This window comes from Aegilops tauschii, chromosome 4 (assembly GCF_002575655.3).
Source record: "Aegilops tauschii subsp. strangulata cultivar AL8/78 chromosome 4, Aet v6.0, whole genome shotgun sequence".
Taxonomy (NCBI): domain Eukaryota; kingdom Viridiplantae; phylum Streptophyta; class Magnoliopsida; order Poales; family Poaceae; genus Aegilops; species Aegilops tauschii.
The window spans coordinates 527,567,636-527,638,926 of record NC_053038.3 but is presented as its reverse complement, the minus strand read 5'-3'; the positions used below and the strand labels follow the sequence as shown (position 1 = coordinate 527,638,926).

General features: G+C 45.1%; 4 protein-coding genes across 7 annotated transcripts; 2 read left to right on the top strand and 2 right to left on the bottom strand.

The window, feature by feature from the left end:
- Window positions 1–11,737: 11,737 nt before the first annotated feature.
- On the bottom strand, window positions 11,738–13,877 carry LOC109786822 (uncharacterized). Its single transcript, XM_020345379.4, has 4 exons — window positions 13,661–13,877; window positions 13,513–13,588; window positions 13,318–13,444; window positions 11,738–12,175 (listed from the first exon to the last, which is right to left on the bottom strand). Exons 1-4 carry the CDS (start codon window positions 13,775–13,777, stop codon window positions 11,989–11,991), a joined length of 507 nt encoding a protein of 168 aa, XP_020200968.1. The 5' UTR covers window positions 13,778–13,877; the 3' UTR covers window positions 11,738–11,988.
- A 1,659-nt stretch (window positions 13,878–15,536) lies between these two features.
- On the bottom strand, window positions 15,537–21,638 carry LOC109786821 (kinesin-like protein KIN-14E). 3 transcript variants are annotated; one of them, XM_020345376.4, is made up of 20 exons: window positions 21,324–21,638; window positions 20,531–20,832; window positions 20,259–20,430; window positions 20,087–20,163; window positions 19,828–20,005; window positions 19,622–19,731; window positions 19,425–19,524; window positions 19,257–19,343; window positions 18,991–19,167; window positions 18,551–18,824; window positions 18,248–18,409; window positions 17,942–18,157; window positions 17,824–17,861; window positions 17,515–17,678; window positions 17,294–17,419; window positions 17,042–17,167; window positions 16,880–16,951; window positions 16,707–16,769; window positions 16,509–16,571; window positions 15,537–16,406 (listed from the first exon to the last, which is right to left on the bottom strand). In XM_020345376.4, the coding sequence occupies exons 1-20, from the start codon at window positions 21,508–21,510 to the stop codon at window positions 15,753–15,755; spliced, it is 3,348 nt and encodes a 1,115-aa protein (XP_020200965.1). In that variant the 5' UTR covers window positions 21,511–21,638; the 3' UTR covers window positions 15,537–15,752. The 3 variants fall into 3 exon arrangements, with proteins under 3 accessions (XP_020200965.1, XP_020200967.1, XP_020200964.1); XM_020345378.4 differs by having other exon boundaries at window positions 20,087–20,160; XM_020345375.4 differs by having other exon boundaries at window positions 17,942–18,409.
- Window positions 21,639–23,492: 1,854 nt separating this feature from the next.
- Window positions 23,493–41,360, top strand: LOC109786823 (uncharacterized). 2 transcript variants are annotated; one of them, XR_012182751.1, is made up of 5 exons: window positions 23,493–23,726; window positions 23,845–24,315; window positions 24,511–24,772; window positions 36,126–36,240; window positions 40,768–41,360. XR_012182751.1 is itself a non-coding variant. In XM_073497283.1 (3 exons), exon 1 carries the CDS (start codon window positions 27,154–27,156, stop codon window positions 27,748–27,750), a length of 597 nt encoding a protein of 198 aa, XP_073353384.1. In that variant the 5' UTR covers window positions 23,542–27,153; the 3' UTR covers window positions 27,751–28,397; window positions 36,126–36,240; window positions 40,768–41,360. The 2 variants fall into 2 exon arrangements, 1 of the variants encoding a protein (XP_073353384.1); XM_073497283.1 differs by having other exon boundaries at window positions 23,542–28,397.
- Window positions 40,896–49,504, top strand: LOC141021426 (uncharacterized). Its single transcript, XM_073497282.1, has 3 exons — window positions 40,896–43,381; window positions 45,647–47,293; window positions 48,717–49,504. The coding sequence occupies exon 1, from the start codon at window positions 42,098–42,100 to the stop codon at window positions 43,370–43,372; it is 1,275 nt and encodes a 424-aa protein (XP_073353383.1). The 5' UTR covers window positions 40,896–42,097; the 3' UTR covers window positions 43,373–43,381; window positions 45,647–47,293; window positions 48,717–49,504.
- Window positions 49,505–71,291: the final 21,787 nt, after the last annotated feature.

Here is a 71,291-nt window from a genome sequence, read left to right as displayed (position 1 = left end):
GCCTCCTGACAAAGGTTGGTACTCGCCCACTGATTTCATCCATATGATTGAGCTTTGTCATCTCTATTGGTGTTGTGCTATTGTTTAGATACTGTCATGAAAAAATGGTATTGTCCTTGAGAAGTGCTTCATCTGTGCTGTTTTAAATATTTCCTTTCCTTTTTTTCGAGCAAACAGGGATGCTAGCATTTAGTAGTCCTCTTGTCTTTGCACAACAGGATCATCTTCCTCTGAAGAAGAATATGGAGTATGTGAAGTGACTAGTTCCGATTATGCCAGGATGAAGAAGCCCTGTCTATCTTCTCATCAGAAGGAGCAGTTGAAGGATGGTTACATTACTCCCCACAAGACCAAACTAACTTCAGCTCAGAAGGACTGACAAATCTCCATTTTTTTGTTGTGATGCGCGAGTACAATGTTGTTCTAGGATTCTTTCTGGTGAGTTCCATTTTTCTAAAAGTGTGCTCTACATGGACCATGTATGTGCCTGTTGAAACTGTCAATTCATAGTACAGTTTGCTTTATACTAATCACTTTTTTGTATTTGTGCAAACAGGGGTGCTCAGCTTGATTTCAATGGGAACTGCACAAAATGTTCATGAATACATCAAATCATTCATTTCCACCACAAGAAAGGAGGTGCCGATAAGTTCAAGGCGTTGCAACATATAAGGGCGAAATCATACAAGCTACGCGCGAATTTGGTTGATTTTGGTGGAACTGCACAAAAAGAACAGCTGGTTTATTTAGCACGAGGTGCCATGTCAATGTCCGAACTGATGGCAAACCCTGCCCATTCCACAATCGTAGGCATTTGATATTTTGGAATGGGACAACCTTGTCATATTTTGCTCATTGATTTTAGCAAGACATGCATTTGATATTTTCGAATGGGACGCCCTTTGCTGTCAGCAGCTTCGATCATTTTTTTCTTTATTCTTTAGTTGTGAAGTAAATATTGCCTCTGACATGTGAGTCGCTGAGATGCATAATCATCGATTGTTTTGAATGTTCTCTATGAATTGCCAGGCCTGTGTGTTTGATTGCAATGTACAGAAACGCTAAAAAGCTGCTCAAACTCTTTGTACTCCTTCTGTTCCTTCTGCAAACGAGGTGATCACCCTGGGAATAATGCTAGTACGTATTGTTTTGCATGTTCATCCAATGCCAGTGATACAGGAATTCGAACTAATCAAAATAAATTCATTCATACACGGTCGGATTTCATATAAACATGCCGGATTTCATTACATTTCATACATTCTTCAACTAAAAAGGGGTGCGCTGGAGGTATAATTAATTAACCGAAGCTACCCACCTGTGTCCCGCTGAGCCGAACAGAAGTTTCAGTGACTTAACTGCAGGTGCAGTTGCGTAACTGACATGTGGCATGTTGGGCCCATGTGTCAGTCAGCCAACTGCACCAGCAGTATAGTAGAAGCAGCGTTCTTCTCCAGCGCAGCTCTCCGACTCCACGTCGCCGCCAAGAAGCTAACCGGCCGTCGATGGTCAACCCGCCTAGCTTGGCTTCAACCGGAGGGTAGCAGCGGTGGCCTTACTTGGACCCGAGCGGCGGTGACCTACCGTGTTCTACTCTTCCTCGTTTTCTATGTGGCGCGGCCTCGTTGGCAGCGGGGCGGGGCCTCGGCGGAGCCGGTGATGTCCTCTGTCTCGTTGCCGGCGGGCGGTGCCTCACCGGAGCGGTGGAAATCCTCCCCCACGTTGCCGGCAGGGTGGGGCCTCAGCTGAGCCGGCGATGTCCTCTGCCTCGTTGTTGGCGGGGCGGGGCCTCGGCGGAGCCGGCGGTGTCCTCTGCCTCGTTGTTGGCGCCGCGGGGCCTCGGCGGAGCAGGGCCTCGTCGACGCCAGCGGAGCGGGGACTCGTCGGAGCCGGCATTGTCCTCTGCCTCGTCCTCGATCTCGCCAAACAGCGTCTCGCCCGCTTCATCGCCCTCTTTGCTAGCCTCTTTGTAGGCGGCCGCAGCCTCCGCCACCCGCATGCGGTACCGCCAGCGCTCGAGGCGGCCCTTGCGGGCGGAGCGGTACGAGTCGAGCAGCGCCTCCTGCTCCACCCGCTCCGCGGCGATCTGCTCCTCCGCTTGCAGGTGCTCCTGGAGGAGATGGTGGTTGTAGGCGGCGTCGGCCTGCGCCTCCCAGAACTGCTCCTCACGCATATGCCTCACCCTGTCCATATATTGGGCACGGGCCTCGCCGATGGTCATGGTGCAATGCACCGGCGAGGATGGCGCGGAGGAGGGGGTTGGCGCCGGGTCGCTGACTACCATGTTCTCCATTGGGACGTCGTCGTCCTCCGGCTGCCTGCCGGCCAGCCGATCGGCAGCAATGGCTGCCATCTCCTTGTGGTCCGTCGTCCGCCCGTCCCGAAGAGTGCTGGAGCGCGAGGAAGCCATGGTGGGCAGTAGTGGTGTGGACAGGAGAAAGGGAACGGATGCGGATGACTGCGGCTATGGCCGGCGCAGCAGTTTATATAGCAATGGTGGGCGGGCGGAGGGACGGACGTGTGGCGCCGGAGTAGCCGCCTCGGCAACCGTGTATCATTAATGTGGGCGGCAGATAGATGGACGGACGGCACTTGTGTCGTTTGAAGGCGGAGCAATCGCCTGCACCGGGAAGCGGGGCGGGCGGCACTGACTGTTTCGCGCGAAAAGCGCGCGCGGGCGAGGAGATGACTTTACTTGGAGAGGATGACAATGGGGACCCACCAGGTCCATAGCCTCACGTACGCAAGTGCCTCCTTATTATATATATATATATATATATATATAACTATAATTTATTTTGCTTCCTCCTGGTTTCCTGACATCACGGTCCCACACCATTGTCAACCTATGTAGTAGTCAATAAACGAGAGAATTGCACAAGAAGCGGCCGACAGCTGGGACCAAGCAGCTCGAGCAGTATTTGTGTTTTTGAGGTGTGAGCACTGCAGAGTTTTTCGATGTTTAGCCCAGATATTAATTTTTCTCCTCTGAACAACAACGAAAACATCGCTGCAGGTATTAACTGGGCGGGTTGTGGCCCGTCTAGCCCAGGCCAGATATCCAGCCTAGATATTAATTTTTTTCAAGCAGAAAATGGCTAGCCCAGCTATACTTTTTTTTAGAAATACCCAGGCAAGGTCAAGTTGTTATTCTCCGCCCCGCTGGGCTGCAAATCTTTCCTAGGAGGGATGCATTAGGCTTAACAAGAAAATGGGCTTTAAGAAATAATAAATGGGATCTAATTATAAAAACTGGGCAGTAACTATAACAAATGCACCAAACACGTGATTACTTTATAAAATATTATTTTTGGATATTGAAAATTTTAATTTCATTAATTGTTGCGAGCGCAATGTTTCGTTGGATTTTTACGTAATATAAATTTATATTGAAATTGTATTTAATCTGACTAGAAATTTCGGGATAAAAATATTTCGGATCCCATCAAAATGTGGGAAGTTTTATTGAATTCTGTTTTGAACGGTTGGTTGAAATGGGTTGTACTTTTAACAAACTGTAAATGGGCTGTAGTAAATTTCATTAGAATTCAAAAATGGGCTACACATTCTTACAAATCTCAAATGGGCTATAAGTTCTCTGCCACACACTTCTGGCCTTACTAAGTTGACGCGTCCCCTAAAAAAACAGAGTTGACGCGTATGCAAGGCTTTGTCAACTTATAGTCAACACACAATTCTAGCAGCAGTGGCCGTTGGATGTCCATCCAACGGATGCCGTGCTTCTTCTTCAATCTCGGATATTCTAGCTTCACCCGCCCAAAAAATGATTCCTCCCCCTGACATCTGGGGCGCACCGTTTCGGAAGCTGACCTGTGGGCCTACTAAGTTGACATACCAAGGGTTTTGTCAACTTAGTCAATATAAACGATTCTAGCTGCAGTGACCGTACGATGTCCATCCAACGGTCGTCATGCTTCTTCAACCTCTGGTCTTCTTGCTCCAGCCGCCCAAAGCAGCGCCGGTCGTGCCGCTTGCTCCTGCCTCCCGTGGCTGGCTGTGCTGCCGCGGAGGCCTCACCGCCCCCTACTACTCCCACCGCTGGCCAGGCCATCCCTCCACTCACCCACACCCCCTGTTATTCTGCGGCGACGGCAGCGCAGCCAAACCAGTGAACCCTCGTACTCCTCTCCGCGTGTGCATCCACTGCCGCGTCTTCCCCGGCTCCGCGTTGTCCCCTTCCTAGGCCTCGCCGTCGTCCACTGCCCTGGTTCTCTCGGCGCGGCGTGGTCAACGTGGTCAAGGAACGACTTCCATCGGACGTGGACTGTACGTGGAGAGGCTGACAGCTGGGTCCATGGCAGCCGCAAGGAAGTGCCTCCTTATTACGCGGAAAATAATTATTCCTCCATCTGACAGCGGGGACCCACCGGACGGGCCACCAGTATTTTGCGAAAAAAATCATTTCCCCCTGACTGCTGGGACCCACCGGACGGGCCACCGTATTTCGCGAAAAAACGTTCCCCCCGCTGTCAGCTCGGACCCACCGGAAGTGCCTCCTTATTACGCACAAAAAAATGAATACTCCCCCGGCTAGCTGGGACCCACCTTGGTGGGAGGCTGACTTGTGGGCCTACTAAGTTGACGGGGATGAAGGGCTTTGTCAACTTAGTCAATATGAACGATTCTAGCTCCAGTGACCGTACGATGTCCATCCAACGGCCGTAGTACTTCTTCAACCTCTGGTCTTCTTGCTCCAGTCGCCCAAAGCAGCGTCGGTCGTGCCGCATGCTCCTGCCTCCCGTGGCCGGCTGTGCTGCCGCAGAGGCCTCACCGCCCCCTACTATTCCTACCACTGGCCAGGCCCTGCGGCGACGGCAGCCTCACACCGCAACCGAACCAGTGAACCCTCGTACTCCTCTCCGCGCGGGCTTCCACTGCCGCGTCTTCCCCCGGCTCCGCGTCGTCCCCTTCCTAGGCCTCGCCGTCGTCCACCACCGTGGTGCTCTCCGCGCGGCGTGGTCAACGTGGTCAAGGAATGACTTCCATCGGAAGAGTACTGTACGTGGAGAGGCTGACAGCTGGGTCCACGGCCACAGCCCAGTTTTTTTGTGATTTACCAAGTAAGTCGCTTTGTCAGGCCTGTTGGGCTGCAAATCTTTCAAGACGAGGAGAGCTTTCATTCGGCTGGCCGAGAAAATGGTCCATCAGTAATGAGAAATGGGTTGTACATGTTTAAAACACATCAAACCGGCAATTAGTTTCAAATATCTTTTTTTTTCATTTCAAGATTTTAAATTACATTAATTTTTATGCGTGGAGAATTTGTTGGATTTTATATTGATATACATTTATTTTTAAAATCAGTTTGAATGTGAGTCGAAATTTCGGGATTAAAAACAGTTCGGACAGCACCGAAATATGCAAAATTTCGTATAATTTTTTAACAGTGGCCACAATATGGGTTGTAATGCTAACAAAAAGAATATGGGCTCCAAAAAAACCTAAAGAATTAGCAAATGGGCTGTAAATTATTAGAAATAATGGCAGATGGGCTGTATGCTGTTTTCCACAGATTTGAGGCTTTCCTAGAAAAAAGGTTGACGCACAAGCACTGACTGTTGGATGTCCATCCAACGGCCGTCGTGCTTCTTCAATCTCTGCTCTTCCTGCTTCAGTCGCTCAAACAAGCGCCGGCGGGACTGCCTGCTCCCTCCTCCCCGCGGCCGGTTGTGCTGCCGCGCAGGCCTCACCGCCCCACCGTACTCCCATCGCTGGCCTAGCCATCCCTCTACTCACCCACACCTGATGTTATTCTCTGGCGATGGCAGACGAACCAGTAAACCCTCGTACAGTCATACTCCCCTCCGCGTGGGAAACAACTGCCGAGTCTTCCCTGCCTCCGTGTCGTCCCCTTCCTAGGCCTCGCCGTCGTCCACCGCCGTGGTGCTCTCGGCGCGGCGTGGTCAATGTGGTCAACGACCGACTTCCATCGGAAGAGTACTGTGCGTGGAGACGCTGACAGCTAGGTCCACGGCCGCAGCAAGGAAGTGCCTCCTTATTACGCACAAAATAATTATTCCTCCACCTAACAGCGGGAACCCACCGGACGGGCCACCGTATTTCACAAAAAAACGTTTCCCCCCTGACTGCTGGGACCCACCAGCTACACCTTCGCACGCAAGGAAGTGCGTCCGGGCAAAAAACAAAATGATTCGCCCCCCTGACTGCTGGGACCCATCAGCTACATCTTCGCACGCAAGGAAGTGCCTGACAGTCGGGACCCACCTGGTCGAAGCCTACGTAGCGTTGTCATTCTGGTCGCGAACGTGTACGTACATATATACTGGTGGATGTAGAGGCGCGCACGTGTCGTAGTAGAGGCGCGTACTTGTCGTAGTAGAGGCGCGCACGTAGCATGTACACGTACGTACAGCGGCCAGGGTGCAAGAAAGAAAATACGGCCACGTATGTGTACATACGGGCGGGGTCTCGAACGCCTACTCGCGCATACGTACGGCCAGGGCTCGTGTACATGGCTGGGTCGGAACGGAGAAACAGCGTCGTCGTCATGTTCATGGGGAGGCAACGGAATGCGTCGTGTTCATGGGGAGGCAACGGAACGCGTCGTGTTCATCGGGAGGCAACGGAACGCGTGGGAGCCAACCGGCTGGGTCGGAACGGAATGCGTGGTCGTGTTCATCGGGAGGGCTTGGACGGAACAGGCGATGGAAACGAGGCCTGGTGTACCGCACAACGGAGGAAACGGACCTCCTACGTTCGGAACGGGGTCCTGTTGATCGGGAGGGGTCTGGCGTACCGCAAAATGGAGGAAACGGACCTCCTACGGTCGAAACGGGGGTCCTGTTGATTGGGAGGGGTGTGGCGTACCGCAAAACGGACGAAACGGACCTCCTACGGTCAAAACGGGGGTCCTGTTGATCGGGAGGGGTGTGGCGTACCGCAAAACGGACCTCCTACGGTCGAAATGGGGTCCTGTTCATCGGGAGGGGTGTGGCGTACCGCAAAACGGGACTCCACGGGATATTGTTCATCTCCATCGTCGACCTCCTCCAGCCTCCACGGGCTACTGTTCATCCAGCCTCCACCGCGCGCTACTCCACCGGCTACTGTTCAACCACCCCTCCACCGTCTGCTGTTCATCCAGCCCTCCACACCACGGGGTCCTGTTCAACCACCCCTCCATGGGCACCCCTCCACCGTCTACTGTTCATCCAACCCTCCACACCACGGGGTCCTGTTCAACCACCCGTCCACCGTCTACTGTTCATCCAGCCCTCCACCACACCACGGGGTCCTGTTAATCCAGAGGCAACGCCACCGCTCACTGTTCATCCAACCCCCCCCCCCCCCCCGCAACGCTCACTGTTCATCCCAGAGGCAGCATCGATCGGCTTCAGTTAGCAGCAGTAGCGAAGGAATCGCTCGATCGAGTTCAGTTAACAGCCATCGATCGATCGCTCGGGTTCAGTAACGCGTAGCCTGCAGTGCAATCGCTCGGGTTCAGTTAGAGCCCAACGCCTCGCTCGGGTTCAGTTAGAGCCAACGCCTCGCACACACGCGCGTACGTGTACGAGAGAAACACGCATCGCTCGGCCCCCGACCTCCCACCGTAACCGGGAACTCCCCGAAATTTTCCTCGCCCTCGCTTCTACCACGGTTTTTTCCATCATGGCCGGCCCAAAGAATGTCATGCAGCTGCGTCTCCGGCCCACCCAGGACGAAAAGCCCATTTTCTGTCATGATTTTTTGTCATAGAAGTAGGAGCCCACCACATCTATGATGATACCGGGTTTTGTCACAATTATTGTCATAGAAGTGTCATATGTATGACAGAAAAAAAAATTGTTCAGCCCAAAATGTCACGGATGTGTCTTTTTTTGTAGTGATGTGAACGTTAGAACCTATCACACCCGATCATCACGTGGTGCTTCGGAACAACGGACCTTGGCAACAGTGCACGGTTAGGGGGAACAGAATTCTTGATATTTTAATGAGGGATCATCTTATTTATGCTACCGTCGTTCTAAGCAAATAAGATGTAAAAACATGATAAACATCACATGCAATCAAATAGTGACATGATATGGCCAATATCATTTTGCTCCTTTTGATCTCCATCTTCGGGGCGCCATGATCATCATCGTCACCGGCATGACACCATGATCTCCAGCATCATGATCTCCATCATCGTGTCTTCATAAAGTTGTCTCGTCAACTATTACTTCTACTACTATGGCTAACGGTTTAGCAATAAAGTAAAGTAATTACATGACGTTTATGTTGACACACAGGTCATAAATAAATTAAGACAACTCCTATGGCTCCTGCCGGTTGTCATACTCATCGACATGCAAGTCGTGATTCCTATTACAAGAACATGATCAATCTCATACATCACATATATCATTCATCACATCCTTTTGGCCATATCACATCACACAGCATATGCTGCAAAAACAAGTTAGACGTCCTCTAATTGTTGTTGCAAATTTTTACGTGGCTGCTATAGGTTTCTTAGCAAGAACGTTTCTTACCTACGCCAGAACCACAACGTGATATGCCAATTTCTATTTGCCCTTCCTAAGGACCCTTTTCATCGAATCCGATCCGACTAAAGTGGGAGAGACAGACACCCGCTAGCCACCTTATGCAACTAGTGCATGTCAGTCGGTGGAACCTATCTCACGTAAGTGTACGTGTAAGGTCGGTCCGGGCCGCTTCATCCCACGATGCCGCCGAATCAAGATAAGACTAGTAACGGCAAGTAAATTGACAAAATCGACGCCCACAAAAACTTGTGTTCTACTCGTGCATAGAAACTACGCATAGACCTAGCTCTGATACCACTGTTGGGGATCGTTGCAGAAATTAAAATTTTCTACGCATCACCAAGATCAATCTATGGAGCTTACTAGCAACGAGAGGGGAGTGCATCTTCATACCTTTGAAGATCGCGATGCGGAAGCATTGCAAGAACGTGGTCGGTGGAGTCGTACACGAAGCGATTCAGATCGCGGCCGAATCCGATCTAAGCACCGAACAACGGTGCCTCCGCGTTCAACACACGTGCAGCCCGGTGACGTCTCCCGCGCCTTGATCCAGCAAGGAGAGAGGGAGAGGTTGGGAAAGACTCCGTCCAGCAGCAGCACGACGGCGTGGTGGTGGTGGAGGAGCGTGGCACTCCAGCAGGGCTTCGCCAAGCACTGCGAGAGACGAGGAGGGAGAGGGGTAGGGCTGCGCCAAGAGAGAGGGGGGCTCGTGTCTCTGGCAGCCCCAAAACCCCCACTATATATAGGGGAAGGGGAGGGGGGCCGGCACCCTAGATCCATCTAGAGGGGGGCGGCGGCCCCTCGGGGGGACAGCGGCCCCCTTAGGGTTTCCAACTAGGGGGGGCGTCCGCCCCCCGGGGGGGCAGCGGCCCCCTAGGGTTTCCAACCCTAGGCGCCTTGGGCCCTTGGGGGCGCACCAGCCCACTAAGGGGCTGGTTCCCACCCAACTACAGCCCATTAGGTCCTTCGGGGCAGGTGGACCCTCCCGGTGGACCCCCGGAACCCCTTCGGTGGTCCCGGTACAATACCGATAAACCCCGAAACCTTTCCGGTGACTGAAACTGGACTTCCCATATATAAATCTTCACCTCCGGACCATTCCGGAACTCCTCGTGACGTCCAGGATCTCATCCGGGACTCCGAACAACATTCGGTAACCACGTACATCTATTCCCTATAACCCTAGCGTCATCGAACCTTAAGTGTGTAGACCCTACGGGTTCGGGAACTATGCAGACATGACCGAGACATCTCTCCGGCCAATAACCAACAGCGGGATCTGGATACCCATGTTGGCTCCCACATGTTCCACGATGATCTCATCGGATGAACCACGATGTCAAGGATTCAATCAATCCCGTATACGATTCCCTTTGTCTACCGATATAGCACTTGCCCGAGATTCGATCGTCGGTATACCGATACCTTGTTCAATCTCGTTACGGCAAGTCTCTTTACTCGTTCCGTAACACATCATCCCGCGACCAACCCCTTAGTCACATTGAGCTCATTACGATGATGTCTTAGTGAGTGGGCCCAGAGATACCTCTTCGTCATACGGAGTGACAAATCCCAGTCTCGATTCGTGCCAACCCAACAGATAATTTTGGGGATACCCGTAGTGTACCTTTATAGCCACCCAGTTACGTTGTGACGTTTGGCACACCCAAAGTACCCTTACGGTATCCGGGAGTTGCACAATCTCATGGTTTAAGGAAAAGATACTTGACATTAGAAAAGCTTTAGCAGACGAACTACACGATCTTGTGCTATGCTTAATGATGTGATCCCGTTATCAATGACATCCAATGTCCATAGTCAGGAAACCATGACTATCTGTTGATCAACGAGCTAGTCAACTAGAGGCTCACTAGGGACATGTTGTGGTATATGTATTCACACATGTATTACGATTTCCGGATAACACAATTATAGCATGAACAATAGACAATTATCATGAACAAGGAAATATAATAATAACCATTTTATTATTGCCTCTAGGGCATATTTCCAACAAAAAGTTAGCAGAGGGAGGCGTCCACCAACACCATAGCATAGCTGGCCCCAAGGAAGCATCAAGCATCAGGAACTTGGTTTGGCTTGAGCACATCAAGCATGCCCGGTTTTGGCTTGAGCACATCAAAGCATATATGTCAGGCAGCTAGCGTCCACAAGCCACCAACCACTTATTTCTCAACCAGAATGGTAGGCAGAGCAAACAAATCCTTGGTATCTATTTTCTAGTATGTTTTTCATGTGCCCACAAATCTTGATCAAGCCATGCCAGAGGAGGAATATTACTTTAAATCACCAGCACGCCAGGCAATTTGATTGATTCCAGCTACCATGCATCCTCAGGATACTAAATCAGAAACAAAGCTAGATTTTATGATAAACACATTCAGGATGCCACACAGTTGGAATGATATGATACCCAGGTCTGGTATATAAAAGCAAATGCAAGAATTAACCTAGCTACAAAATCATCATACTGTAACTAGCCTCATCCCCCCACACCGAGCCACTCTTATCAACTTTGAACATAAACCTAACCAGATAAAGTTACAACAGGCATTAATCTAGCAAAGATGAGACTTGTCCCATTCAATAGTCGACGGGCCAGCCAATCTACTCTTGAGGAGGAGGTCCACGGCCACGGCCCCTTCCTCCATCACCTTCTGCACAGGATATTAATAAGATAACATTGCTTAATGGTGATTAAAACCATATTCAGAGAGGAGTTGGGCAACTGGAAAACAAGTATTCAAAGGAATGCCTGCCAAATTATAATATCATCACTACTACTTTCTACCCAAGTCAAAGCACAATATTAAAGATTTAATAAGTAACAAACACATTAACAATGCACAGAGAAGAGAATGAACCCATACTTAAACTATTAGCAAAATGCAGAGCACCTATAATATAAGTATATATTATGCTCCTCTACTCTAAAGGTAGGTAGCTTAATTTGTTGAGGCTCTCATATGGCAAGAGTTGTTCATCAGTAGGAGTAAATCATATCAATTTGTATGACTTGAATTGTCAAAATCGGTGAATTTGTTTCTTGTGCAGCTGTGGCACCATCTTGAGACCTAGTACAACTGGAATTAACTAGGCAGGGCAAAGCAAAGCTAGCTTGCTGGGTCCTTTTCAATCCACTTTCAAGGTGGAAAGCAAGCAGACAGGAAACACCACTTGCACAATAACATCCACAACCACAATAAGCTAGGTGCAACATATGGAACATTCTTGTTTTCTTCATATTACACTACAGGTGACAGGCCTCCACATGCCCTGCCACTTAATGTCGACAAAACGCACTGACTACTATATCTTCGACAGATTGGGCCGTAAGTTTATGATGTCATGCCCAAATTCGACAAGCATAAATACATTAGGTGTACAGGTGGACGGTAACCATAGGATGATGACTATTCCCAAGTCGTCTACCAGTTCAAGAATCAGAGTCACTTTCTGTATCGGAATGCACGTCAAACGGTCTATTTCTGTTCGTGTTTGCCTCAAGTGGCGGCATATCATCATCGTCGTCTTCATCAGAGTTCTGCTCTTCCTCAGCCTGTGATGTCGTTCCTTGTGGCCCTGTCGCCCACCCATTGGGAGTTGACTTGAAGATAGCCGGCCTGGCATAAGAAAGATGAGTGAATCAGTAACAAGCTAACAATCCTGATTTTATCAAGTAGATAGACTACTGATGCAGAGCTCGTACGAAAACCAACAAACTGGCACATTATTATTACAAGACCTTCTGGAAATATTTTAGGATCTTCATTACTCCCTCCGATCCACATTAATTGTCGCTTATTTAGTACAATGGAGTATTAGAATTTTGCCATCAACTTATATCACATCAACATTTTCATATAGTATCAGTGCTCGGTATCATTTCCATGTTCCATCAGAGCAGGCAAAACCAGAATCAAACCATTTAGGCTGTTTGCCCTAATTTTTTTTTACCACACCATTTAGGCTGTTGAAATGCAGCACTGGCTACCACCTACCAGCATATCACATGGAAAGTGAATTTGATCCAATTTTTTAGAAAATTGCAAGGTTAAACAACTATGGTGTTTCTCGTATGCATACATTATACTCCCTCCGTCGCATATTAATTGACGCTCAAACAGATGTATCTAGCACTGAAATACGTCTAGATACATTCGTTTGAGCGTCAGTTAATATGGGACAGAGGTACTATTACTAAAACAGCCAGACAAAGTAGCACAAACTGGGAAGTAGGTCATATATCAGATTACAAGCAACGACAGCAGACATATAGTTAAATACTCCCTCCGTCCCATAACATAAGACCATTTTGCAACCTAACATAGCTTGCAAAATGATGTTATATTATGGGACGGAGGGAGTAACAGACAGCTATCATAAACACAAGAAATTTAGACATATTGCCAGGAGGGTGTATTCTTACAAATTCTATCGCGACAAAAGGAAGTCTTGAGTTGTGCCTAGAATTGGAAAATTATTGTACATCTTGGCCTGGGTGATAGAATAGAACACACTACATACAAGCCTATACTGCAGCTTGGTGGATAACAGGTATCATAAACACAAGAAATTTAGATATATTGCTAGGACTAGGACAGGTCTCCAGTACATACAAACTTATCCTAGAATTTGCATACTTGCATTTAGGGGACATAAATCCACTCCAAGTAAGTAGTACGTAACTAGGTAATGTTTACTTTTGTCAACAAGTAGTAGTGCAGTAAATATTCATTGAGGGAGCAGCAGAGCAGAGACTGACCATTGGCCGGATTTCTCGAGGGCGCGAACCTGGTCGTGAAAGAGGACCCGTGACACGACACAGGCTATCTTGCTTCCAGATTCGAGAGCCTCGTCCCTGCCACTAGCATCCACAACCACGAAATTCCCTGCACATTCATTCATTCATTCATTCATTCAGAGCAGAGCAGACCATCATCATCATCAACTGACTGACCGTTCTTGATCCAGAAGCTCTTCTGGAACTTGGCGGGGAAGAGGGCGAGAGACTTGACGCCCTCGCCGTCGGTGACCTACAACGGCGGCAGCAGGACGGAGTGAGGAAGAAGCAATTTTTAAGAGAGGGAGGGAGAGAGGGTAGGTACCTCGATGAGGTTGGAGCCGCGCAGCGTGACGACCTGCATGATGCTCTCGCCCTCCGCCAGCGTCACCGCGGTGCCCTCCTCGCACGCGCGACGCAGGTTCTTCCTCCCGCCCTTCATGCCCTCCTCAACGGACGGACGGCGGCGGCGGCGGCGTCGGTCCGCTCGGGTGTGCTCTGGTGGTGGGGAACTGGAGGCTAGGGTACGAGGACTGCAGGCAGAACGTCAGCACATAACACGCCCAGCCCACTATGTGATGTGATAGTGGGCCTTCCAACCTTGGGCCTTTACCAAATCAATGGCCCCTCTATCTAAACATTACTATAACACTACTTCTTTTTTTCGGTTCATGAGCAAACGGGCCTCGCGCCCTGAAGCTTGCACGTGATATCCATGAACGCAAATGTGGAGTCGCTGCCCCATCATGGTGATCACACGGGTGGAAAATAATTAAGGTGGCCACCAGGTGCGTCAACCATGGTGATCCCAAGTTTTTCTTCTTGTTTGCTCTACATCTTGTTTAGTCTGTTGATTCACTCAATGCTACAACTTGATGATCATGTTACCATATAGCCCGGGTGTGCTGCCACGCCGTACAAAACAATAGAGGACAGGCCATCATGTTGATGCATTGTTGGATGCAAATAATTTCTTTTTCCAGATGTAATATTTATATTTGAACTATTGTTGTGCTAGAATATTTGCATGCTACTTATGAATTAATTGTTCTATTTTATATAATTATGTACATGCTATTTATGGATTAATTTTGCTATTTTATATAATTATTTGCATGCCATTTATGAATAATTGTTCTATTTATATAATTATTATTTACATGCTATTTGTGGATTAATGATGCTATTTTATATAATTATTTGCATTCCATTTATTCTATTTTGTGTAATTATTTGCACACTATTTATGAATTATTTGTTCTATTTTATTTAAATGTTTGCACGGTACTGATGAATTAATTGTTCTATTTTATTTAAATATTTACATGTTATTAATGAATGAATTATACTATGTATACTGCATGTTATTTTTGTTTTGAGATTTATCTATCTATACTGCATGTTATGGGTGCAACTTGAAGCATCCTTTGTAAACTTGGGCTAAACGGGCTTGTAGCCACAGGGAACCTCCTCCGCTTCAGCGCCGGTAGCGGGCCGCGGTCCAGAAATTATGTTTCCCTCGCCTCGTTGGGTGAGGCACACCAGCTGTGTTGCTGCTCTGCTTTCCCTAAAAAAAGGCTGTTGCTGCTCTGCTAGTTTTACGAGAAAACCGATTTACTAGCATTACCGGTATTCAAAAATCTGAAAACAAAATTGAAATACAAAATGTTTGCAAGTTACTAAAATGTTGTCGAACTTGGAAAAGTTTATGAATTTTTTATTTTCAAAACTGTCCTCTAATTTAAAAGCATTAAAAAAATTGGAAAATGAATTTTTAAAAAGTTGATGTGAATTTTATAAATTAAGTTGACACATTTAAAAATGCTGAAGGATTTAAAAGTTTGGAAATCTGATATTATTTTCGGAATTTGAAAAAGAATCATGAGTTTTAAAATATGTTGATGATTTTTTCTAAAAAAATATTAATGGATTTAAAACGAAAATGAAAAGGAAAAAAGGGGGGGACCTAAAGCACAAGCTTAAGGAAACCAGAATAAATATAGTGGTGAAGTTAGATGATTTTGTTTTACAGTTTTATATATATAGAGCATCAAGGTAGGTAGGCCTCTATCTTGTGGATCTGTTTTGTTGCTCTTGTCACAGAGGAGGCAAGCACAACATACAACGTGCCGTGCTGTGATTGATTCATTCACTGCAACTCTAAGTGCCTATTGTTCTAGTTGTAGGGGAGGGTGGCTCAGTTCAGCTCAAACTTCTTACTCTACCAAGTATAAAGTACAAATACACTACAGCAACCAAGAGAACCCCTCCCTACTACAAACAAACAAACAAAGTTAGTTACAGACAAGTCAGTCACTAGAGCAATGCAAATGCAATGGCGTCCCGTCTCGTCTATCTCGTCTCATCTCATCTACTACAACACCTAAACGCAGGCAGCAGCAGCAGCCTACCTCACCTCACCTCACCCACCCCTTGGTCTTGTTGCTGCTCGCCACCGCCGCCTGCTGCTGCTGCTGCCTGGTCACCCTGGAACCGGGAGCCACCACCACCTTCTGCGCCCTCGAAGACGCCGACGTCGAAGGCCTCGCCGGGATCGACGCCCTCTTCGACCTCACCTCGCCGCCCTGCAGGCTCCTCTTCCTCGCCACGGCCGCGGCAGGGAGCTGGTTCTCGACCTCACCCTGCATGCTGCTCCTCTTCCGCCCGGCGTTGGCGTTCTGCCTGCCACCGGCACCCGCAGGAGGGTGGCTCTCCTCCCCTTTCCTCTTCCTCTCGTTCACGACGGCCGCCTCCGGGGCGAACAGGGAGCTGGGGACCCGCTTGTTGGCCGAGTCGGAGCTCCTCAGGATGCGGCGGTGCTGCTGCGCCTTCTCGCTCATCGCCTCCTCCCTCGCACAACAAGCCGGCACCACGTTTGTCTCCACAGGGGTGGCAGGAAGAACCCTTGTTATTGGATTATTGTTTGAGGGTTCAGGCATCGTCGTGCTACTAGTGCCTTGAGGTTTTGTATCAGGCATCGTGCTACTAGTGTCTTGAGGTTTTGGGTCAGGCATCATGCTTGCGCCTTGGAGTTTTGTCATCTCCTGCAGCTTCTTCTCGAGGTCGAGCAGCTGAAATAACATGGACACAACATCAGGCTCGGCATTACTAACTAGTGCCCTCCAAATGTAAGACAAGAATGAGAGCAGAGCTCTGAGAAAACGCTAAGCCACCTTGCTCTGAAGCATTGACTCTGTTTTCTGTGCTTCCAAGAGTTCTTGCCCCATTTCCATTGCCTGCACATTTTTTAGTTTTAGGAATGATGATGAATAATATACAAGTGTCAGCTACCCGGTGGTTTCAGAATCTACACCAGGATGGATGATCAAAGAAACCACGTGCAGATGCAGCGCAGCTAGAAAATAACCAACCTTTGATTCTGCAGCTGATCTTTGCTGTTCCTGCTCCTTTAGTTTCAGCTCCACCTCCTCAATCTGAAACAAGAAAAAGGCACATAATCAAATCAACCCAAGTCTCTTGTTGTTAATAATGCCCATTGATTGATGATTGTTACCCAGGTAAAAGTTTCAGTTGAGTTCTGTACCGTTTGCTTAAGAGCTGCGACCACAGAGTCTGACTGGTGCTGCTGTCCAAGCTTACGCTCCAACTCCACTATCTGCAAGAGGATAGCATTATTATCTGCCTTTCCTTAAACAGTTACTAGCTGTTAACGACATTAATTAACCACTTTCAATTCCTACGTTACCTTGTGCTGTAGCGCAGTACATGCTTCTTCCTTCTCCTTAAGTTTTCCAGAAAGCTGACTCTGCTGCTTTTCCGACGTAATTTGAGAATGCGTCTTAGAGTCTAGTTGGCTTTCAAGCTCCTTCACCTTCAAGTTATTACAGAAAGTCTGTCAGGCACAATTTACAAGTGAAGAAAAGCAGTCTGGAAGAATCAACACAAGATTCAGTCAGATATCTGAAACAGAAATATTAGCCTCCTCAATTGCGCATACCTTGTCTTGCAAGTTTTTGTAAAGCTGCTCTTTTCCCTTGGCTTTACTCTCTAAATTTTGACAGTTCTCTTCCAGCTTTCTCAAAGATTCCTCCTTAAGCTTGGCTTCCTGCTTAGACCTTTCAAGCTGACACACGTTCACCCAGCAGAAATACCCATCAGTTCAGCTTCAAGCAGGCGCATAACTAAGAAGCTTCAGCAGAAGGCAATACCGACACTCACCATCTGTTTGACCTTTTGAAGCTCGGCTGTGTCCACCTGCTTCTTTGCTGGGCCCAGTTCTATACCACGAACACGGCTAGCAAAGTTCAACGAACTCAAGGTTTCCGACGCGTCGTTGTCGGATGGGCTAATTTGCACAAACATTAGGGCTTTCGAATCCCCTCCTGTTACCGCAGTTGTGGAGAAGAACAGAAAAGAGCAAATTAATCACGTAGCCAAGTGAGAGAATGCAAGAGGAACAGAAATGGTTAATATTTGGTATATTGTTGATATGGTATTTGTTCCAGAGCAACAAACAGATCTAGTTACCTAAAGAGTCTTGGAGCAAGTGCGTCAGCTTGGAATTCCTGGGCAGAAGAAAAGCATCAAGACAGTGAGAAAACAGGAGCTGATAGGTGCAAACCCGTTACTGACTCAGAGTGCAAACCTGTAAGGAATGTGGCTGCTTCTGGAAGCAAGAGCAGAAATGACATCGCCTAAAGCAGAAAGCGACCTGTTGATATTTTGTGCTTCCTTGAGCCGATCACCTTGCGCGTCTGTCTTGGCTAACCGCTCGCTTCCAGCAAGATCAACTAACCAAAGCTTACTTCTTGTACAGTCCCCATTTATCAGGTTCTTTGCTCTAACCATGATACAAAGCATGCTGAAAAAAATGATAAAGGTCAAACCATTTTTACCACAAGCAGGAAGGTACTCCACGGAGAAATGAAAAATAATGTTAATTATGACCAACCAGTGTGAGCGACTGCTGTGTTCATTCACATTGTTTGACCCTACAGCCCTCGAATTGCTTCCAGTTTGCAAGACATCCCAAACTTCATTTATGTCCTCAACTTTGGCCTCAACTATGCCGGGCACATGATGGGATCCTTCACCTGCTTGTTTGATCTCCAACCTACATATGCAAAGGTATACAGGTTACCACAACATGGTACTATTTTGAACAAAAAATGAAGGGTGCCAAAGGAAAGTGGCTGTACTTCTTAGATGAACTATTGTGAAACAAAATGAAGGGTACTAAAGGAAAGTGATTTACTTCTTAGATGAAGGGGATGTTGCAAGGAGGTCTCTGATTTGTTCATTGTACACCTCAAGCACACTAACAGATATGTTGTACGTGACAGTGTCTTTTCTCTCCTCAGCAATCTTGAACAACTCCTCCAGAGTTCTATAGTTTACTCCTCTGTTCCTTTCAGTCCCTTCCATGGTGAAGGTCTTCCCAGTTCCTGTTTGTCCGTATGCAAAGATGCATACATTGTATCCATCTAGCACTGACGTGACTAGTGGAGATGCATCGGCATAAACCTCAGCTGTTCATGGATACAACTTGTATATTAGACAAACAAAGAAAAATTTATGATTGAAAACTCCAACATTACTTGGAAGTGTAAACTAGAATTAGCAACATTCGCATTGTAAGAACAGTTGTGAAAGACAACAAAAAGCTAATACAGGCTCCATAGTACCAAGAGATACCTTGGTCATCCTTTGGGGTGTAGACTCTGTCAAACTTGAATGTCTTTTTTGCTGTTCCTCCATTTATAATCCCGATGTCACCATCATTTGCTCCATCAAAATCTACAACACATTTGTACCCTGACGATGTCTCAACTTTGCTCAAGGGGCGGCATCTGCAGAAAACTCGAATATTTCCTGAAATAAAAGAGATAGCCAGAGTCACTATCCCGACCAAATTCTGGAAATGAGTGTAAGCATCTGAATACAGAGGGGGCAGTAGGCACCTTTTGTCTCCTGGACAATATTATGAAGTTTCTTTCTCTTGGCCATCTCCTCATGGTACTTCATTTTCAGATCGTCACACTGTGCAACTGCAATACCAAAAACATGCAATGCTTTTGTTAAATACTTGAAAAGCTGTGTAACAATCCCAGTTCAGAGTCAGATATTACCTAAGGCTCGAACAGCTTCAATCATCTTACTCAAATCAGGAATCGCGTGCGCACAGTCGTGTGCTTCAAGAGATAACAGTGCTTGCTCTTGTTTCATGGCCTGAGTATTACAAAGATACAATTAGCAGCAGCTACTGCAATCATTTACCATTTCTTGTGGTTATTGTGATCTTGCGGACAGTAAATCAGAGCATTACCTTGATTTTTCTCTCCAAGTTAGATATGGCAGCAGCCCATAGTTTCTTGTCATTTTCGTAGTTCTGAGAAACTTTTCTTAGTTGGTCTGTTTGAGTGTCAAGGACTTGTTCTGCAAGTTATTATATTATATATTAGAACGATCATATATACCTATATTATAAAAACTGGGATAGGACGATGCTTCATGCAATAGTCTGGTACTTACCAAAATTATCAGTTTGCACAAGCTTTTGGTGAAGCTCCATCTTAAGCCTGTCAAGTTCTTGATTGGTAGATTCTACTAAAGACCACGCCATGGAGCACTCGTCGGACTTGATGTTGCACTGGCTGGTTAGCTCCTCAATCTGTTTCTCGTACTTTGAGATCAGTTTAGCTGTCCTTTTCTGCAATTTGGGTACATTGATCATGTATCAGGATTACATACATGAGATAGGATGGTAAAACAGTTTGTGAGAAAAACTGACCTGAATAGGTGAAGAAATCTCAACATCAGTTAAGCATTTTTTGCATAAGCCACTCCCACGTGTACCTAACTTTGCTGCTGCATGTTCAACGCAAAGATTACTTATCGACGGGAATGCAAGCTTGTGAATGAGCACATACATTGTTTGCATCTAAAATAAATAAACCAGCTACCTGGTGTTGCTGGGGATTTCCGAATGCAGATGCCACAAACCATGGGGTTTCCTCTTACTCCCTTGAAGTCGATGGTGATGGCACCATTGCTCCCAACAAAAGCCCTGATGTCAAGCACCTGAAGGGGCCTGTTACCTCCGACCACCTTGAACACATCAAGTTGAGACAAAATCTGTGAACAAAAAGGCACACTGTTTGAGCCACCAGATGTGGACAAGGAAAGCATGCAATGAAAATATGAAATTATGAGACAGACAAGTGAGTGAGCTTGCCTTGTCTTGTTGCACGAGGACATCAAAAGATCTGATTCCTGTTGGCCCGGCAGTGTGCACTATCTCCGCGAAATGCAGATCCAGGTAATAGTCTCCAGGGGCAAGGCCGTCGAATCTGTAGGTGAAATCGCCGTAGCGTGCCGAGCTGTAGAGCGAGGGATAGTCGCCGCCTTGGACTATGTTCTCGGATGTCTCTATCGACTCCCCTCCTTGAAAGAAAGAGTCGCTGGAAAACAAGTTTGCAGAGGGATGGTCGCCTTGGATGGCGCAGCCGCCGGCGTTGACGAACAGGACGCATTCACCTGCTTGGGAGAGAGAGAGCACAGGCACCGAAAGGGTGATGAGAAAATAACTTGAGACAGACAGAGCTAACAAAAACATTACGAGATGAAGGTTTACTAGAGTTATTATCTGGGAACAACAGAGTAGCCATAGCATGTGAAATAACCTCAGGAAGGCGAGTCAAGCAGGGGAGGGGAGCAGCCGAGGTTGAGTCTGAAAGAAAGCCTGAACCTAGCGACAGAAATGAGATTTGGGGGCAGTACAGTAGGATTCCTCTAGTCTAGTCTAGGGTTTACAAATGAATCGGAGCCAACTCAAGGGCTCCAGCCAGATCTCATCCACTTGGCGATTGATTCACGGACGGACCGCGAGAGCCAAATACACGGCCAAGGGGAGCAGCGAGCGAGCGAACGAATCCTAGGATAGGAAGGAAATGCGCAGGCACGGGCGTAACCGAGAAACCTAGCTGAACACGGCGCTACGGCCAAGGGGGAGGGGAGGAGAGCAGCACCTGCGCGGCAGTCGGCCCGCCTGAGCCCGGAGACGGCGACGCGCGGGCCGGAGACGAGGATCATGGACTCCGCCTCCGCCTCCGCCTCCTGCGGCGCGGGGTCGGGGTCGGGGTCGGGGCTGGCGTCGACGCAGGCCGCCTCCCAGCCGGCGGTCCAGGTGAAGTCCATGGGGTCGTCGCCTTCCATGCCCCTGGAGAGGTGGGTCGGGTCCGGATGGATTTCGCCGCCTGCGATGCGAGAGGAGGATGGAGGAGAGGGAGTCGCGCGGCGTGGATTCGGATTTGGATTTGGATTTGTTTTGGGGTTTGGAGCCGCCGTCCCAATTCGAAACTGCTCATATGTGGTGTGGGTGACGACCGTTGGGTCCGGGCCGGGCCCTGGCCCGGTTCTTGCCCATGCCTGGGTGTTGGCCCATTCTCCCGCCCTAGAAAAAATTCTTTTTTTTTTCTTCTCAAAAAAAAAATTCGTTTAGTTTTTGGTCTTCCCCTTATTTATTTTAGGATTATTAGTAAAAAAATCCGGTCCATGTCTATGTCTGTGTTAGCATTTTCTCAATGACTCTGTTGGTTCGCCCCCGGAGATTTCCGACTCCTTCTTTCACCGTTTCGCCTTGTGGTCCGACGAGCTATGCCTCTTGGAGGCCATCCACGATTCCCCTTCACTCGCACAACGATACCAGCATTGCATTGTAGTAGAGCATCGTTCTCGGCCGAAGCACTCCGACCCCTTCTCCTCCATATTAAATAGATTGGAAGTTTCTTGCAATATATATATATATATATATATATATATATATATATATATATATATATATATATATATATATAGAGAGAGAGAGAGAGAAAGGAACTTGTAAAGTAGATTATCCTGGCATCGCTCCCTTGAATGAATTAAGTAAAACATGGTTTTCCTTTGGTGGTGTTGGCTTTGCCTATGCAAACTATTGGGCCGCCATTCTACCTGTGCCTGTCTGGTCCATGCTAGGAGGATGGGTCCAAGCCCGAAACGCTTAGCATCGACGCGATGCCTAAAGGCAGCCTCCAAGCTCTCACAAGTGATTCTTAAAAAGAAAAGAAAAAAGCTCTCACAAGTGATTCTTAAAAAGAAAAGAAAGAAGCTCTCACAAGTGATTCTTAAAAAGAAAAGAAAAAAGCTCTCACAAGTAGTAAAAAAATGAGTGGGTCCTCCTAGTAAGTGGCGGAGACAGGCCCGCTTCCCGCTAGCTTGTGTGTCGTCCGTCCATGGCAGGAGTTGCCCATCCGAACTTACCGTTAGGGCTGCAAGAAAAGCTCGAGACTCGTGAGCTGCTCAAGATCAGTTTGTATTTTGGATCGACTCGAATAGAAATGACCTGAGCATGATCACTTTATCTAGCTTGATCGAGAAATGAGCTGACTTTTAGCTAGCATTCGCTCGTTCGATTTTAGCTTGATAGCTCGATATCATATAAGCATATTAAATAATCTTCATGCCTATTACAAAGATTTATGGTCGTTTATTGCCATATATGTTGTGTATGTTTTTTTCCTCTTCATTTTACCTGCTAGCAAACATGGAAATTAAGCATGGAGAAAATTTAGCCTCAATACGATACGAGGCCAGCCATACATTCAATATCATGTAATTCTGGCCAAAGTTTAAGAGCAAAACTTATCTTCATTTCTTCTCTTGCTAGCTCATCCATGATCTCTGGTTATTAAATACCAGTCTAGAATTGAGAAAGAATAAGTATAATATTATAGTGATTTTTTATGTTGTGGCTTATCTTGTTTTAAAATTTGCCTTAAATTATTTTAAAATTTATCTTATTTAGCTGGAAACTAGTTTGAGATCGACTCGAGATCATTACAAGCACAACACAAGCCACTTTTTACAGCTCGACCTCGAGCTTCCCTCATTTTGAGGTCGCTCGAATTTTAGTATGAGTTGAGTTGAGCTAGTCCAACTCGCTCGAACTCACTCCTTTGCAGCCCTACCTACGGTAACGTGCATCTTTGCAACCTTCCCCCCTATAAGTACTCCTTTCCCGACAACACGACATCCCATTCATCGGTGCATGTCACGCACAGCTGGCTCGTCTTTTACCACACCGTAGACGGGCCCTTTCATCATCTGTAAAAAAAGAAGAAGATGTGAAAACGAAAAACGCGTTGATGTCTGCGTGAAAGGTGCTTACGTACTCGGCTCCGAGCCTCTCCTCTCCTCTCCTCTCTTCTCGTCCCCTCCCCTCCGCTGACCTTGCGCAGAAGCAGAGCCCCTCATCCCAAAAGCAAACCCAACCCAACCGTGGCTCCGAGGGAAGCCTTCCTTCCTTCTTCCCTCTGCCCAGTGATGGATACATGACATCCATCGGCGCGCCTGTCTGCCCACGGATTCACAGATCCATCGGCGCCGCATCTGTGGTTTGTTTTTGCGGCGGTTTCTGTTTCTCAGATCTACAAATCCTTCACATGCATCTAATCTGTGAATGTTGATGTTTCCGTCTTGGCTTGCAATAACGGATCTATCCACTATGCGCAGGCAGAAACAACGGATCTATCCACTATGCGCAGGCAGGCAGGCAGAAACAACGGATCTAGCATGCCTGATGGCGAGCGAGTTGAGACGGGAACTTTGTTCTTAATTCCGCTTTTACTCTTTCTCTATATAATATACTATGTATGTTTGGAAGATCTTCATCGCCCCAAGCGGAGCGGAGCTGATCCCTTTGCTTGTTTGTCGTCGATTGGTTGATTTGATTGATTGTCGTGGTATCCCATCCCACAGAAAAAACGAGTTATAATTTGCTCTGCGTGATTTCAGTATGCTTTGCCATCCCACAGAAAATCAGATTTGCAATCTCTGTTTAATTTTACAAGGCAGTCTCCTGTTTAAACTTTACAGAATTTTAGCTCAACATTTCAACAAAATTTTACAGAATTTCCTGCAGATTGCAGAGACACTAAAGTCAGGCTTGTAATCATTTGTTGCTTCACGGCTTTGGAGCACCATGTACGTACTATATATGCTCCTGCCACTAGTCTTCCATTCGACAGAGTCATCGACCTACTTTGACTGATGTTTATCAGCAACCCAGTTAATAATACCGAGTTGAATGTGAATTCATTCATACCGAATTTGTGCTCCACGAAGATGTGTGGACGTGCAACCTCTTGTAATGTCTGACTTTCATGCTTCATCATGCAGATGCGGTGTACATTCATCATTCAGGAAGTGGTGTTTTATTATTGCAGCTCATGACTAAACTATTTCTAGTTGCCTTGCTCATGTTTCATCTCATAAAACTAGAGGCATGCTACACAGATGATGCAATACTACCCGTTGGAAATTATCATCTTCTCATTCAATATTTATATGTTTGGTTTGTTGGTTGGCAAGACAGCACGCAAGAGAGGAGAGATTCATCTTTGCCTGGTGGCCTTTGGAGGACCTTGCAAACCGACCACATGTTAAGTAATCACCTCCCCTTTTTACTCTGTTGGTATGAATGAATTTGGTTCCTGACTCATGTACTAGTATATATTCTCTTCTAGTTGGTCATATTAGGCGCTTCTAGTAATTTCTTCATTGTTTAAAAGTAGGACTCAAATAATATGATCTCACATATAATCACTAGCCTCAAGCCTCAGCCGCTAACAAGATTATGTAACCTTAGAGGATGGTAGCCCTCATACAATAGTTAAAAGCAGCCTCTCGGACCCCTTCTCTTGTTGAAGGACAAAAGCTACCGGTGTGGGCGCTTTTTTCAAGGACCTTGTTGCTTAGATCAACAACAACCTCAGTTTTTTAGGAGTAGATGCCACCGCAAATTTAAATTTTGTTAGCGCACACAGTTTTCATTGGATTCTTCACACCCGATGGTACTAAAAAAGCAAAAAAATTCTGGTGAAAATATGTGTTCAGTTCAGATGTGGGTGCTCCGTAGCCTCATTAGCTAAAAGAGGTTGATGAGACCTGCTAAGATCGGGTTAGTTTTGCACCTTAGCTGTAACTGTAAAATAAACTGAGAGACGTACTAGATGCATAGAGAAAACTTGAGGAATATCCCATGGAAGCTAGCTCCCAGAAAAATCAGAGCTATCCTATCTCTGTTGTTTCCTATGGGACTATTTAACAGAGTGGGTGGGAAATAGATTTTGAGAAAGCGATTCCTATTTGGATGCCATCTAACAGTCAATACAAACATTGTACTCCCTCCGTTCCCTTCTAAATGTAAGCATTTTTAGAGATTCCAATACGGACTACATATGGAGCAAATGAGTGAATCTACACTCTTCTAAAATATGTCTCTGTACATCCGTATATAGTCCGTATTGAAATCTCTAAAAAAGCTTATATTTAGGAACAGAGAGATAAAAGATTAAGCATGTTATTACTACGGCTACTACAACTTGTGGGTAAGCTCGTAGATTTTCACCAAGTTATGACCCTAGTTAATGTTCAAAAAACAGGTTTGCGTAAGTGAAGCGGAATGCCACAGCTAAGAGCCTAAGAGCAACTGAAGCATTTTTTTTAAATGGCCAGGATTTGGCTGTTTTTGAATAACAAGCACAGGAGAATATGAAACATAGCAAACGGCTAATTGAAATAGCATATAATATGCAGTTCACACCATAGCAAATGTGCACCAGGTTCACACAGGAAGCAAAATAAGTAAATACCAACTAAAATGCACTTCACACTGTAGCAAATACACACCAGGTTTAGGCATATTGTAATGAGAAGGATAAATTGCACATGGCCATCATTGTGCAAGCAGCCAAGCATTGTAGTTCAACAGCAGGCAAATTCTAGAGTTTTATTTGCTAAATAGGGAATAAATGTATGACCTGCAAATAATCATAAATATCTTGAGCTCAAGCCAACAATCAGAAAGAATCCTGCAAGTAAATTTCATCACAAGTGGATAGTAACATTGCATTGCAGGCAGGGCAAAAAATTCATCCATCACAGGAGGATCAATGTATTAATACCATGACAGAGATAAGCAAAATCCAGGGCATTTAATCATCCATCAATCCCTCTCTCTCTTTGGTCGGTCTATTGTATGGGCTTGAAACGAGTGAGGCCGAGGCTGCCTCATGGATGATTTCTCGGCCTTGATCTTTTTGGCACCCGCCTTGGCTCGCTGCTTCCTCTCCTCCGCCTCCGCCTTTGGGGCCTTCCTCTCCTTGGCCCGCTGGATCTTGCTGCGCGAGGCCTGCTGCGCCTCCCTCCTCTCGGCGGCGGCGAGGTCGCTCACCCGGCGCAGATGGGGATGTGCTTGTTGATCCATTCCTGCGACTCGTACCCGCGGAAGCTGCAGGTTCGGCAGACTCTGCCTATTCTGTTTTCGTCAAGCGTTTCCCTCTCACCGTGGTCATATTCGTCCTTCTTCTTTGATAAATATAATAATAAAACAAGTTGTCAATGTTTTCTTTTTCTTTCGAGAAACTTTCAATCTATTCTATTCATCGTAGAACATATCACAAATAACAAAAATTACAACCAGGTCCATGTACCACCCAACGGCGACTACAAGCGCTAAAGCAAGCCCAAAGCGTATCGCCCCTTTCTCGTCGGAGCCGAACAAACTTTAATGTAGTACACAGTTGGAGAATAATAATGCTAAAGCCTTAGAGCAACTCTAGCAGACCCCGCAAATCGCCTGACCCGCAGAAATTCCGGCGAGTAGCCCGCAAACCGCACGCCCCGAGCAGTATAATTGCGGTTCCGCGACCCTTTTGCGAGTCCAAACCCTATCCCCCCGCCGCCGCGAGCCACCCGATTCCCCTTTCCCCTCTCCCAATTTCTCGCCGCCGGCGACCACCCGCCCCGCCTCCAGCGGCAATGTGGGGGCGAATGTGGAGCTCCGGACGCGGCTCTGGCAGCAGATCCGGCCGTGAGCGCGACCCAGAGCGCGAGCGGCGTGTCCGGTCGGACAGCGCGAGGAAGCGCGGCGCCCGGAGGTGGACTAACCAAGGGATGTCGCCGCCGGCGAGCTTCAACCGCCACGAGACGGAGGAGTACGACCGCCGGCGCGCGTCCTTCTCCTCCGCGAGGTCCTACGCCAGATCCTCCTCGTCCTCCGGCGCGGGCTTCCTCCCCATGAAGAGGGAGTGGTCGGACGAGGAGGAGCCGGAGCCGCCGGCGCCGTTCGCCTTCGTCCCGGTGAAGGAGGAGCCCGAGGAGCCCACTCCGCTTGGCCGCCGCGGAGTCGTCGGGCCCGAGGACTGCGTCGCGGAGGACTTCGACGCCGTTGCTGCCGCCATCGCCGAGCGGAGCATGCGCGAGGAGGAGGAGCGCCGCCGCCACGCCCAGCAGCTCGAAGCCCTCGAGTGGCAGCAGGCGGTCGCCGCCAACAAGAAGGCTGAGGAGTGGCGCCGCATCCGCGCGGAGCAGGCGGCGAAGTATGTCGACCTGTGCAGCTCCTGCGAGGAGGATTGAGCATCCGGCTCCTCCACGGCGTCGTCCAGTTGCCGCGACCTCGCCACCGTCAGATCCAACCCCTCTGCTACTAGTTTAACGTAGTATGTAGTATAAACTATGCTTGTAGTTTGTTGATCAAGTGATGAACTATGTTAGTGCAATTTCTCCCGCGAAAGTGTTTTTTTAAATTATGCAGGTTTTGATACGGGTTCTGTTCGGCCGCGCATGTTTTCGACCTGCAAACGCAATCTTCGTGAAACCGCAAACGCGTTTTGCGGGTCAAATTTATATTTTTCATTATAAAAATATTAGAATAAAAATTTAAATATGATGCGATACAAAAAAAATACTATTCATCATAAATAGTACAGTGAGTGTCATCCTAATTTTAATAAACTGTAAGCTCACATGTAAATCACTTGCTGATGATTATTCTCGGGAATTTACCATTTAGGGCATGTTGCATTTCTGTCGTCATGATATAACAATGGGCCAAATCATTATAAGAAAATATGTTGCATTTCTCTCACAGCTAACAACCACTTTCTTCTAAAAAATGCAAACAACCACTTTTTGGTCCCGAGCTCCTCTACCCCACCACCGCGCGTCGATTCCGGCAACACCGTCGTCGTCCCTTCACGTGCTGGTCGTCCCTGTGAATCAAGGTAGGTGACCGCCGGCACGCTACAACTCTTGTATATTTTCAATGGGTTGGAGTGCTCAGTCAGGGGCTTATGTTGCTCTGATGTTTCTGTGTGGCAGAGGTTAACATTTGAAAAAGCATAGGCTTTGGTACACCCCCCTTATCTTGCCATCCATTTCTGCATCGTGATTCGTGCAAAAACTTTTCTCTTTTTTGTTTCTTCCAAATAAAAGAACATATGAACTTCAAAGTTTGCAGGACAACAAAACATTCTAACTAGAATATGAGAAAAAGCTTTCAGATTTTTTCGTGAATCATATATACTAAAGTTATTATTTTTTACACAAAAAATTCTCATTTTGTATATATGTCGGACGAAAAAATCTGAAAGTTTTTTCCCACATTGTAGTAAGAATGTTTTGTTGTCCTGCAAAGTTTGATGTTCATGCATTGTTTTGTTTTGAAGAAACAAAAAAGAGAAAACTTCATGTACTAAGTTAGTTGTGTAGCACAGATTTCAAAGCAATATTGAAGGGTATAGATAAGAGGTGTCTGAAAGCCTGAGCTTTAAGAATCCACGTTCGTGTGGCAGATATAATTGGATTCTACGGTGACTTTGTGGAAGACCTCTACAGAAACCTCAGTGGGCAGGTTGATTGATGCATATTTTTTGTTGATATATAATTCACATGGACAAAAGGTTTTCTTGACCCATTTGCCTCTTCATACCTGATTATTGAAATCGACAAGGGGTAGTCACATGCACTGCTTAGACACTGAAATGATGATGGATTTTTTGGGATCATCATAGTTTCATATCATTGGATGTTCTTAGTGGTTTCCCTTAGACCCTTGCAAGTGATTTAAAATGAGTACGTAGAGGGGGTTATCCAAGGAATGAGGTTGTTAGAGAATTTGGTAGGTTCTCCGGGGGACGCTGCTTCAGTGACGTAACTGCAGGTGCAGTTGGGTCATTGACATGTGGGCCCAACAGGCATCTGGCCCACATGTCTGTGACCCAACTGCACCTGCAGTTACGTCACTGAAGCTCAGTCCTTCTCCGGGGTATTCATAATTCGGTCCAGGTTGTAAATTTCTATTCAAACTGGTGTTACTGTTGTGCATTCTATTCACTACTTGATATGATAAGCGTTGGTAAATGCTCATCAATCTCAATGTTCCCATCAGTATTCACTGTCTTGGTTAGGAATAAATGCACAACAATAATCCGTGCTAGTGCACTATGATATGGCACGACGACATAGCACTGTCATGGCTGGTCTTATACTTTATTGTCGTTTGATGCTTGATATTATACTTCAGTCTAAATTATGGACTGGTTGTTTCTCAGTTACCTGTAAGTTTGTGAAAGAAGTGATGCGTTGGTTGCTGAATAAACGATGGTTATCGCCACAATGATTTTCCTTTATGTTAAAAATCATTGTGGCGATAACCATAAAAAATCAATGTCTTTTTGAAGCAGTGTTCTACGGTATATTTTCATTCATAAAAGTATATGTACAACATAAAAGAAAAGGAAAAAAGAGGGAACTAAGTTAACCAATGCCTCTTTTTGGAAACATCATGGGAACAACCAGGGACTTAGAAGTGAGCTTCAATCCAGTCTACGTAAGCTTGTTGTAGAAGAACTAGATCTTTCTTGAGGAGTATTTTCATCTCTAAAGATCTTGTCATTTCGTTGCATCCAGATCTGCCAGCATGCCATGATGATAAAATTCAGGCCTACTTCCTTTGGTAGTTGATCCAGAGCTAGTAAAGCATCATAAAGTACACTTGTATATCTTTGTTTGTGTGGTATAATCATATCCCAACAGCTCAGTGCTAAGGGACAGCCCCGGAATAAGTGCAGATCAGATTCCTCTACCTGTTCATTGCAGAGCTCACATACATAGGAGGGGAGATGGAACGATTTTTTGTGCAACATGCCTCTTGTGTTGACCCTATCATGGAGCAGCAGCCAAAAGAAGATTTTATATCTCAACATAACAGCAGCAGACCAAATCTTCTTAAAAACTGGGTGAGCATTTTCCCCTTTGATGAGAATATTGTAGGCTTTGGATGGTGAGAAGAGGGCTGAGTTCCAAATGTATTTCCAATGATCAGCATTGTCGCTGAGATTAACTTGTTCTAGGCACATACTGGCTTGATGAAACATTGCTCCATGCAATGAGGGCAGGACCAGCACCTTCTTGACCATACTCACAGGGGCAAGTGAAAAAGATCCTGGAAAGTGGTGTAGTCCGCAGGTTCTTTAATTGAGAGCAGTTCATCCTTTGCAAAAGAGAACAAGTGTGGGAATTTCAGTTTGAGTGTAGTGGGGCCCCATTTATCATGCCAAAATAGAACCGAAGAACCTTGCCCTACTGTGCAATGTGCCATATCTTTCAAAGTGGAGAGGAGTTTGATGATGGACTTCCACCAGAAAGAACCAACAGGTCTGCCATTTGGTGCACTGCTCCCATAGTAAGTATCTGCTTATTCATGAACTTATGAAGATGCTTTAGGAGAAGAGCTTTATTGTGAGGAGATATCCAACACCCCCAAACCACCCTGTTCTTTTGGCTTGCAAAAAGTGCTCCATGCAATGAGGGCAGGACCAACACCCTCTTGACCATACTTCCTCCAGAAGCATTGTCTGATGTAAGAATTAACCTGATCCACAACAGTGGCATGAAGTTCCAGAGAGCACATGAAGAAGGTTGGCAGGCTGGTGAAAACACTCTTGATAGGTGAAAGCTTTTCTCCTGTTGAAAGCAAGGTGGAGCAACCTGTAAGCCTTCTTTCAATTCTTTTCATCATGGGGAAAAAGTCTTCCACTTTTGGTTTTTTAGTGCCTAGAGGCAGGCCCAGGTATGTAAACGGAAAATAACCAATATTGCAACCCAAAATGGCAGCTAGCTGATCCAATTTGGCATGATCCACATTGATTGGATACATAGCCATTTTTGAAAAGTTGATCCCGAGGCCAGTGTTACCAGAGAAATGCAATAACAGGTTTTGAATTTGCTGTAATTGTGTTGGACAATCTGGCAATATAACAATTGTGTCATCAGCATATTGAATGACAGGAAAATCTTTGTTGTTGTCCAGAGGAGAGGAAATCAACTTATGTTTCAAGGCCTCATTGAAGATAGATTGCAGAATGTCAGCAGCCAGCACAAAAATCAAAGGAGAGACTAGATCCCCCTGTCTCACACCTTTCTTTCACCAAAATTGCTTTCCTGGTACTCCATTGAGGAGGACATCAGAAGTTCCTGAAGAAAAGATCATGTCCATCCATTTCATCCATCTAGGTCCAAAACCTTTTGCTACCATAATACTTTTCAGAGTGTGATGTTCAATCATGTCAAAAGCCTTTTCAAAATCTAATTTTAGAATGACAATTTCTCTTTTGGACTAATTACGTTGATGCAAATATTCATATGCCCATGCCAAACAATCTTGGATTGACCTCTCTTTCAGAAAACCATATTGATTTCTGTGAACAAGTTTCAGAATAACTTTTTGCAATCTGTTAGCCAACAACTTTGTGATAATCTTGATGGAGCAATTTAGGAGTGAAATGAGTCTGAAATCACTAGCCTCAATAGGAGCATCCTTCTTGGGGATCAGAGTTATAGAACAGGAATTGATGCTCTGCAGATCCACTTCACCTTTAAAAAAAATCCTCAATCAGTTGGTAGAAATCTGAAGCAATGATGTCCCAACAAGATTTAACAAAGTTGGTATTAAACCCATCTGGCCCAGGGGCTTTATTTGAGGGAAGATCTTTTACCACTGCATCAATCTCTGTTTTAGTAAAGGGGGTTTCAAGCCAATGGAGATCATCAGAGTTCTCAATAAGATTTTCTAGGCCTAGCAGATTGAAGGTGGGCATAGAAGTCCCAAGCCTTTATTTGAAAGCTCTCCAAAGGATATTAGCTTTGGCTTGATGTTCAGAATGCTCAATCCCAAACTCATCTTTGAGAGTAGCAATGTGGTTGTTTCTGAATTTAATGGTGACTTTAACTTTGAGTGAGTTTGTTCCATCTAATAGTAGCCCTTTGTTTCCAGTAAGCTTGCTGTGCAGATAGAATTTTTAGCAGATGGTCCTTGAGAAATTGTCTGAAATCCCATTCTAGGGGGTAAGATCCCTAAATTCCTCCACAGTATCAAGAAACAAAATCACATCATTGGAATTTTGAATTAGTGAGGCCAAATTTGATTTAATTTTAGCCAAATCTTGAGCCCTTTCCTAAGTCTCTTAATTTTGGCAGTAAGTCTCTGAGCACTATCCTTTCCTTGAACTCCCTGGTTCCAAATCTGCTGAATTGTTTCTTTGAAATCATGGTGATTAAGCCAGTAATTTTAAAATCTGAAAATTGTTGATTTTGGAATAGCAGTCCCTACTTTAAATACACAGGGGCAGTGATCTGAAATGGGTTTAGCAAGAGGGATGGCCAAGGTGTTTGGGTATTGCAGAGTCCAGGATTCAGAAGAAAAAGCCCAATCCAGTTTGTCTAAAAGAGGAGCTTGTTGCATGTTACTCCAAGTGAAGTTTCTACCTTTCAGGGGGATTTCCACAAGGGCCTGAGCTCTGATGGCATCATTGAAAGAGAGCATGTCTTGCACATTACCACCTGCTCTATTTCTGTTGTCTGAATATCTCATGAAATTGAAATCTCCAACCACTAACCAGTCTGTGCTATCTGTCATGTAAATGTTTTTGAACCACTGAATGAAATCAACTCTGGCCTCTCCTTGACAGGGAGCATAGACATTAGTGAGTACCCATGAAGCACCCGAGAGGGTGGAGGTAAACTGAATTGAAATGGAGAAGACGTTCTGGAAAAGGGTGGTTCCCACAAAAAGGTCACTATTCCAACCTACAAATAGTCCTCCTGATGCACCCACCGAGGGAGAAAAACAAATTTGTTCAGTCTCCTAGGGCAGAAATGTTTGACGTACTGGCTGTCAAAAGATTCTCTCTTAGTTTCTTGTAAGCAGATAATATCACAATTGGTTTCTGCAATCTTATTTGCAATAGCTAGCCACTTTGCTGGATCGTTAATGCCTCTCACATTCCAATTGAGGATATTCCAATTTCTATTATGCATTTAGGGAGATAGAGCTTTAAACACTTTGAGAAGGCCATAAAAACTGTTTAATGATACTGGTACCATCAACAAAAACAAATAATCCAGGATTCATACAAGCATTACAGACTGATACTGTAGGTTCAAAACTGAATAAGTGCATCACTATTACAGAAGAAGAGCATCCTGGTAACTAGAAACAAGAAGCTGAACTAATCCAACTAGTCCTGCTCCTTTGATCCCTGCCCTTTCCTCTGGGACCTCCTTGTGGGATCCAATGCAGGCTTTTGCTTCTTTGTCTTCTTCTGCACAGCAGCAGAAGGGCCATTAAATTCCTGAATTTTTCAAAAGGAGGAACTTAGGTTTCTGACCACTTTGTTAGCAATTATAGGTGATCAGCATTATAGGGCGTACAATCTGTCCAGACAAAGATTCCTCTTATATCCTTTGTTTATCAACTGCAATCTTTCACTCCTCCTTACCTCAGATTTTACCATGGGTATCTTTTCCTTCCTCTTCCTGTTAGCATGCACTGCAGATGTACTTGAAGGTTGCACATCAACTGGCAAGGATGATCCCTTCCCTTGAGGAGTGGATAAAACCAGTTTGGGGGCCTCCTCTGCAGTTTCCATAATCTACAACTTGCATGCAGGGGCCTTATCAGAAGTGCATTTATCAGGAATGACAAATGGTTTAAAGAGTGTACTTTCAGAGCCTTCCAGAATATATGTCCATATTTGGGAGGAGAGTAGAGATTTTTCCCATTCAAATCTATCAGGTGAGAGTAAGGCAAGAGATAAATTTTTTTGTCCACTCTATGGGCACCTGAACCACCTTGTCTGAATCTGAGGAGGGAGCAAAATGCTTGTTCCAGACAGATGATCCTTCTTTACCTAAAATTTGGGTGTCAGTCATCTCTGGGAGCATCTTTTGAAAAACAGGATCTGCAACATCAGACATAAATTGCATAGCCCCAACTGTGATATTATGTTGCAGTCCCTGGCAGATAGGAAGAGGGAAGCCTGGGGGTGCCGGAGGAGTAGTACCTTGATCCTCAGGAAACTTGTCAAAAGAGTGCCCATGGATAGCTAGCTCTTGCAATGCCATATGTGTGTTTAAGGAAAGTGCTGCTTGCTGTTCTAAAGGATTCTCTCTCTGAATATCAGAAGATTCAACAGCTGTGTCATGATGTGCAATGACATGGCTCTGCAAACCAGGCTGTGAAGCATGTAGCTCTAAGGAATCAGTGGCTAAAATGGCAGTATGGGCATCAGCAGTAACTGTTGGGACAACCCTTTGAACAGGCACAGGGGCAGATGAAGTTGTAACATCATCATTTGCTTGGGATATATTGGCAAGTGAACTGCAACTGGAGAAGAGACAGGTGCAGCAACTTCCGCTAACATGGCAATAGGTTCTGCTGAAGCAACTGCAACATCAACATGCTGCTTGGCAATAGGAGGATTAATCATCAGAGGTTGTTCTAAAACTGGCATAGGCTCCATCACATCAGCAGCAATAGGAAAAAAATTCAACTTCCTAAGCCAGTGGTACATTCACAGCCAAATTCAAATCAAGTATAGGTAAATTCAGATCTAGTGGGGCCATAAGAGCTGCATGAGCATTGACTGGAGGTCCATTGTTGATAGATTCTGCAGAACTACCAGACTGAGCAGGAATTGCCAGAGATAAAGTCACTCCACTCTCATCATTTAACTGTGCAGGTTGTTGTACTAAATTTTCCTCAATGACTGGATAACCATCGTTTATTCAGCAACCAATGCATCACCTATCTTTTGTGGATACTCTAGTTCAGAGTGAGCTGTATGGCATTAAATAGCGTTCAGTTCAGTTCAGTTCTGAACACCATTTCTGTACGTGATGAACAGTGCAAGATGAGCAGTAAAAATATAAAAAAATGTGAAATTCTTTGGCATCGAAGATACCCTGGTGTGTGAACAGTAAAAATGTTCATTAATTCAAAAAATGTTCGCGACCGATGAATTTGAAAAAAATATTCGCGACTTTAAAAAGATGTTCACTAACGATGAATTTGGAAAAATTATTCGTGACTTTACTTTCAAAAAATGTTCACTAACATTTTTTAAAGTCATGAATATTTGTGGTTCGCGAACATTTTTTCCATACCCGCGGACATATTTTCAAATTTATTGTTTGTGAACAGTTTTCTAAAGTCGCGAATAACTTTTCCATATTCATGAACATTTTTTTGAATCAATGAACATTTTTACTGTTCACACACCAGGGTATCTTGGTTGCCAAAGAATTTCAGATTTTTTTTGATTTTTACTGTTCATCACGTACAGAAAATGATGGTGGACCTGGAACGCCATTTTACTGTTCACAGTTTATTGTTTAGTGTTCACGGTTAACGGCGCCAGCTGACCAGTTAGAGGGGGCCAGGGAGATTTTGGACCTGAATGGCACACTTACTACACTTCGAGGACCTGAATGACGATTTTCTTAGTTCGAGGACCTACGTGACACCCCTGAAATAGTTCGAGGACCTACAGTGCACTTCACTCTATATTTTATTGACCTAATGCTATCAGCTAGCAACTGAAATTATGTCACCGTTTCATTTGATATTGTACTCTAGTGCTAGCCTAATGCTGTTTATAAACTCCTTGCAGGCAAACATGCTGCCTTCTCAGTTGGCTGGAGCTTCATGTGGGTTATTTTATTAGGACTTCTATTTGCCGGGGTTGGAGCTTATGGAGTGTACAAATACAGGGCTACTGCCTACCGGTAAAACATCTCTACTCATCATTTAAGTAATCTTTTATTGATCCTCTCACATGATGTTTATACTATGGTATGGTTCGGTTTTTATTATCTGGTCATCATATTAGGACTGCTAGTATATCTGATTGTTACACTACCAATTACCAGATTACAAGCATGGATGATTGTTCGATTGATTTCAATCTTTATGAAATACAAATAACAGTTCACTCTGCTTAAAGTACAGTATGGGAACTTTTCTTTTTAAATCCCTACAAGTTTGAACACAATAATGTTTTTGTTAATGCCATACTTCCCAATGCCTGAACCTTACAGAACAAAATGAAATTAGTACAGAACTGGTAATTAATGATATTTTGTAGAGAAAACTGAAATATATTCCAACTTAGTAGATGGATTTGTCTCGAGCAGGAGATAGGAGTGCCTTTTCTAATAACTACTGCCGCATATATAAACCTAATGCCCGAAAGGGAACTGCATTAAATTCCCAAGGAGAAGGCCACTTATATAATTCACCCAATAGGTTCTACAATTCGACATACCTGTAGATGTCAAGTCATGTGAGTACTTGTTCGATTGAAAGCAAGTGTACTTTGGTCATTTTCAGAGTGAAACTGGGTCTAGTAATCGAGTTGATGGGCATTATTCTCCATCAAAATACAACGCTCCCGTAATAGAAGGCTAGAACTCAACATTACTGTATCCAAGTTCCCAACCTGAGTTCACCTGAACAACTCAAAGTAAAAGACAATAAATAGGAACTTAACCACATTATCGATAGGCTCCCAACAATATTGCATGATCACCATCTGCCTTTATATCATCAATAGTATTAGATGAGCAAAATGGACCAGAACACAATGTGCCTTTATATCGTCAATTTTACTGAGCAAAATGTAATGGATTACCATGTGCCTTTATGTCGTCAATCTTAGGTGAGCAAAATGGATATTATACGACAGCTGGGAATGTCAATGCCCCACACACATATGTGAAATCTGGGCATTATATATTATTGAATGCACATGATATCCTCCTAAGAGTCAACTTAATACAACAACAATGCAGTATTATTGAACCACACTGTGAAATGCTTGTATGTGAAGTCTGAAATATGTTAACAGCCAATTACACTTTTAGAACCAATAATTTCAATGCCCCTACCAACATGTTAAACACTTTCACATGACGATACTCATGCAAGCTACTTAATAAGTTTGATAAACGCAGATCTCTGTTGCTGAAGCTTAGTATGTTACAGTGTTTATTATGCAGGTTTATTTCACTAAATAAATGGATTCTATCAACAACTGCGAGTAACAACTCCAAGGAAAAAGCATTTTACCTTCATGTTAGTGCAACAACGTCATAAACGAGATATTATACGATAGGTGGGCTTGTCAATGGGAAATGCAAATATGTGAAATGTCAAACATTATATTTATATTATTGAAATGCACATCAATGGCACCAAGGAGTCCGAAATGTACCTACAACCAATAACACTTATAGAGGCAATAATTGCATAGCCGCTACCATCACGCATAACCACTTTCGCATGGTCATACTCATGCAAGTTACATAAGTTCCTGTAAGGACTTCCTTATAGACGAAGTTCTTCATCGAGGTCTGTAAGGACAGGGTAGGTCTTTTTCGGTTCTTTGATTTATTGGTCTCCTTGCCCTTCTCCTTCTCCTTCTCAAAGAGGATCTTTATGTTTCTCTTCGCGGTGGCTCGAGACAATGCGACGTAGAGTTGACCATGAGAAAACACATGATTAGGTAGGTACACGCTAGCAATCGGGATGGTCTGTCCTTGTGGCTTGTTAATCGTCATAGCAAAGCCAAGCCTGAGAAGAAACTACTTCCTCTTGAACTTGAATGGAAACATGTCGTTGTCAGACAGGCATAGGGGTATCCGAGGAAGGAAGACCCTCCTACCCGTTGACTGCTTGTATTTGCGTTGGTATTTCCCCAAAGAGGAGATCATGATGCAACACAACAACAGTAAGTATTTCCCTCAATTATGAAACCAAGGTATCAATCCAGTAGGAGGATCCACCAAACTATGTAAACAACACCTTCACACAAATAACAAAAACTTGCAACCCAACGCGTAAGAGGGGTAGTCAATCCCTCCTCGATATTGAGATATATTAAATTGTATAAGATTGGATAAATAGATCTGACAAAAACACAAAATAAAATAAATAAAGAAAACATGCAGCAAGGTATTTTTGGATTTTTGGATTAATAGATCTGAAACAATATGATAGAAAATAGACCCAGGGGCCGTAGATTTCACTAGAGGCTTCTCCCGAGAAAATAACATATGGTGGGTAAACAAATTACTGTTGGGCAATTGATAGAAAAGCAAATAGTTATGACGATATCCAAGGCAATGATCATGTATATAGGCATCACGTCCAAAATTAGTAGACCGGCACCTTCCTGCATATACTATTATTACTCCACACATCAATCGCTATCCAGTATGCATCTAGTCTATCAAGTTCATGAAGAAACGGAGTAATGCAATAAGAACGATGACAGGAATAGACCCCATCCTTGTATCCTTAATGGCAACGATACATGAGTGTCATGTCTCTTTCTGTCACTGAGATTGAGCATCGCAAGATCGAACCCATCACAAAGCACCTCTTCCCATGGCAAGAAAAATCAATCTAGTTGGCCAAACCAAACCAAACCAAAGTTTCAGAGAAGAAATACGGGGCTATAACAATCATGCATAAGAGAGTTCAACAAAGACTCAAATAATATTCATAGATAGACCTGATCATAAACTCACAATTCATCGGATCCCAACAAACACACTGCAAAAAAGAGTTACATCAAATAGATCTCCAAGAACATCGAGGAGAACATTGTATTGAAGATCAAAAAGAGAGAAGAAGCCATCTAGCTTGGTATTTGGACTTTGTTTGGTATAGATATTCTAAGAAGTAAAAAATAAGCAAAAAACAACAACTGACACAGGGCACTATGTCAATAGGTTAGTCCCAAAAAATGATATGAAGTTGCTATAAAATGAATATAAAACATCCAAGATTGATAATATAACATCATGGAACAATAAAAAATTATAGATACGTTGGAGACGTATCAACATCACCAAGCTTAATTCCCGCTCGTCCTCGAGTAGGTAAATGATAAAACAAATTTTTTATGTGGAATGCTGCCTAACATGTTCATCTCATAATCTTTTCTTTTGTAGCATAGACATTTGGACTTTTAGATGATTCAAAGCAATAGTCTATATTTGACATGAAGACATCAATACACAAGCATATCAACAAGCAACCAAGTCTTTCAAAATATCAACACTAAAGACTTGGAGTTGATGGGCACAAAAAAGGGAAATTTATTTTGAAAATTAGAGTTGGCACATACAAATTTACTTGGAACGGCACGAAAATACCGCATATAGGTAGGTATGGTGGAATCATTTGGCCCAACTTGGGTTTAAGGAGTTTGGATGCACAAGTAGTGTTCCCACTTAGTACAAATGGAGGCTAGCAAATAGATTGAGAAGCGACCAACCAAGAAACGAAAACGATCATAAAAGAGCATTAAACACAACTAACACCGAATAATGCACCGCAAGTAGGATGTAACTTCATTGCATAACTATCGACTTTCGTGCTTGCATAGGGAATCACAAACCTTAATACAAATATTCTTACTAAAGAATAATTACTCACCAACATGACTCACGATGGACTAGATGCATAGGATAAAACTTCTGATGAAACTCCAATTTCAATCAGTTGTAGTTCCAAGTCCCAATATCATCGCATAGCCTATACCATGTCAATGCCTTCTCCTTCAAAGATAAAGGGAAGACCTTCTTCTTGATTTCATCCTCGGGCAAACCTGCAAGCTTAAATAATCCATAAACTTCATCCACATAGGTTAGATGCATATCAGGATGTAATGTTCATCTCTTGCATAAGGATTAGCTAGCAGTTTCTCAATCACACCCGAAGGAGTTTCATATTAAATATTTTCAGTAGGTTCAGTAGGTTGAGGGGCAACTCTTTGCTCTTCCGGTCCGGGTGAAGATACCCCGAACAAACCCCTCAAAGGATTATTTTCCATAGCAACAAGTGACAGTAAATTTCAGCACACTATATAAATATTTCCTTACCAAATTCCACTTACCAAAGGCGCTTCACTCCCCGGCAATGGCGCCAGAAAAGAGTCTTGATGACCCACAAGTATAAGGGATTTATCGTAGTCCTTTCGATAAGTAAGAGTGTCGAAACCAATGAGGAGCAGAAGAAAATGACAAGTGGTTCTCCGCAAGGTATTCTCTGCAAGCACTGAAATTATTGGTAGCAGATAGTTTTGTGATAAGATAATTCGCAACGGATAATGATACGTCTCCATCGTATCTACTTTTCCAAACACTTTTGCCCTTGTTTTGGACTCTAAGTTGCATGATTTGAATGGAACTAACTCGGACTGACGCTGTTTTCACCAAAATTGCCATGGTGTTATTTTTGTGCAGAAATAAAAGTTCTCGGAATGACCTGAAACTTCACGGAGAATATTTTTGGAATTAATCAAAAATACTAGCGAAAGAATCAAAGCTAGGGGGCCCACACCCTATCCACGAGGGTGGGGGGCGCGCCCCCCTGTCTCGTGGGCCCCTTGTTGCTCCACCGACCTCAACTCCAACTCCATATATTCACGTTCGGGGAGAAAAAAATCAGAGATTAGGATTCATCGCATTTTACGATACGGAGCCGCCGCCAAGCCCTAAACTCTCTCGGGAGGGCTGATCTAGAGCCCGTTCGGGGCTCCGGAGAGGGGAATCCGTTGTCGTTGTCATCATCAACCATCCTCCATCACCAATTTCATGATGCTCACCGCCGTGCGTGAGTAATTCCATCGTAGGCTTGCTGGACGGTGATGGGTTGGATGAGATTTATCATGTAATCGAGTTAGTTTTGTTAGAGTTTGATCCCTAGTACCCACTATGTTGTAAGATTGATGTTGCTATGACTTTGCTATGCTTAATGCTTGTCACTAGGGCCCGAGTGCCATGATTTCAGATCTGAACCTATTATGTTTTCATGAATATATGTGAGTTCTTGATCCTATCTTGCAAGTCAATAGTCACCTACTATGTGTTATGATCCGGCAACCCCGAAGTGACAATAATTAGGACCACTCTCGGTGATGACCGTAGTTTGAGGAGTTCATGTATTCACTAAGTGTTAATGCTTTGGTCCGGTACTCTATTAAAAGGAGGCCCTAATATCCCTTAGTTTCCAATAGGACCCTGCTGCCACGGGAGGGTAGGACAAAAGATGTCATGCAAGTCCTTTTCCATAAGCACGTATGACTATATTCGGAATACATGCCTACATTACATTGATGAACTGGAGCTAGTTCTGTGCCACCCTATGTTATAATTATTGCATGAGGAATCGCATCCGACATAATTATCCATCACTGATCCAATGCCTACGAGCTTTTTACATATTGATCTTTGCTTAGTTACTTTACCGTTGCCACTGTTACAATTACTACAAAACTGCTACTGTTACCTTCGCCAACACTACCGTTACTTCCATACTACTTTGCTACTAAATACTTTGCTGCAGATATTAAGTTATCCAGGTGTGGTTGAATTGACAACTCAGCTGCTAATAATTGAGAATATTCTTTGGCTCCCCTTGTGTCGAATCAATAAATTTGGGTTGAATACTCTACCCTCGAAAACTGTTGCGACCCCCTATACTTGTGTGTTATCAAGACTATTTTCTGGCACCGTTGCCGGGGAGCATAGCTCTATTCTTTGAGTCACTTGGGATTTATATCTGCTAATCATTATGAGGAACTTGAAAGACGAAAAAACCAAGATCTATCCCTCAACTACGAGGGGAGGTAAGGAACTGCCATCTAGCTCTGCACTTGATTCACCTTCTGTTTTGAGTAAACTTGCGACACCTAAACCTGCTTCTGCTATTAATTCTGATATGTCGCATGTTATTGATGATGCCACTTCTGCTATGCATGATACTTATGATGAAACTACTTCTATGCTTGATAATACTGTGCCACTAGGTGAATTTCTAGATGAACAACTTGCTAGGGCTAGAGAGAATGAAATTATTGAAACTGATAATATTGATGAAAGTGATGATGAAGATTCTCCCCCTAGATATGAATTGCCTGTTGTGCCTGAGGGTTATGTTATGGATGAAGAAACTGCTAGAGATTTTCTTGCTTGCAATGATAGGAATGATCTTAAGAAATTATTAGCTAAGCTGAAAGAAAAATCTCTGAATGCTATAATGAAATATGACCCTGCTTTTGCTACTTCACCTATCTGTATTACCGATAAGGATTATGATTTCTCTGTCGATCCTGAGATAATTACTTTGGTTGAATCTGATCATTTCTATGGCTATGAATCTGAAACTCTTGTGGTACATCTTACTAAATTAAATGATATAGCTACCCTATTCACTAATGATGAGAAAACTCGCTACTACTATATCCTTCAATTATTTCCGTTCTCATTAAAGGGTGATGCTAAGACATGGTTTAATTCTCTTGATCCTGGTTGTGTGCGTAGTCCACAGGATATGATTTATTACTTCTCTGCTAAATATTTCCCCGCTCATAAGAAACAAGCTGCTTTAAGGGAAATATATAATTTTGTGCAAATTGAAGAAGAGAGTCTCCCACAAGCTTGGGGGAGGCTCCTCCAATTACTTAATGCTTTGCCTGATCAACCTCTCAAGAAAAATGAAATACTTGATATCTTTTATAATGGACTAACCGATGCCCCCAGAGACTACCTGGATAGTTGTGCTGGTTGTGTTTTCAGGGAAAGAACTGTTGATCAAGCTGATGTGCTATTGAATAATATGTTGATATATGAAAATAATTGGACACTTCCTGAACCAACTCCTAAGCCAACTCCGAAGAAAAGGGATATTCTATTTCTCAGTCCTGAAGATATGCAAGAGGCAAAGAAATCTATGAAAGAAAAAGGTATTAAAGCTGAAGATGTTAAGAATTTACCGCCTGTTGAAGAAATACATGGTCTTAATTTACCGCCTATTGAAGAAATACATGGTCTTGATAACCCGACATAGGTAGTAAAGGTAAATTCTCTCTATAGATATGATAAAGCTGAAATCCCGTCTACCAAGTTTGCTAGTCAATGCCTAGATGAGTTTGATGACTTTATGGTTAAACAAGAGAACTTTAATGCTTATGTTGGTAGACAATTGAAACGTAATGCTTATATGATTGAGCACTTGAGTGATTATATATCTAGAGTTAAAGGTGAACTTAAACTCATTAGTAAACATGCTTCTATGGTTACCACTCAAGTAGAACAAGTGCTTAAAGCTCAAAATGATTTGCTCAATGAATTAAATAATAATAAGAATGGTAATGCTGTTAGAGTTATGACTAGAGGGGATAAAATGACTCAGGAACCTTTGTATCCTGAAGGCCACCCTAAGAGAATTGAGCAATATTTTCAGAGAAATAATGTTGATGCACCTAGTCCTTCTAAAAAGAAGAAAAAGAAAAATGATAGGACTTTGCATGCTTCTAGTGAACCTGTTGTTGACACACCTGAGAATCCCAATGATATTTCTATTTCTGATGCTGAAACACAATCTGGTGATGAACATGAACCTAGTGATAATGTTAATAATGATGTTCATGTTGATGCTCAACCTAGCAATGACAATGATATAGAGATTGAACCTGCTGTTGATCTTGATAACCCACAATCAAAGAATCAATGTTATGATAAGAGAGACTTTGTTGCTAGGAAGCACGGTAAAGAAAGAGAACCATGGGTTCAGAAACCCATGCCTTTTCCTCCTAAACCATCCAAGAAAAAGGATGATGAGGATTTTGAGCGCTTTGCTGAAATGATTAGACCTATCTTTTTGCGTATGCGTTTGACTGATATGCTTAAAATGAATCCTTATGCTAAGTATATGAAAGATATTGTTACAAATAAAAGAAAGATACCGGAAGCTGAAATTTCCACTATGCTTGCTAATTATACTTTTAAAGGTGGAATACCTAAAAAACTTGGAGATCCAGGAGTACCAACTATACCATGCTCCATTAAAAGAAACTATGTTAAAACTGCTTTATGTGATCTTGGAGCCGGTGTTAGTGTTATGCCTCTCTGTTTATATCGTAGACTTGATTTGAATAAGTTGACACCTACTGAAATATCTTTGCAAATGGCCAATAAATCAACTGCTATACCTGACGGTATTTGTGAGGATGTACCTGTTGTGGTTGCAAACGTTACTATTTTAACGGACTTTGTTATTCTTGATATTCCCGAGGACGATAGTATGTCTATTATTCTTGGTAGAAGCTTTTTGAATACCCGCAGGGGCTGTTATTGATTGCAACAAAGGCAATGTCACTTTCCATGTTAATGGTAATGAGCATACGGTACACTTTCCGAGGAAACAACCTCAAGTCCATAGTATCAATTCTATTGGAAAAATTCCAACGATTACTATTGAAGGTTTTGAATTTCCTCTCCCTACTATCAAAAAGAAATATGATATTCTTATTATTGGGGACGTGCATATCCCCGTTGAGGTAACATAGTGTTATTCGAAAATTCTCCAGTTTCATGCGACTCGGAATGAGTTTGTTAAGAAGACTTGATCAACCTTGTTAGTGGATTCCTTTTGATGAGCATGAGATGGATGAAGTTAGAAAACACAACTCTCTGTACCATCCTTTTACCTTCTATTATTTAGATTAAATAAAACAAAAATAGTTTTTTCTATCTGTTTTCTGAATTATCCATGCAATAAAAAATACCCCGAAAATAAAAGTTCTCCAAATGCCCTGAAATTGAAATATGATTTTTCTAGAATATTTAAGAATATCTGTCACTCAGAACACACCAGAGGGGGCAAGCACCTGGCCACGAGGGTCCAGGGCGCGCCCACCCCCTGGGCGCGCCCCCTGCCTCGCGGGCCCCACGTGGCCCCCTCCACTTATTCCAGCACCCACACACTTCGTCTTCCTCCAGAAAAAATCACTATACAGCTCAAACTCGTGTTCTAGCTCATTTTGGTGTGATTTTCGATCTCCTTGCTCAAAGATTCATTCACAAAACTGCTTTGGGGGATTGTTCTTTGGTATGTGACTCCTCCAATGGTCCAATTAGTTTTTGTTCTAGTGCTTTATTTATTCCAAATTTTTGCTGCTAAGGTGACCCTGTTCTTGAGCTTGCATGTCCAATTTGTATGGTCCCAAGTAGTTCTAATGCATGATATAGTCTCTAGGCACTTGTGGGAGTAGTTGCTATCAATTTTATTGAGTTTGGTTCACTTTTATTTTGAGTTACTAAAAATTTCAGAAATTTTCAGAGGGAGAAAATGATAAAGAGATTTTTGAGGGGCTCTTCGAGCCAAAGCTCGAAGGATAAGCAAAGTGAAGAGAATAAGAAGCCCAAATATAATCTCCCTCGCACTGCGGAGGTTCGGCCGTGTGAATGGCCTTGTGATGAGTTCTTGAAGGCAGCCGGGATTCATGATGATTTTTATTATTTGGCTGAGAATGCAGGCCGCACCGACTTCCTCCACGACCAGTGCGAACAGTATCTCCTACTCACTAATATTTTCATGCAATTTTTTTAGTTTCATGCTAGGAAATCATCACCTTCAGTGGAGTTTCATTATATTATGAGGTTAAGGAGATGTCACTTAGTGAATTTTGTCGGGTCTGCAAGATACCCTTTGAGGGTAGCATAGAGGAACCACACCGTAATGATGTGGAGGGCTTTATTAATGAAATTACTGTAGGGGAAACAAGGAAAGTTTCAGGTGCAAGAATTACTAGCATACATTTTCCTATTCTATGTTACTTTGCAATATTTGCTAGTAGATGCTTAATTGGTCGCGGGAACAGTGGAAATCTTAGTGCTCCTGATATTGTTATTTTGCGCCATGCTTTGTTTCGTGATACAACTTTCAGTTTAGGGTCTGTTATTGCTAAATGATTAAGTCTGAACCGTACAAAGGGCCCCATCTTTGGTGGCATCTTTGCTTCTCGCCTTGCTGCACACTTTGAGATACCTATTAGGCATTATGAGAAAGAAGAAAAGTTGCTGCCCCCTGTCTTTCTAGATTATAAAAGTATGGTAGCACATGACTTTATTGTTAAAGATAAGAAGAAGATGCTTAAGTATAAACTGATATTTGATCAAAATTATTGTGAGATTATTACCTTGCCTGCGCCCTCTTTGTTTAACATATTTTCAGGCACGTACCTCATCCTGCCGGAGGCCATTTACACGTACTGGAGCCTGGCACCAGCTCCAGAGCCTGAGCCGGAGCCACCCCTGGACCCTTATCAACAGTCTGTTTATCAGTGGAATCCGGAGGAGATTGCCAAACAGTGGCACCCAGAGGACACTCCTCCGTACACTGGAGAGGGTAGCTTTGATCCGTGGGACTAGACCAACTTAGGCCAAAAGCCTAAGCTTGGGGGAGTACGTATTTCTCACCGACATTACATTCATGTTCACACACTCATTCTAGTTGTCGGTGCTCATACTTTTTCATTGTACTATCCATGCTAGTTTATTTTCTTTTTCTCGCTTTCTTTTTGTGTGTTTGAAAAATCTTAAGAAAAACAAAAAAAATTAGTTGTAGCTTTTAGCTAGTTTACTTTCCATGCTTGTAGTAGTAGTAATTAAAAGAAAACCTAAAAAAGTTCTTGTTCTTCTTTTGCTTGTTGGGAGCATTCCCGTGTAAATAGTTTTATTTCCTTTCTTTTCTTTGGGGGTCGAAAGGAGAAGACCATGATGAAAATGTTGAAGTGGCTCTCATATGCATTATTGTTGAATTAACCAAGAGCCCATATTACCTTGTCTTCTCCCTTGTATTAAATGCTTGCAGATTCCAGCTTAGTCCAATGCACGTGCACTATTATTATTATCCACACCGTTCGGTCGTGCAAGTGAAAGGCAATAATGACGATATATGATGGACTGATTGAGATGAGATAAGCTGGTATGAACTCGACCTCTCTTGTTTTTGTAAATATGATTAGTTCATCGTTCCTGATTCAGTCTATTATGAATAAACATGTTTGCAATGACAATTAGAGATTATAGTTGTTTATGCCATGCTTAATTAGCTAGGAGTTTATAATGTTTTACCTTGCGTGCCAACATGCTATTAAAATGCTTGTGATGTGGTATGATAGGGTGGTATCCTCCTTTGAATGATTCGAGTGGCTTGACTTGGCACATGTTCATGCATGTAGTTGAAACAAAATCAACATAGCCTCCATGATATTTATGTTCATGGTGAATTATATCCTAGTCATGCTTGCACTCAGTGTTGATTAATTTTAATGCATGTTCATGACTTTTGTCGCTCTCTAGTTGGTCGCTTCCCAGTCTCTTTCTAGCCTTCACTTGTACTAAGCGGGAATACTGCTTGTGCATCCAATTCCATAAACCCCAAAGTTATTCTATATGAGTCCACTATACCTTCCTATATGCGGTATCTACCTGCCGTTCCAAGTAAATTTGTATGTGCCAAAATCTAAACCTTCAAATGAAATTCTGTTTTGTATGCTCGAATAGCTCATGTATCAACTAGGGCTGTCTGTATCTTCCATGGTAGGCGGGTTATTCTCAAAAGGAGTGGACTCCGGTCCTCACTCACGAGAAAATGGCTGGTCACCGGGATGCCCAGTCCCATGCTTTAAGCAAATCAAATCGAAATAATTGCAAACAAAATTCCTCCAGGGCTGTTGCTAGTTGGAGGCACGCGTTGTTTCGAGCAAGCCATGGATTGATGCTTGTTGGTGGTGGGGGAGTATAAACTTTACCATTCTGCTTGGGAACCGCATATAATGTGTGTAGCATGGAAGATATCGAGATCTCTCGGTTGTTACGTTGACAATGAAAGTATGCCGCTCAAAATATTATTTATTTCTATTTCAAAAATCGAGCTCTGGCACGTCTACAAATCCTTACTTCCCTCTGCGAAGGGCCTATCTATTTACTTTTATGTTGAGTCATCATCCTCTTATTAAAAAGCACCAGTTGGAGAGCACCGCTGTCATTTGCATGCATTACTATTAATTTATATTGGGTATGACTATGACTGGATCTCTTTTACCATGAATTACAATGTCTATTCAGTCCTTGATCTTCAGAGGTGCTCTGCAATTATGTTTTGCGGTCTCAGAAACGGCTAGCGAGATACCATCTTGTTATATCATATTATGATTGTTTTGAGAAAATGTTGTCATCCGAGATTTATTATTATTGCTCGCTAGTTGATTATGCCATTGATATGGGTAAATTATGGTGAATATGGTTAGTTCATAATCTTTGCTGAAAACTTGAATGCTGGCTTTACATATTTACAACAACAAGAGCAAACAGAGTTTGTAAAAGTTTTTCTTTATCTCTTTCAGTTTGTAAACTGAATTGCTTGGGGACAAGCAAAGGTTTAAGCTTGGGTGAGTTGATACGTCTCCATCGTATCTACTTTTCCAAACACTTTTGCCCTTGTTTTGGACTCTAACTTGCATGATTTGAATGGAACTAACCCGGACTGACGCTGTTTTCAGCAGAATTGCCATGGTGTTATTTTTGTGCAGAAATAAAAGTTCTCGGAATGACCTGAAACTTCATGGAGAATATTTTTGGAATTAATAAAAAATACTGGCGAAAGAATCAAGGCCAGGGGGCCCACACCCTGTCCACGAGGGTGGGAGGCGCGCCTCCCTGTCTCGTGGGCCCCCTGTTGCTCCACCGACCTCAACCCCGACTCCATATATTCACGTTCGGGGAGAAAAAAATCAGAGAGAAGGATTCGTCGCGTTTTACGATACGGAGCCGCCGCCAAGCCCTAAACTCTCCCGGGAGGGCTGATCTGGAGTCCGTTCGGGGCTCCGGAGAGGGGAATCCGTTGCCGGCGTCATCATCAACCATCCTCCATCACCAATTTCATGATGCTCAGCGCCGTGCGTGAGTAATTCCATCGTAGGCTTGCTGGACGGTGATGGGTTGGATGAGATTTATCATGTAATCGAGTTAGTTTTGTTAGAGTTTGATCCCTAGTACCCACTATGTTCTAAGATTGATGTTGCTATGACTTTGCTATGCTTAATGCTTGTCACTAGGGCCCGAGTGCCATGATTTCAGATCTGAACCTATTATGTTTTCATGAATATATATGAGTTCTTGTCCTATCTTGCAAGTCAATAGTCACCTACTATGTGTTATGATCCGGCAACCCCGAAGTGACAATAACCGGGACCACTCTTGGCGATGACCGTAGTTTGAGGAGTTCATGTATTCACTAAGTGTTAATGCTTTGGTCCGGTATTGTATTAAAAGGAGGCCTTAATATCCCTTAGTTTCCAATAGGACCCCGCTACCACGGGAGGGTAGGACAAAAGATGTCATGCAAGTTCTGTTCCTTAAGCACGTATGACTATATTCGGAATACATGCCTACATTACATTGATGAACTGGAGCTAGTTCTGTTTCACCCTATGTTATAACTATTGCATGAGGAATCGCATCCGACATAATTATCCGTCACTGATCCAATGCCTACGAGCTTTTCACATATTGATCTTTGCTTAGTTACTTTACCGTTGCCACCATTACAATTACTACAAAACTGCTACTGTTACCTTTGCCACCGTTATCGTTACTTCCATACTACTTTGCTACTAAATACTTTGCTGCAGATATTAAGTTATCCAGGTGTGGTTGAATTGACAACTCAGCTGCTAATACTTGAGAATATTCTTTGGCTCCACTTGTGTCGAATCAATAAATTTGGGTTGAATACTCTACCCTTGAAAACTGTTGCGATCCCCTATACTTGTGGGTTATCAGGTAACAAGTAATAAGTGTAACTAAGGTGCAGCAAGGTGGCCCAATCCTTTTTGTAGCAAAGGACAAGCCTGGACGAACTCTTATATAAAGCAAAGCGCTCCCGAGGATACATGGGAATTATTGTCAAGTTAATTTTCATCATGCTCATATGATTCGCGTTCGTTACTTTGATAATTTGATATGTGGGTGGACCGGTGCTTGGTGTTGGGTAACGTAGCATGAAATTTCAAAAAAAATTCCTATGCTCACGCAAGATATATCTAGGAGATGCATAGCAACAAGGAGGGGAGAGTGTGTCTACATACCCTCGTAGAACGAAAACAGAAGCGTTTGACAACGTGGTTGATGTAGTCGAACTTCTTCTAGCTCCAACCGATCAAGTACCGAACGTATGACACCTCCGAGTTCTGCACACATTCAGCGGGATGACATCCCTCATTTTCTTGATCCAGCAAGGTGTCGAGGAAGTAGATGAGTTTCGTCAGCACGACGGCACGGTGACGGTGATGGTGAAGTGATTCTCGCAGGGCTTCGCCTAAGCACCGCAAAACTATGACCGGAGGCGTAAACTGTGGAGGGGGTGCCGCACACGGCTAACAATTGTTGGTGTGTGTTCTAGGCGCCCCCTGCCCATGTATACATATAGGTGGGAGAGGGAGGGGAGCAGCAAGGGGGTGCCCCAAGTAGGAGGAATCCTACTTGGGCGCCTCCCCAATTCGGCCTCCCCCTTCCATAAGTTCCGAAGGGGGAAGGAAGGAGGTGGGAGGAGGGAAGGAAGGGGGAGGCCGAATCCCTCCCCTTCCTTCTCTCTTCCCCTCTTTACTTCTCCTCTAGTTCGGCCCATATGGGTGGCGCAGCAGCCCCTATTGGCTGGTGCGTTTCCCCTCTTGGCCCATTAGGCCCATATCTTTTGCCGGGGGTGCCCAGAACCCCTTCCGGTGACCCGATATGTACCCGGTACCCTCCGGAACACTTCCGGTGTCCGAATACTATCATCCTATATATCAATCTTTACCTCTCGACCATTTCGAGACTCCTCGTCATGTCCTTGATCTCATCCGGGACTCCGAACAACATTTGGTCACCAAATCACATAACTCATATAATACTAAATCGTCATCGAACGTTAAGTGTGCTGACCCTACGGGTTCGAGAACTGTGTAGACATGACCGAGACACCTCTCCGGTCAATAACCAACAGCGGAACCTGGATGCTCATATTGTTTCCTACATATTCTATGAAGATCTTTATCGGTCGAACCGTAATGACAACATACGCATTCCCTTTGTCATCGGTATGTTACTTGCCCGAGATTCGATCATCGGTATCTTCATACCTAGTTCAATCTCGTTACCGGAAATTACCTTTACTCGTTTCGTAATACATCATTCTGCAACTAACTCATTAGTCACTTTGCTTGCAAGGCTTCTTATGATGTGCATTACCGAGAGGGCCCAGAGATACCTCTCCGATACTCGGAGTGACAAATCCTAATCTCGATCTATGCTAACCCAACAAACACCTTCGGAGATACCTGTAGAGCATTTTATAATCACCCAGTTACGTTGTGACATTTGATAGCACACAAGGTATTCCTCCGATATCCGGGAGTTGCATAATCTCATAGTCGAAGGAATATGTAATTGACATGAAGAAAGCAATAACAATAAAACTGAACGATCAATATGCTAAGCTAACGGATGGGTCTTGTCCATCACATCATTCTCCTAATGATGTGATACCATTCATCAAATGACAACACATGTCTATGGTTAGGAAACTTAACCATCTTTGATTAACGAGCTAGTCTAGTAGAGGCTTACTAGGGACACAGTGTTTTGTCTATGTATCCACACATGTATCAAGTTTTCGGTTAATACAATTCTAGCATGAATAATAAAAATTTATCATGAAGTTAGGAAATATAAAATAACAACTTTATTATTGCCTCTAGGGCATATTTCCTTCAGTCTCCCACTTGCACTAGAGTCAATAATCTAGTTCACATCATCATGTGATTTAACACCCATAGTTCGCATCGCTATGTGATCAACACCCAAAGAGTTTACTAGAGTCAATAATCTAGTTCACATCAATATGTGATTAACACCCAAAGAGTACTAAGGTGTGATCATGTTTTGCTTGTGAGAGAGGTTTAGTCAATGGGTCTGACACATTCAGATTCGTATGTATTTTGCAAATTTCTATGTCCACAATGCTCTGCATGGAGCTACTCTGGCTAATTGCTCCCACTTTCAATATGATGTTTTACAATCATTTTATAGTCATTTTATATCATTTTTTGGTACTAACCTATTGACATAGTGCCAAGTGCCAGTTGCTGTTTTCTACATGTTTTTTACATCGCAGGAAATCAATACCAAACGGAGTCCAAACGCAGCAAAATTTTTTGTGGATTTTTTTGGACCAGAAGACATCCAGTGGGCCGGAGAAGTGCCGGGGGGGGGGGTGCTCTGAGGGGAGCACAACCCACCAGGGCACACCTGGAGGCCCAGGCGCACCCTGGTGGGTTGTGCCCACCTCGGGTGCCCCCTGAACCGACTCTTTGTTCTATAAATACCCCAATATTCCAGAAACCCTAGGGGAGTTGACAAAAATCAATTCCAACCGCCGCAGAGTCCAGAACCACCAGATCCATTCTATACACCATCACGGAGGGGGTGCATCATGTAACTCTTTTTGCGGTGTGTTTGTTGGGATCGGATGAACTTTGAGTTTATGATCAGATCTATCTTTTTATCCATGAAAGTTATTTGAGTCTTCTTTGATCTCTTATATGCATGATTGCTTATAGCCTCGTATTTCTTCTGCGATATTAGGGTTTTGTTTGGTCAACTTGATCTATTTATCTTGCAATGGGAAGATGTGCTTTGTAGTGGGTTCGATCTTACGGTGCTTGATCCAGTGACAGAAGGGGAACCGACATGTATGTATCGTTGCTATTAAGGATAACAAGATGGTGTCTATTTCTACATAAATAGATCTTGTCTACATCATGTCATCGTTCTTATTGCGTTACTCCGTTTCTCCATGAACTTACTACACTAGATGCATGCTGGATAGCGGTCGATGTGTGGAGTAATAGTAGTAGATGCAGGACTCCACACTTGGTGCGCCCCCTCCTAGGGCCGGCCTCCTCCTCCCTTGATCCTTTATATACGGGGGCAGGGGGGCACCCCAGAGACACAGCAATTGATCCTTGAGATCTCTTAGCCGTGTGCGGACAAAACTCTCCCTCAACACTCGGCTGGATCGGAGTTCGAGGGACGTCATCGAGCTGAACGTGTGTAGAACTCGGAGGTGCCGTGCGTTCGGTACTTGATCGGTCGGATCGTGAAGATGTACGACTACATCAACCGCGTTGTGATAACGCTTCCGCTGTCGGTCTACGAGGGTACGTGGACAACACTCTCCCCTCTCGTTGCTATGCATCACCATGATCTTGCGTGTGCGTAGGAATTTTTTTGAAATTACTATGTTCCCCAACAGCCACTAGTGAAATCTACGGCCCCCGGGTCTCTTCTTTAATATATTGCCTTTGCGATATATTTTCCTTTGCTTTTATTTTCAAATCTATTAAACCAGAAATACAAAAATACCTTGCTGCACTTTATTTTATTTGGCGTTCGGCCTATCAATATTTACAACCCTCTCACGTCCGTTTGCCAATTTCTGGCGCCGTTACCCGAAAGGGATTGACAACCCCTTTAACACGTCGGATTGCGAGTATTTGTTATTTGTGTGCAGGTGCTGTTTACGTAGTGTTGCTTGGTTCTCCTACTGGTTCGATAACCTTGGTCTCATCGCTGAGGGGAATACCTGCCGTCGCTGTGCTGCATCACCCCTTCCTCTTTGGGGAAATACCGACGTAATTCTTGCAGACATCAAGATGCACATCTCCGATTTGGGTTCGAGCTTATCAGGCTGAAGCTTTTTCACATAAGCATTGCAACCCCAAACTTTAAGAAACAACGGCTTTGGTTTCTTGCCAAACCATGGTTCATACGGTGTCGTCTCAACGGATTTAGACGATGCCCTATTTAATGTGAATGCAGCTGTCTCTAGATCGGTAAAGACGTTTGGTAAGAGACATCATAGATCGCACCATATCTAATAAAGTACGGTTATGACGTTCGGACACACCATTATGCTGTGGTGTTCCAGGTGGCGTGAGTTGTGAAACTATTCCACATTGTTTTAAATGAAGGCCAAACTCGTAACTCAAATATGCGCCTCCGCGATCAGATCGTAGAAACTTTATTTTCTTGTTACGATGATTCTCCACTTCACTCTGAAATTCTTTGAACTTTTGAAATGTTTCAGACTTGTGTTTCATTAAGTAGATATACCCATATCTGCTCAAATCATCTGTGAAGGTCAAAAAATAATGATACCCGCCGCGTGCCTCAACACTCATCGGACCGCATACATTAGTATATATTATTTCCAATAAGTCATTGGATCGCTCCATTGTTCTGGAGAACGGAGTTTTAGTAATCTTGCCCATGAGGCATGGTTCGCAAGTATCAAATGATTCATAATCAAGTGATTCCAAAAGCCCATCTGCATGGAGTTTCTTCATGTGCTTTACACCAATATGACCTAAACGGCAGTGCCACAAATATGTTGCACTATCATTATCAAATTTGCATCTTTTGGCATCAATAATATGAATATGTGTATCACTACGATCGAGATTCAATAAACCATTCATACTGGGTGTATGACCATAGAAGGTTTTATTCATGTAAACAGAACAACAATTATTCTCGGACTTCAATGAATAACCGTATTGCAATAAACATGATCTAATCATATTCATGCTCAACGCAAACACCAAATAATATTTATTTAGGTTCAACACTAATCCCCAAGGTAGAGGGAGTGTGCGATGGTGATCGTATCAACCTTGGAATCACTTCCAACACACATCGTCACCTCACCCTTAACTAGTCTCTGTTCATTCTGCAACTCCTGTTTCGAGTTACTAATCTTAGCAACTGAACCGGTATCAAATACCCAGGGGCTACTACGAACACTAGTAAGGTACACATCCATAATCTGTATATCAAATATACCTTTGTTCACTTTGCCATCCTTCTTATCCGCCAAGTATTTGGGGCAGTTCCACTTCTAGTGACCATTCCCTTTGCAGTATAAGCACTTAGTTTCAGGCTTAGGTCCAGCTTTGGGCTTCTTCACGGGAGTGACAACTTGCTTGTCATTCTTCTTGAAGTTCCCTTTCTTTCCCTTGCCCTTTTCTTGAAACTAGTGGTCTTGGTAACCATCAACATTTGATGCTCTTTCTTGATTTCTACCTTCGTCGATTTCAGCATCGCGAAGAGCTCGAGAATCATTTTTGTCATACCTTGCATATCATAGTTCATCATGAAGTTCTAGTAGCTTGGTGATAGTGACTAGAGAACTTTGTCAATCACTATCTTATCTGGAAGATTAACTCCCACTTGATTCAAATGATTGTAGTACCCAGACATTCTGAGCACATGCTCACTAGTTGAGCTATTCTCCTCCATCTTGTAGGCAAAGTACTTCTCAGAGGTCTCATACCTCTCGACATGGGCATGAGTCTGAAATACCAATTTCAACTCTTGGAACATCTCATATGCTCAGTGACGTTCAAAAACGTTTTTGAAGTCCCAGTTCTAAGCCGTAAAGCATGGTGCACTAAACTATCAAGTAGTCATCATATCGAGTTTGTCAAACGTTCATAACGTCTGCATCTGCTCCTGCAATAGGTCTGTCACCTAGCGGTGCATCAAGGACATAATTCTTCTGTGCAACAACGAGGATAATTCTCAGATCACGGACCCAGTCCGCATCATTGCTACTATCATCTTTCAACTTTTCTCTAGGAACATATCAAAATATATAGGAGCTATATCGCGAGCTATTGATCTACAACATAGATATGCAAATACTATCAGGACTAAGTTCATGATAAATTAAGTTCAACTAATCAAATTACTTAAGAACTATGATACGTCCATTTTGCATCATGCTTTTATATCGATATTTATTGCATTATGGGCTGTTATTACACATTGTGTCACAATACTTATGCCTTTTCTCTCTTATTTTGCAAGGTTTATATGAAGAGGGAGAATGCCGGCAGCGGGAGTTCTGGGCTAGAAAAGGAGCAAATATTAGAGACCTATTATGCACAACTCCAAAAGTCCTGAGACTCCACGGAAGTTATTTTTGGAATTTATAAAAAATACTGAGCGAAGAAAGTACCAGAGGGGGCCCACACCCTGGCCACGAGGGTGGGGGGCACACCCTGCCCCTGGGCGCACCCCCTGCCTCGTGGGCCCCCTGGCAGGCCTCCGGTGCCCATCTTATGCTATATGAAGTATTTTACCCTGGAAAAAATCACAAGCAAGCTTTCGGGACGAAACACCGCCGCCACGAGGCGGAGCCTTGGCGGAACCAATCTAGGGCTCCGGAGGAGCTGTTCTGCCGGGGAAACATCCCTCCGGGAGGGGGAAATCATCATCATCGTCATCACCATCGATCCTCTCAGCCTGTGGGGGGGGGGGGTCAATCTCCATCAACATCTTCACCAGCACTATCTCCTCTCAAACCCTAGTTCATCTCTTGTATCCAATCTTTGTCTCCAAGCCTCAGATTGGTACCTGTAGGTTGCTAGTAGTGTTGATTACTCCTTGTAGTTGATGCTAGTTGGTTTATTTGGTGGAAGATTATATGTTCAGATACTTTATGCATATTAATACCCCTCTGATTATGAACATGAATATGATTTGTGAGTAGTTACGTTTGTTCCTGAGGACATGGGAGAAATCTTGCTATAAGTAGTCATGTGAATTTGGTATTCGTTCGATATTTTGATGAGATGTATGTTGTCTTTCCTCTAGTGGTGTTATGTGAACGTCGACTACATGACACTTCACCATTATTTGGGCCTAGGGGAAGGCATTGGGAAGTAATAAGTAGATGATGGGTTGCTAGAGTGACAGAAGCTTAAACCCTAGTTTATGCGTTGCTTCGTAAGGGGCTGATTTGGATCCATATGTTTCGTGCTATGTGTTGGGGATATAACTAGTGGTGTAACCCGCCCAGGAGGGGCCGGGTCACACCGGACGAATCGTCACGCGAAGCCCAGGTTGTACTCCATAAATGGCGGTTCAAGTAAGGGCCAAAGCCCAATGGTGACTTAAGGCCCATAGTGATGACCCGCCGTGAAGGCATGACTTGTATTGTAAGGAAAGGTTAACTAGTCACCGAGCCGGACACTGTTTATGAGCCGGTCGGGACTCTGTGAGCCGCCTGGTGTTGACCCGAGTATATAAGGGGGCAGCCCGGCGGCGGCTTAGGGCAAGTAACATCAAATCGAGGGCTAGGTCAAGCGGATTCGCTCCCTAGTCATCGAAACCTTAGTAACACCTCAACTGGACTAGGCTTTTACCTTCACCGTAAGGGGCCGAACCAGTATAAACCCCCGTGTCCTTTGTCCCGATTAACCTCTTCTTGCTTCCTGGTTGCGATGGCCCTGCGACTAAGTCCTTCTGCTAGGACATCTGCCGTGACAATCCCACGACAGTTGGCGCCCACCGTGGGGCCAGCGCACGGTGGATTTGAGTTCTTGAAGGGCAACTTCGAAGGGCTCAAGGGATACGTTGTGGGCCGGATGACCAAGAGTCGTCGCGGCAAGCTCTACATCGATGATGAAGGCTGGGGCCCCGACGCCGGCTCAATCAAGTACGGGTACCGGGTCCCCTTTGGTGGCATCCACGTCTTCATCGGTCGGATCGGTGAGCCGGGCCTTGAGCCGGACATCAGCACTGACACCGTCGAGACGGCTCAGCGTGCGAGACCCGCCCGAGCTCAACCCGCCGTGAAGCGTGCCTTTGTGGGTTGCGTCCATGGAGAGGAGTTTTCTGAGGCATCGGTGGATGGTGGTGAAACGGCTATCTACTCTGATGATGCATCGTCTACAGGCGAGACGGACTCATTATATCAAGTGCAGGACGACGGGCTTGGGGGCTGTTCCGATGGCACCAGCACTCCGGACCCCTTTGAGCCGCCTAGCAGGGTAGGGACCTTCATGGCTGGCACACAACCCGGTCAAAACTCTACAGCTGCAGCAACGATAGTCTCCGGGTCGGCGGCAGCTGGGGCCGGAGGCCCTGTGCGCCCGCCGGCTCAGGTTCTGATAGATCTCACGGACAAACTAATGGCCTTGTTAACCACTACAGTTAACCCGGCAGACTAGGTGGAACACGATGTGGCAGTGACCCGGGTGCGTGAGGAGATAACACAAGCCAAGGGAGACTTGGCAGCCGAGGACACCAGATTGGCCGCAGAGCGGGCGGCTTTGGACGCTCGGGCCCAACAGCTGCAGTCAGAGGCGTTCCGGCTCACGATGGACTTAAACGCGTCTAATGAGGTGATGAGGAGGAGGCACCAGAAGTCTCAGTCCCGCCTACCACCTGTATATGATCCTAAGAATCTCTTTCGCACACCCGGCGAGGGTCCCAGTAACCCGCCGGACGCGAACCTGGTTGCGATACCCGGGGCGGGAGCACCGGGTCAGCCACGCGTGAGGGAGCCCCCTCGTGTGAATCTTACACCACCTCAGTATGTACCGACACCACCGGGTCATTACTCTAACCCATTGGAGAACATGATTGCTGCGGCGACGCGCTTGGCGGCTCTCCCAGCAGAGGGCGACTCTCCGACGGTGATCGAAACACGAAGGGTCAGAGAGCTCCTTCAGACAGCTTTGGCACAACAGGAGGCTTACTCGTGCAGTCGAGACAGGATTCATTCGACGCCTCGCCCAAGCCGGAGCCCGAGTTATAGCAGCCGGATGGAGTCCGCAACCATGTCAAGTAATGCTCAGCGGCGTGGACATAACCCGGCGCACGATTTGAATCATCAGGCGGTTGAGCAGGCGGCTTACCAGCCTGTTCCGGTTTATCCCGCGGTTTTGGTTGAGACAGGTGTGGCCACAAGGACCGGCGGTGTCCCATGTTTAGTGCCGGCTCTTCGCAATGAGCGCCTGCCCAAGGATTTCAAAGGGCCCCAAAAGGTGCCAAATTACACGGCCGACTTACAGCCTGGGGCCTGGATTGAGAGCTATGAGATGGCGATGGAGCTGTTGGAGGTCAGTGATGCGGCCATGGCTAAGTATTTTACGATGATGTTAGACGGAACGGCCCGAACCTGGTTGAAGGGACTGCCACCCAACTCCATTGGGTCCTGGGCCGAGTTAAAGGCCCAGTTTATCCAGAACTTCAAGGACACATGTAAGCAACCCATGTCAATTGTGGATTTAACCAATTGCAAGCAAGAGGAAGGCGAGTCTACAACTCATTGGGTGCGCCGGGTCAAGGAGATAATACATTCATCTGATAAGATGGATGCCGGCTCTGCGGTCCTAATGTTGGAAAAGAATTGCCGTTTTAAGCCTTTAAAGCAGAAGCTGGGGCGGCTCAAGCGTGATTGTAATGATATGGGGCAGCTGATGGCAGCTCTAGTAAAGTATGCCGACTCTGATAGTACCAAGGACCCTGTGTCTGATGAGGAAAAGACAGGGAAGGGAAAGAAGAGCGGCAATGGCAAGGGTAATCAGCCTAACCCGGCAAACCAAGGAGGTAACAAGCGTAAGGCGGATGGTAATTCGGAGTTCGTAGCCAACACACAGGGTAACAATCAGCGACGTAAGGGGAGGCCCCCTCCTCGGTCCGGCGGGTCTGGTCCCACTCTTGAGCAGTTGTTGAACGAGCCTTGTCCAAGACACGGCACTCGGGAGAAGCCGGCCACGCATCTGTGGAAGGATTGCACGATCATGAAGGCTTTTAAGAATTCCAACATATACGATGGTGGTCCTGGGCCCGCTGGCGGCTCAGGCGGAGGCGGCTTTCATGGCCCGAGGGGCGGCTCACATCCGAATTATCAAGGCCCCCCGGGTGGCCAAGGCGGTTATAATCAGCATTCTGGCCAAGGAAATCAGCAGCAGCAGTCCGGGTATCAGAGTAACCTGAAGCAATTGAATAGTGGGCAGTATCATGTATTCACCACTAGCTTATGCAAAAGGGATCAGAAGCTTCATAAAAGGGCGGTTAATGCTGTTGAGCTGGCAGTTCCACGTTATCTAAGGTGGTCAGAGCAGCCGATTGTGTGGAGCAGAGAAGATCACCCCCCAAGGGTGGATAATCCAGGTCACTTAGCCTTGGTGGTGGCACCCCAAGTTGGAGGGTACAAATTCACCAAAGTCTTGATGGATGGAGGTAGCAGCATCAACATCCTCTACTATGATACCTTTCGTCGCATGGGGTTGACTGATAAGGATTTGAGAACTTCCAACACGGTTTTCCATGGAGTGGTGCCTGGTAAGTCGGCGTATCTAGTAGGCAAGATTGAACTGGAAGTGGCCTTTGGAGATGAGTATGACTCTCGGGCCGAGAAGCTGACGTTTGAAGTGGTTAAGATCCGGAGCCCGTATCACGCTTTGTTTGGGCGGCCGGCTTATGCTAAGTTCATGGCCAGACCTTGTTATGTTTATCTGCAGCTCAAGATGCCGGGTCATAAGGGAACCATCACAGTGCATGGAAGCCGGAAGGTAGCCCTGGAATGCGAGGAAGGGGATGCAGCGTATGCTGAGTCTGTTTGTGCGGCAGAGGAGTTGAAATTTTATAAGGACAATGTTGACCCGGCGGACATGACTTCTCTGAAAAAGCCAACTACGGAGCATGAGCCGGTGATGAAGTTTAAGTCGGCCAATGATACCAAGCTTGTCGATTTCGTCCTTGGCGATTCATCCAAGCAGTTTACTATCAGTGTGACCCTGGATCCTAAATAGGAAGGCGAGCTCATCAAGTTCATCCGTGAGAACCGGGACATCTTTGCATGGAAACCTTCTGACATGCCGGGTGTACCGAGAGAACTTCCTGAGCACTCTCTTAATATTGATCCGAAGTTTAAGCCGGCCAGGCAGTTCCTCCGGCGGTTTAATGAAGAAAGGCGTGAGGCTATTGGTCAGGAAGTGGCCCGGCTCTTGGCTGCCGGGTTTATTGTTGAGGTTTTTCACCCGGAGTGGTTGGCTAACCCGGTGCTCGTGCTAAAGAAGAACGGCACCTGGCGCATGTGTGTGGACTACACGGACTTAAACAAGGCTTGTCCGACTGATCCTTTTGCTCTCCCTCGTATTGATCAAATTATTGATGCTACGGCGGGTTGTGAGCGCTTAAGTTTTTTGGATGCTTATTCTGGTTATCATCAGATCAAAATGGCAGTTAAGGACCAGGAGAAGACAGCGTTCATCACTCCCTTTGGAGCCTTTTGCTATGTATCTATGCCTTTTGGGCTTAAGAGTGCCCAGGCGACTTATCACCGATGTGTACAGAATTGCCTTCACAAGCAGATTGGGCGCAACGTGCACGCTTATGTGGATGACATTGTGGTAAAGTCTAGAGAAAAGGAGACCCTAATAGATGATCTAAGGGAAACCTTTGACAATCTCCGGGTCTACAAGATGATGCTTAACCCGGAGAAGTGTGTTTTTGGAGTACCAGCTGGTAAGCTTTTGGGTTTTCTGGTTTCTAACAGAGGTATTGAGGCTAATTCGGAGAAGATCAAGGCAATCACTTCTTTGGCCAAACCAAAGTGCATCAATGATGTTCAACGCTTGGCGGGTCGCATCGCTGCTTTAAGCCGGTTCATAAGCCGGCTGGGTGAGAAGGCCATACCACTGTATCAGATGATGAAGAAGACAGACGATTTCGTCTGGAGTGACGCTGCTAATGCTGCTTTTGAGGACTTGAAGAGGCAACTTGCGGAGCCGCCAGTCCTTGCTGCTCCGGTTGATAAGGAGCCTTTGTTACTATATGTGGCGGCTAATGCACGAGCCGTCAGTGTGGCCATTGTGGTGGAGTGCTAGGAGGCTGGCAAGGAGTATCCGATTCAACGGCCGGTTTATTACGTCAGTGAGGTGCTGATTGAATCTAAGCAGCGTTATCCACATTGGCAGAAGCTTGTGTATGGGGTGTTCATGGCAAGTCGGAAGCTCAAGCAATACTTTCAAGGCCATCCCATTACTGTGGTAAGTTCTTCCCCTTTGGGAGATATCATTCAAAACAGAGAAGCCACAGGACGAGTCGCCAAGTGGGCAATTGAGCTTGGGCCTCATGGTCTAAAATACGTGCCACGTACGGCTATCAAATCTCAGGCGTTGGTAGATTTTATCAATGATTGGACAGAGCTTCAGGTGCCTGAGGAGAAGCCGGATAACACATACTGGACGGTTCATTTTGATGGATCCAAGCAACTGGAGGGCTCGGGGGCTGGAGTTGTGTTAACTTCCCCTCGAGGTGACAAGTTTTGTTATGTGCTACGGTTAATGTTTCCCTGTACTAGTAATGCAGCTGAATATGAGGCATTGCTCCATGGTCTCCGGATGGCTAAGGAGATGAACTTGAGCCGGGTAAGGTGCTTCGGCGATTCAGATTTGGTGGTTCAGCAAGTATCAGGCAAGTGGGATTCCAAAGAGCCTCTCATGGCGGCTTATCGACGTGAGGTTGATGCCATTGCTGAACACTTCAAGGGTTACACAGTGGAGCACATTGATCGCAGAAAGAACGAGGCGGCTGACGCCTTAAGCCGGTTGGGCTCTCAGCGTAAGCCGGTGCCGCCTAATACTTTCTTGGACATTTTGCACAGCCCTTCTGTTAAGTTGCCTACGAAGGAAGATTTGGCAGTCCCAGACCCGGAGGCGCAGTTAGTGGCGGCTCTCCATGCTATTCCAGATTGGACAGTACCATATTTGGCTTATATGACCCAGGGAGAGTTGCTAGACGATGAAACTTTGGCTAGGCAGATAACCCGGCGGTCTAAGTCTATGACGATTGCTAATGGAGAGCTCCATCATCGCAGTACCACAGGGGTGTTTCAACGTTGTGTCTCTCCTGAGGAGGGTCAGACGATACTCCGTGAGATTCATGAAGGGGATTGTGGTCACCCTGCCGGCTCAAAATCTCTTGTGGCCAAGGCTTTCCTTCATGGTTTTTACTGGTTGACGGCTCATGCTGATTCAGAGGATCTGGTTAGCAAGTGTGATGGCTGTCAAAGGTTCTCACGAAGGGCTCATGTGCCGGCTCAAGAGTTGCGGATGATTCCAATAACTTGGCCGTTTGCGGTCTGGGGACTTGACATGGTCGGGCCTTTCAAAAGGTCGGCGGATAAAAAGACCCACCTCTTGGTGGCGGTTGATAAATTTACCAAGTGGGTTGAGGTAGAGCCGGCCAGCAAGTGTGACGCAGCCACAACAGTTCAGTTTATGAAAAAGGTGATTTTTCGCTTTGGCTTTCCACATAGCATTATTACTGACAATGGTACAAATCTGTCCAAGGGTGCCATGGAGGAGTTTTGTCAACGTGAGCACATCCGGCTTGACGTCTCTTCTATAGCTCATCCTCAATCCAATGGGCAAGCTGAAAGAGCCAATCAGGAAATATTGAAAGGCATCAAACCCCGAGTCATGGTTCCTTTGAAGAGGACGCCGGGTTGCTGGGTAGAAGAGTTGCCCTCTGTGGTATGGAGCATCAATACCACCCCCAACAGGTCGACAGGTTACACGCCCTTCTTCATGGTTTATGGCGCTGAGGCAGTGCTTCCAAGTGACATCCGTCATGACTCACCCCCGTGTGGTGGCTTACGTGGAAGCTGATAATGATCAGGCTCGTCAGGATGCGCTTGACCTGTTGGATGAGAATCGTGACTTGGCAGCAACTCGTTCGGCGATTTATCAACAAGACCTGCGCCGCTATCACAGCCGTCGGGTTAGATCCAGGACCTTTCAAGAAGGTGACTTGGTACTCCGGCTCATCCAGGATCAAATAGATGCACACAAGCTGTCCCCGCCTTGGGAAGGGCGCTTTGTGGTCAGCAAGAACTTGCACAACGGGTCATATTACCTCATTGACGTTCGAGAGCATAAAGACTCACGTAAGTCGGAGGAGGAGACCCGCCGGCCGTGGAACATCGCTCATCTCTGGCCCTACTATAGTTGAGCCACCGGCTCTCGTGATGTACATACTTTATCAATGTATATAAATAATTAGGCAGGACCTCTGTCCTTATCAACAAATCATGAGTCTATTATGTTACCCTTTTGTGCAGATGATCAAAGGAGGGACGGGTCATATTTGAATCTTCTTCTCTTTGATCCGGCTTATGATCGTATTTGAATCTAGCCGTTAAAGTTATGGTCACTTGGGGGATTCCTGTTCAAACATAGGTTGTATTCGAACCAAAGAGAACATAGCTGTCGAAACCCTTTTGATCGGCACACTGCCAAACTCATCAGAGGGCTTCCTGATCGTATCCGAATCATAGCTTAACCTCTTTTGGGTCCGACTTGGATCGTATTCGAATCAGGGTCGTTAAAAACCTCTCAAGGTCATTTGGGGGCTTCCTGCTCAAACATAGGTCGTACTCGAACCAAAGAGGGCATAGCTGTCGGTACCCACTTGATCGGCGCAACGCCAAAGCCACTGGGGGCTATATGATCGTATTCGAATCTTAGCTCAACCCCTTTGGAACGGTTTACTGATCGTATTCAAATCAGAAGCCTCGATTTTTATTCTTTCTACTTGGTTTGAGTTTTTTGCAAACAGTCTTTTGGGTTTGTCTTGAGACTTTTTTTGCTCATGTCTGAAGCAGATATATGGTTTCTATTTAACCCGGCTCGACTTTAGGCCATAAGTCGCCAGCATGTGACAATCATCATATATTTGGAAGTACTGGCTTCTAAGGATTGGGTTATCACCCTTACGACACAGGTCATGTAAACCGGCTGTACAAATTCAATATCACAGTGGTTATATGTGAGATATTATGACCCGCCCTGCGGTAAACCGCCAAGGGATCTTGTGATCTACTTGTGCAGGAAGCCTTTAAATGTTCATCTTCTGTTTAAAGTTTGCTTTCATAAGTATTACTTGTCGTATTTACTTCAAGGGTTTATTATCAAAAATATGCAACCGGTGTACAGTTGACCCGGTTCGATTTACATCTAACCCGATTTGGTTCATAGTTAACCCGGGATTGTGCCAAGCAACCGCAGGAGCAATACTAAGGTATGTCATGTTCATGACCCGGCTTGTAGTAAGCCGCCGAGGTATTTGTACTATTTTTTCGCTGTATGCAGGCAAGTCAAAAAATCCTTCTTTGAAGCATCCAGAGCAGAGATGATAAAACAAGGCATAATATATATATATATATATATATATATATATATATATATATATATATATATATATATATATTAGATGGCAACTCAGCAAAATTGCCATTAGACCACAAAAGAGTTAAGTGCATCTATCCTATTACATGACTCTTTGAGTCAAATAATTTAACATTGTTTTCTAGCAAAGCTATAAGCCGTCGGCTGGATCAGTCGGTAGGTTGGCCTGCTGCCTCCGGGTCATCCCTCTCCACTTCGGCGTCTGGTTCCCTCTCCTAGAAGGTTGATGACGACCAGTCAATGCCACTCAAAGCTTGAAATGTGGCCTCATCATCAATTAACCCGGCCGGGTTAACTTCAGGGGCAAAGGTATGCTTACGCGTCGGAGGGATTAAACTGCGCTCTTCATAACGAGGAGTTGGAATGCGCTGGTTATTGGCGTCGTAACTCGGCTGGTGCTTGGTAAGATCAGCATCATTGCCTAGCACCGTGGCCACAGGGCGCACCTCCTTCACGCAGGCTGCAAAATCTGATTGCTCAAAAGCCGTGTCGTCTTCTTTAAAGCTGGGATAGCCCTTAGCAATATCGGCTGGGTCTAATTCTGGTAGCCATGCTTTGGCCCGGCTCAAGGCAGTTATTGCTCCGGTTCTGGCAGATGCTCTTCTCAGCTCATTCACCTGCTCAGGTAGCACAGCAAGCCGCTTCAACACGTCTGCTAAGTGTGTGGGGACTTGATTGGAGAGAGACACGGTGGCCAAGGCACGCTGCGAGCCAGCATACAATTGCTCTGTCAGGGTGTAAACCGCCTTGAGCTTAATCAGCATGCTCTGATTTAAGTTGGAGCTTCTGGGGCCTGCATCATAAGCTCAGGTTAGTTGACGATAATATTATGTTTATCAGGAAAATTTAAGCAATTTAGCATCGTCACGGCGGCTTACCAAAGATCGCTGAGACCATCTGCGAGATGTGGCCTTTTAAACCGGTAAGTTCAGTTGTCGTCTCTGCAAGAGCCGTTTCAGCTGCTTCGGCCCGCGTGGTTAAAGCGGCCTTCTCGTCTGCCCAAGTTTTCTTTTCCGCAGCAAAGCCCTTTGTTAATTTTCCTTGTTCAGCGACGCTAAACTCGAACTTAGAGTTGGCTTTCTGGGTTTCTAGTTCTTGTGCTTCCAGGCGGCTTTTCAGGTCGGCTATCTCCGACTCAAGTTGACCCGTGATGGCCTGTACAAAAACCGGGTTAGGATTAGGATCATTTTAAGGTATGAATTAAGTCCCAAGTACTTTACAAGCAAAGATACTTAGCACTTGGGGGCTAATGTATGCTAAAGAAATTTATTATTTATAGTGGCAGCTTATCATTCTAAGTCCCAAGTACTTTGCAAAGCAAAGCAGCTTGGCACTTGGGGGCTAATGCATTTTGCTGTTTAAAGTGTTTTAAGTCTTTTCTATAAACCAGATGAAGAGCCGGCTCAATCACATTGATTGACCCGCCACTTGGGGACTAGGCAGTAAGCCGGAGTTCTTATCATTATTTTTTAACTGTGTTACTAACCTTACCAAAATGTTTCTGAAAGTCTACAGCATATTGATCATAAGCAATAGACTTGGGGGCTAGTAAGGTAAGAGAGAATGAATGTGAATGAAATTCATACCTCAGATTTTGACAGATATGCTTCACAATATCAATCTCGGTGTCCCGGCTGCTGTGTATTTGGCTCATTAAGCCGGAGAAAGCTTCATTAATGCTCAACTGAGTGTAATCAGTAACACTCAGCTTGGCCCTTCGGCGTTCAAGTAGCTCTTCTTTGGCTGAACACTTGGCCAGTACAGTTGGCCTCCCCGGCTCAACGTAGCTGGTCTTGATAATCTCCACATCAGCATCCTGAGGAGCAGCTGTATTTGCTGGGTTGGCAGCGTCCGGGTCTCTGGAGCTGATGGCGGTTTGCTGGGCCGGCGGGTCAGCGGTTGGTGTTGGTGAAGTTGGAGTTTGTTGGGGCGGCGGTTCAGGAGCGGAGGACTCAGGGACGGATATCTCAGCCTCCGGCTCAGTCCTGTCTGATTCTTCAGCCGACGGGTTCTTCTTGGCCCTCTTGCTGAGTTTGGCTTGTCCGCTTCAAGTAAAATAAAGGTTAGTATAAGTTTAAATTGAAATAAATACAAAGCTCAAGTAAGTTATTCGTACCCCGGAGCAGTCTTGAAAGCTGGAAGGCTGGACTGCATTGACTCGCCAGAGGAAGGAGAAGTTTCCTGGTAATTGGAGTCGGAAGAGTTGAGCGGCTGACCAATGAGACCCGCTAGAGGGTAAGATAAATATGAATCGGAGGAAACCTCGGTCCGGCGCTTCCTTGTTACATCAGGCAAGCCGGAGGAGATCTCTGCGTCTTTGCTGGTCCGGGTCTGCCTCCGGCTTTCGTACATCTGTTGCTTCAAAAGAAATTGAGGATCGAGGTAAGCTAAAGGATGTGAGAGGCCTACTTTCCGGGTTACACTTCGGATTTTCTGTCTTGGCAAGGTCTCGGAGTCGAAAGAAACAATAGTTACCTCTTCAGTTCTGCCTTGGCTGTTTCCAGTGTCCTCCTGCTGACAATCAGTGTCAATAAGATGGTTAAAAAACGAGCCAAGAGAGTCAAGGGATACCTCCGACTCAGAGGAATCATCTAGTTGAAACAAGTCTGAAGTGCTGGTCTTGTTTCCTTTCTTCCGGATGGTGGTTTTCCAGACGGTCTTCTTGGCTTTCCTGGCCTTCTTGGCGGCTTCACGATCATACTTAGCCTTCCAAAAGGCGTCAGAAGCTTGTAAATGGTAATAACAGATTTTGAGTAAACGACAAAGATTATCAAAGGTAAAAGTAAAGAAATTTAAGAAAGGCGGCTTACAGGAGGGGCCGGGTTAGTCTCGCAGAATGGAGCTAAACCAACAGTGCCGCAGTCTGTCAAGCTTTCGTTCAGAAGGGACTTGGTTATTTCGTCCACCATGTCATCAGGTAAATCGTCAGAGCTATGCCTCAGAGGGTCATTCTTCTGACCGGTATATTCACACATCAGCTTGGGGCGGCGGCTCAAAGGGATAACCCGCCAGGATACCCACACCCGGGCCAGATCTACACCAGTCAGGCCGTTCCCCAAAAGAGCTCTGATCTTCTTCAGAGTTGGAATGAGCTGCTGACGTTCAGCGGTGGATAACTTATCTGGCAAAGGATGGTTGGACTCAAGACGCAGAGCGCGAAAGCCGGGTAAAGGATGCTCATCAGCCCGAGAGGTGTCTTGACAGTAGAACCACGTTTGATTCCAGTCCTTGGGGTGGCTTGGCGGCTCAGCATAGGGGAAAAGACAACCCTTGCGCCGTTGGATTGAGATACCACCAAGTTCCAGGCTGGGCCCGTTGGCGCGCTCGTTCTGGCGGTTTAAATAAAACAATTCTCGGAAGAGTAGCAAGTTGGGCTCCTCTCCTAAGTAAACCTCGCAAAATACTTGGATATTGCAGATATTTGACACAGAATTGGGCCAAATATCTTGAGGTCGGAGGTCGAAGAAGTGCAACACATCTCTGAAGAACTTTGAGCCGGGCGGTGCAAAGCCCCGGGTCATGTGATCAGTGAAAACTACAACCTCTCCCTCCTTAGGTTGAGGTTTCTCTTCGGATGGGTCAGGGGCACGATAAGACATCAAATCCTTCTTTGGCAGATAGCCATGCTTAACGAAATTGTCAAGAATGGTGTCCGTAACGATGGACTGGACCCAGTTGCAAGTGACAGAAGCTTTGGCTGCTTTGGGCGGCATGATGATAGCCTATGACAGAAAATGAAGTCCGGGTCAAACTTAAGCCGGAACAAGACATAAGACGTATATTTGAAACGACGGTTTAAAAGAGGGCTAATGGTATATAGGTAATCATGGCGGGTTGATTAAACCGCCGTAAGCAGTGAAGGTTATTAAAGAGCCGCCACGAGCGGTCAAAGATATCTATTCGAGATTTACAGGTTAAAATCTGGTAGCATGAGCCGCCATGGCAAAGTGGATCTAACAAATTTCGTCTAAGTGTTGCATAAACAGGTTTCTTAAGTTGCAGCTAGCATTTTGGATCAAACGGCGGTCTGAAAAGGAAAACATTTGCGACCTAAAAACCAGTACAGATGAGTTCATAAGTTCTAACGAGGCCTTTGTACAAAGAAAAGGGATCTACTCGCATTTGGAACAGATGCAAAACAACTACCGCATAAGTTTTCTACCTCCATAAGATCAGAAGAGGCTACGGTGGGGCATTTCGGAAGGGTTCCTAACGAACAACGAAGAACTGGAAAACCCTAATGGGGATCTAAGGTATGAAGAGGAAGGGACTTACGGATGCAGACTTGCTGCGGAGGCTCGCCGTCGATCTCTGGTCGGGTTCAGGTTGATGCAGCGGCCAAGGACGACGGAGACGAGATGCTCTGTGGCGGCGGCGGCGGAGCTCGAGCAGCAGTAGAGTTGCGCAAGGAAGGAGATGACAGAAGAGGGGAGAATGAGAAAAGGCTAGGCCGTGGCTATTTATAAGGGAAGGCCCATAAGTGGGCGCGAAAAACGAGGAGGCCAGTATGGTTATCCAGCTACTCAGGCGCCTCAAATTTCGGGATGTGATTAAGATAAAAGATCCGTTGAGATATGTGGGCGATTGTGTATTAATGACTGATGCGTCATGGCGGGTTACCACAGATTCAAGGGGTGATGTCATGGCGGGTTATAGAATGTTTATGCTGATAAGGCGGAAGATTTTCTGAAACATTGATGATTGACATGAACCGGTTCAAATCAATCTGGGGCCTAATGTTGGGGATATAACTAGTGGTGTAACCCGCCCAGGAGGGGCTGGGTCACACCAAACGAATCGTCACGCAAAGCCCAGGTTGTACTCCATAAATGGCGGTTCAAGTAAGGGACAAAGCCCAATGGTGACTTAAGGCCCATAGTGATGACCCGCCGTGAAGGCATGACTTGTATTGTAAGGAAAGGTTAACTAGTCACCGAGCCGGACACTGTTTATGAGCCGTCCGGGACTCTGTGAGCCGCCTGGTGTTGACCCGAGTATATAAGGGGGCAGCCCGGCGGCGGCTTAGGGCAAGTAACATCAAATCGAGGGCTAGGTCAAGCGGATTCGCTCCCTAGTCATCGAAACCTTAGTAACACCTCAACTGGACAAGGCTTTTACCTTCACCGTAAGGGGCCGAACCAGTATAAACCCTCGTGTCGTTTGTCCCGATTAACCCCTTCTTGCTTCCTGGTTGCGATGGCCCTGCGACTAAGTCCTTCTGCTAGGACATCTGCCGTGACAATCCCACGACACTATGGTTAGGTTTACCTTAATACTTCTTTTGTAGTTGCGGATGCTTGCAAAAGGGGTTAATCATAAGTGGGATGCTTGTCCAAGGAAGGGCAGCACCCAAGCACCGGTCCACCCACATATCAAATTATCAAAGTAACGAACGCGAATCATATGAGCGTGATGAAAACTAGCTTGATGTTAATTCCCATGTGTCCTCGGGAGCGTTTTCCTTCATATAAGTGCTTGTCCAGGCTTGTCCTTTGCTACAAAAAGGATTGGGCCACCTTGCTGCACTTTATTTACACTTGTTAGTTGTTACCCGTTACCAATTACCTTATCACAAAACTATCTGTTACCGATAATTTCAGTGCTTGCAGAGAATACCTTGCTGAAAACTGCTTGTCATTTCCTTCTGTTCCTCGTTGGATTTGACACTCTTACTTATCGAAAGGACTACGATAGATCCCCCATACTTGTGGGTCATCAAGACTCTTTTCTGGCGCCGTTGCCAGGGAGTGAAGCGCCTTTGGCAAGTGGAATTTGGTAAGGAAAAATTTATATAGTGTGCTGAAATTTACTGTCACTAGTTACTATGGAAAG

Coding starts and splice junctions, on each gene's coding strand:
- LOC109786822 (XM_020345379.4), bottom strand. CDS start 13,777: ATGAAGGGCGGGAGGAAGAACCTGCGTCGCGCGTGCGAGGAGGGCACC. Junction 13,589..13,660: donor GCGGCTCCAACCTCATCGAG/GTACCTACCCTC, acceptor CCGCCGTTGTAG/GTCACCGACGGCGAGGGCGT. Junction 12,176..13,317: donor CTCGAGAAATCCGGCCAATG/GTCAGTCTCTGC, acceptor TTCTTATGCCAG/GCCGGCTATCTTCAAGTCAA.
- LOC141021426 (XM_073497282.1), top strand. CDS start 42,098: ATGAGGAACTTGAAAGACGAAAAAACCAAGATCTATCCCTCAACTACG.
- LOC109786821 (XM_020345375.4), bottom strand. CDS start 21,510: ATGGAAGGCGACGACCCCATGGACTTCACCTGGACCGCCGGCTGGGAG. Junction 20,833..21,323: donor GCGGGCCGACTGCCGCGCAG/GTGCTGCTCTCC, acceptor TCTCCCAAGCAG/GTGAATGCGTCCTGTTCGTC. Junction 17,862..17,941: donor AGCAGCCACATTCCTTACAG/GTTTGCACTCTG, acceptor TCTTCTGCCCAG/GAATTCCAAGCTGACGCACT.
- LOC109786823 (XM_073497283.1), top strand. CDS start 27,154: ATGTGGGGGCGAATGTGGAGCTCCGGACGCGGCTCTGGCAGCAGATCC.